At 41.4% G+C, this 72089-nt stretch overlaps 1 protein-coding gene and 2 non-coding genes across 4 annotated transcripts; 1 reads left to right on the forward strand and 2 right to left on the reverse strand.

Annotated features, from left to right (window-relative positions):
• Window positions 1–8446: 8446 nt before the first annotated feature.
• Window positions 8447–8554, reverse strand: LOC130842841 (U6 spliceosomal RNA). The gene has a single exon (XR_009050614.1). It is a non-coding gene; the product is annotated as a U6 spliceosomal RNA (small nuclear RNA).
• A 3373-nt stretch (window positions 8555–11927) lies between these two features.
• LOC130842524 (cytochrome b-245 heavy chain) lies at window positions 11928–45064 on the reverse strand. Of its 2 annotated transcripts, XM_057719182.1 has the most exons (13): window positions 44945–45064; window positions 42788–42883; window positions 41285–41395; window positions 32464–32548; window positions 31515–31660; window positions 29309–29499; window positions 25970–26099; window positions 23701–23793; window positions 20995–21248; window positions 19794–19956; window positions 18028–18174; window positions 15685–15809; window positions 11928–14377 (listed from the first exon to the last, which is right to left on the reverse strand). In XM_057719182.1, exons 1-13 carry the CDS (start codon window positions 44987–44989, stop codon window positions 14251–14253), a joined length of 1713 nt encoding a protein of 570 aa, XP_057575165.1. In that variant the 5' UTR covers window positions 44990–45064; the 3' UTR covers window positions 11928–14250. The 2 variants fall into 2 exon arrangements, with proteins under 2 accessions (XP_057575165.1, XP_057575166.1); XM_057719183.1 differs by lacking the exon at window positions 23701–23793 and having other exon boundaries at window positions 44945–45039.
• A 16261-nt stretch (window positions 45065–61325) lies between these two features.
• TRNAE-CUC (transfer RNA glutamic acid (anticodon CUC)) lies at window positions 61326–61398 on the forward strand. The gene has a single exon. It is a non-coding gene; the product is annotated as a tRNA-Glu (tRNA).
• The last annotated feature ends 10691 nt before the right edge of the window (window positions 61399–72089 follow it).

Genomic DNA, 72089 nt, shown 5'->3' on the forward strand with positions numbered 1-72089 from the left:
AATTCTGTCCACCAGTAGTCACCGCATTAGAACCAAAGATGCTCCCATCACTCAGGAAATTCCAAGAGATTTAGGAGCTCTGTATCAGCAACTGGGGTCAAAGACCAAATATTAGAACCAAAGATGTTCCTAGCACCTATATTACTTAGGAAATTACAAATGTTTTAGGCGATCTGGCTCTCTCTCTCTCTCTATATATATATATATAGCAATATCATAGGCGGTTATAGTCCCATGGAGTAAATCTTGACCAATGGAAAACAGACAAGAGGAATATACTGGGAAGATAAATGCCTACCCCTTTCTCTCTTTCTTGGACCACTTGGAGGTGCAGTGCCTTTCAGAGGTCTTCCAGAGACGATCCAAGCACTGAGCACACACACCTAATGAGCTTGGGGCTCACTGTAAATTGGCGGTCAGTGCAGTGATACTTAACATCTGGTGCTTCATACTTCCTTGCCTCACTTTCCCTGCTCCTCACCCTCACCACCCTGGGCTTATACCTAGCAAGCCAAATATCACCATTTTAATCTTTGCTTTAAACTCTGCTTTCTGGGGGACCCAGGCTGAGACATCATAACATTTGAATATGACTTTCAGCAAAACTTTGAGGGCCTTAGTTCATGGTCTTCTAGTTTCCAGTGTTGGTAGAAACAGTTTGATTCTTTCTACATTATGGGTTAACTGTTTTGATTTGTTTGAATTTGCTTTAATTTTTCTCATCTGTAGGCTGTTGCCATCTTGCTTTAACCTGATACTCTGAAATTGTGTAATAGTGTGTCTAGATGTGGGGATTTGTTTTCAGTGTACTGGTTACTCAGTGAAATCTATCAGCATGATGACTTGTGTTATTCAGCTCAGGTTAAGTTATGTTATCTCTTTGATACTTTTCTCCCACCTGCTATCTCTGTACTCTTTCTGGAACTTTCATTGGCTGGATGATGGATTCTACTCTTTTCAGTCACAGTTGCCAGTATTCTCTTCCTTTATATCTGGTATTTCCACATCCCTAAACCCTCCAGCATTCTTGAGGATAGGTAGGCGTCTTCCTAAGATTTAGCCTCCTCTGCACATAATTCTAGTTTTGCTTTCCTCGATCCCAGTTCATGAATTACCACTCCTCTACCAATCATCCAGCTTCTAGGGATGTATTGAAATCTTTTATCCCTTGATGGTCCTCTTCTATTCTTTTTGCATGGGTTATACTATTATTATTTTTAAATGTGCTTTATGAATCTTAGGAGAAAGAGAAGGAAAATTGCTTAGGGTCAGTTCACCATCCTGAACTGTGTCTGAATTTTTATCATGTAGTTGAACCTGTCTTTTTCATGTGACTTGTGGGTTTCATCATTATTTAATGAGGCTATGTATTTTTTTTCTAAATGCTAGGGGCATGCTTTGGATTCATTTTCCCAGTTTAATCTGTACTTAGAGAAGAACTGTAAGTTCTCTGCCATCTGAAAACAACCAACACCACCTGCAGCAGAACTTTACCACCAGGTCAAAACTTCCTCATTTCTGAAAATAACTAATTTTGTTTTTGAATGCCAGTAAGAAAGTGAAAAGTGAAAATAATTGTTAATGTATTCTGTGTTTTTCACTTTCAGCAGAAGATTTAAGGAATTATTTGTAGAATAAAATTTTTTTCTTCTTTTAATGCCTTAAATATCATATAACTTTCTTCTCCCCTCCCCACGTTTAAAGCAAACTAATTATTTTTATCTTTAAATTAATTGTAAACAGAGTTTACTTCTTTAAGGAAAATCTATACAAGTTCTTTCCTTTCTCCAAGAAATGTGGACATTCCTGTACTGGAAATTAGACATACTAACTTATTATTAGACATACTAATAATGCAAAACTTAAGCCATCTAGGAATACCCTGGAATGAGTCATTCTTAATGTCTACAATTTCCAGAAAATTTATCATTTAAACAGTCAGGGACTTCCCTGGTGGCGCAATGGTTAAAAATCTGCCTGTCAATGCAGGGGGCACGGGTTCGAGCCCTGGTCCGGAAAGATCCCACATGCAACTAAGCCTGCGAGCCAAAACTACTGAGCCCATATGATGCAACTACTGAAGCCCATGTACCTAGAACCTGTGCTCCACAACAAGAGAAGCCACCACAATGAGAAGCCCTCGCACTGCAATGAAGAGTAGCCCCCTGCTTGCTGCAACTAGAGAAAGCCCATGCGCAGCAACAAAGACCCAACACAGCCAATAAAATAAATAAATAAATAAATTTATAAAAAAAAAATAAACATAGGCAAAAATCTTAACCATTGTGCATGAATATTTAGCTGACTCAACACGATTTAACTCTTGTGAATGGAGTGTTAAAAACATAATTGCCAGGCTTCCTAGGTGGTGCAGTGGTTAAGAATCCACCTGCCAATGCAGGGAACACGGGTTTGAGCCCTGCGCGAGGAAGATCCCACGTGCCGCAGAGCAACTAAGCCCTGTGCCACAACTGTTGAGCCTGTGCTTTAGAGCCCATGAGCCACAACTATTGAGCCCATGTGCCGCAACTACTGAAGCCCACGTGCCTAGAGCCTGTGCTCCGCAACAAGAGAAGCCATGGCAATGAGTAGCGCCCACTTGCTGCAACTAGAGAAAGGCCACATGCAGCAATGGAGACCCAACACAGCCAATAAATAAATAAATATAAATAAATGTGTAAAAAACCATAAGTGCCATTATATATGTTATTGTGTCAAATTGTAGGTTCTAATTAATATTCTCAGCCCTTTAGGTTCTGGCCAGTACACTGACCAAAGAAAAAGCTCAGTGTGCATGGCATTTGTTGAATATGAATGAATTAATGAATAAAAAAAGAAATACAGTAACAACAACAACAAAAAGAAATACAGTACAATGATGCCTTTATGTTCTGTTGAGGTATATAGACCTCTTTTCCCTTATACTAAATGACCTCAGATTGCTATGCTTCTGAATTTTTGTCTGCTTGTAGCATTTCTTTCTTTACTCTCTCTTTAGGTTCTCAGATGTCACTCAGTACCATTGTGTGTATACCTCTAATAATTCTTCTCTCTTCTTTTAACCTGCTACTTCTTACCAACTATGGATCTGGGACCAAGATCACTAAGCTTGTTATGGCAAGTGTGAAAAAGCTCTGAGTGAATTTCAGATTGGCTTTGGCAGAGTTTAATGTACTGGGTGTGGATTTTAGTTCTATTTTGGCAGCTCAGACACTTCCTCCTGCCCTCATCCCCAGTTTTTAGTTCTGTTTCAGGGAGTAAGATTGCCCGATAGCTTACTTCTACACAGAGAGAACAACATGCTAGCTATTGGGGTAGAACTGTCTAAAATAAATTACCCGTATTTTCTATGTGGCGACACCTTTGGGATCCGTGATCCCAGGGAGTTTCAAAGCAAGGAGAACTCCACATAAGTCACGACAATTCAGAGGATATAGTGTTTTTCCTCATAGAGCCAACATGTTCTTTATGGTAATCCCCAGAAAAATTTCCCATGCAATGTAAGCATGAATACAATCACCTTCAACTCTCATTCTGGACCCCTCCAGTCAGCAGCTTTGTCATGTAACACATTAAAGTTAGATGCTTAAAACAAGAACTATTTACTTTTTCCTGTGCATCTGGAGTTCATCTGGGTGATTCTGTAGATGTGAGCTGGGCTCACTTATGCATCCACAGTCAGTAGTGGGTTGCCTACAAAGTTCTTTAGTCTTGGCCTCTCTCTCGTATGTCTGGTATCTCGGCTGGCACTACTAGGCCGAATCTGCTCCACTCTACACACATCACCTTCAAGCAAGCTAGCCTGGGTATACTGTCATGGAAAAGGTAGAGGAGCAAAAGAGAGAAGAGAAGCACGCCAGATTTCTTGAGGCCTAGACTTTGGAACTCACACATCAATTTCATTGCATTCTATTGGTTAGTGCAAGTCACAAGAACAGCCCAGATTCAAAGGGTGAGCAAATAGACTCCTCCTCTTGATGGAAGAAACCCTGAAGCCACATGGCAGAGGGCATGGATACAGAGAGAAGTGGAAAATCGGGGCCAAATTGCAATCAACTGAAACATTATTTACTTTTTTTAAAGCAAGGAAAAAGAATCACCCAATTTTATTTTAACATTCCCTATTTTGTTTCACTCCCTCTAATTAATACTGGTACCATCTAGTGATATCTCATTTTTCCCCCTATTTCCACCTCCACTCTGTTTGATATACGATACCTTAAAGAGGAAGAAGATTTCTCAAAATGCATTTTTCTACCTACCAAGTGGAAAGTAAAATTTGTGGAATGTTTTCTTCAAGGGAAAAAAATGCAAAAACTCATATTCTTAAAATGAGTTTTACAGCCTACTCCATTGCGAGTTGGATGTGGCCTTTGATCTTAGTAAAGTCACAGGCACATTGGCCCTGGAAGAATGAAACACTGAGTAATAGATGCACCAGGAAGTTGACAACAGAGATGCCTGAGTTGAATATTTTAGCTGTGGGTGGGTCCTGCAGAGCCCCCAACTGGAAAACAGGCTCATCAGATAGGTCTGCTGAACTTCATTAGCAGCATATGGAATAACTACCATGTGAATCATGTGCTCTAGTGATTTTCAGCCAATGTAGGTGCATTAACTATCCCCAGGAGATGTTAGGATAGCGTGATTCTTTTTTCTTATCAAGCAATAAGAGGAGGTCTGAAATTTGCTCTGAAATCTCAGAAAAGACAAAGGTGATTCATTGCTTCTGCCCTGAATTTCCCCCCCATCTGATCTGAAAGAGTGATGTTTAACTTATTCTATGTGAGTGGGAGGGCTAGTGATTTTATTGTTACTTAATTGGGAATTGCATGACTGGAAAGAGGAAGCAATGTTTAGCAATCAAGTGATCGAACATAATGGTAAACCTGGTGATTACTTAATATTCTAATGTAGTTCTAAAACTTGTGAAGATCTTTTGAGCCTAATTTTTTTATATGTCATATTTACTGTATTTGGAGTAGTCTTCCCTGAAGGATGAAGTTTCAGAGTATAATGCTTTGGGCTGTTTCCAGAAGTCAGACAGGTACAATTTTCAGAGTAAGATCGAGAAAATAAATTCATCGTGGCCACTATTCAAGTCCAAGCTTTCTTAGTACTTCCTTTTGTCCACAAAATAGCGTATATCAGGATTGAGTTTCTCCCTACAGTTTACAGAGTATCCCAATTCCCTGAAAATTGCTACTCTGTTAGCATTAATTACTATTAACTGGAATAGCCAATTCCTGAGGCTATTTCATTCCCCAGCCACCACACGATAATAAGGACTACAGGTTTTAAAGAATCCCAGGCCACCTGGTTTATCTTTTGCTGACTTTTTAGAAATCTCCAGGGGTCAGATTTCCTAGCCTCTGTCAGCAATTTGCTTTTTACCCAACAACATTTAGAGTTGAGAAATTCTGTCCTTTTATAACTTAGCTTCTTCCTCATGCAATTTTATTTCATCACACACACACACGCACACAATATTGACAATAACTGGCCTTTTCTTTCAGATAGAAGTCCTTTATGAATAAAGTAAATATAAAAACGTAGATTTCATAAATATCATTGAGTCACTCTGAAGCCTTCTTTTTATCCAAGCAAAATAATTGCATTTCCTAATAGGTCCCTTCTTAAGTGAAAATTAGGTTACAGGATGAATAGTGATGTTGGAGAACCCAGCTTCCTGATCTCCCTACAAAGATTAATGACTGACACTATCCCTGAACAAAAACAGCTCTGAAAGACCTCTAGAGTCCACTTAGGAACTTTTAGCAACACCATGGAACAGAAAAACTGAGAATAATCACATAAAAAGAGAAGAAAAAAATTCATTTTGCCCACATCCCCCCGCCCCTTGCCACTGGCATTGTTCAGGGCCAAGAAGAAACCTCCCAGCTAGAAAGAGCTCCCCTCACCAGGAACTCACCCCTTCCTTAAGAGTGGGGTGACAGCTTCCTCTGATTCTTGCGACACCTCACGAAGGTTGAAGGTTCCGCTTCAGTTTCACCCCACCTCAGCAGCAAAACTGAAATGTTAATACAGCCGGCTATGAACTAGGAAGGAAAGCAAAGGCTATTCTTAGCAGGCAAGCAGCTGGAGAGAGCGTGGGTCCCAGAGTCCCGCTCAGCAGAAAAAAATCAGCCAGTTTCCCCGCTGATGAAGCCAATGGCCAGCACAGCTGCTGCGGACCGCCTGATGATCTCTCCAGCTTTTGCCCCACAGGTATTCTGTTCAATGATGCTAGCTACCTGAGTCTCTCCCTGCTTCCTACCCTATCCATCGCCCCCGCGCCCCCTCCCCCACAAGCGGGATCACGCCTGTGCTGAGGTCTCTGTGGCGGGGCAAATGTAAGATCCTAGCCTCCTGAGTCCCTTCCCACCTCCACCAGAGCCCTGGAGCCATACTCACAGCTAGCTGGAGCTTCTGCAGCTGCAGAGGTGCAAAATCCCAGCCTAGCTCCCACCCCTAGGCAACCCCACTGCCATGCCTGCTCTGGAGGCTAGCCCCTGCAGCTGTGCACCTGCGTACTGCTGGCCTGACGCCAGTCATTGGCCTCCACTGCAACCTGCAAGCCCAGGGGAAGAGTGTGCCGCCATGAGTGAGTGCACTGACACCCAGGATCCCCGCAGCTGCTTGTGGGCCCAGATCAGGCCATGTACTGTCACTGGCCAGCACTACCCTGCCCACCTGTACCTAGCACCTCCAGCTTTGCACCTGCACGCCCCTAGCCTGAACCTATCACCAGCCTCCACTGCAGTGTACACACCCACTGGGGGAGAGTATGCAGCCACAGGAGAGCATGTCAACAGTCAGGTCTCCTGCAGCTACTAGAGAGCACAGAGTTAGCCTGGCCCTTGCTACCTGCCGTGGTTCCCATCACAAGTGCATCTGCAGCTATCGTCAGCAACTACATGGGCACCTGCTGCCGGCCGCCACAACCAAGTGTGTGTATACCACCAGCTCTGCCCACCCCCCAATGGCTACACTAGCTACTGAAACCGAAGGTACCATTTAGGACCCTAACAGCCCTTGCAGCCACTGTAGAACACCCCCTCCCCCACCATGCAGTACTCACCAAGGACCATACAGTTTTTTATACTGTAGGTTCCAGTGGCCTGAGCTGAAGAGACATCGCACTTTCCCAGATCAGGTGCAGCAACATACCCCCACACTTGGCACCCTGTACCTGTAGACCCAGGGTCACAACATGATCCAGTATGCCTCATCCTACAGATAAAAGGCTTCCCTTACTGAACTCAGTCCATAAAGTCTGGAAGAGGCAGATGCTTTTTCAAATATGTTGACACCTATTTAAGGCTACAGGGATCATGAAGAATCAGGGAAACATGTCTTCACCAAAGGAATACGGTAAAATTTCAGTAACTGGCCCCAAAGAAATGGAGGTCCAGGAATTGTCCAATAAAGAATTCAAGATAATTATTCTACAGATGCTCAGAGAGCTACACGAGAACACAGATAAACAATTTAATGATATCAGGAATTGATACAAGAGCAAAATGAGAAGTTCAACAAAAAGATAGAAAAAATGAAAAAGAACCAAACAGAAATTTTGGAGCTGAAGAATACAATAACTGAAGAATTCAATAGAGAGCTTCAATAGCAGACTTTAGCACACAGAAAAGAGAATCATTGAGTGAGAAGAGAGACCAATTGAAATTATCCAATCAAGGAGCAAGAAGAAAAACGAATGGAAAAGCATGAAGAAAGCTTAGGGGAATTATGGGACACCATAAAAAATAATGTATACATCACTGGAGTTCCAGAAGAAGAGAGGGGGGAAAGGAGTAGAAAGCTCAGTTAAAGAAATAATACAGAGTGAAGTAAGCCAGAAAGAGAAAAACAAATATTGTGTGCTAACTCATATATACAGAATCTTAAAAAAAAAAAATGGTACAGATGAACCCAGTGACAGGACAAGAATAAGGACGCAGATGCAGAGAATGGACTGGAGGACCCGGTGTTGGGGGGGCGGGGGGTGAAGGGGAAGTTGGGACAAAGTGAGAGAGTAGCATAGACATATATACACTACCAACTGTAAAATAGATAGCTAGTGGGAAGTTGCTGTATAACAAAGGGAGATCAACTAAATGATGGGTGATGCCTTAGAGGACTGGGATGGGGAGGATAGGAGGGAGTCGTGGGAGGGAGGGGTTATGGGGATATGTTTATAAATACAGTTGATTCACTTTAGTGTGCCTCATAAGCTGGTACAAGACTGTAAAGCAATTATATTCCAATAAAGAGCTTAAAAAAAAGAAAAAGAAAAAAGAAATGACTGAGAGCTTCCCAAATGTGGGAAGAGATTGACATCCAAGTTCATGAAACTAATAAGTCACCTAAAATTTTCAATCCAAAACAATCTTCTCAAAAACACGTAGACAAAACTGTCTAAAACCAAAAGACAAAGTGAGAATTTTTTTTTTTAATGGAACGCTTCACGAATTTGCGTGTCATCCTTGCGCAGGGGCCATGCTAATCTTCTCTGTATCGTTCCAATTTTTAGTATATGTGCTGCCGAAGCGAGCACCAAAGTGAGAATTTTAAAAGCAGCAAAAGGAAAAAAAAATCCCTCATACAAGGGAACTTCCATAAGGCTGTCAGTGGATTTCTCAGCAGAGACTTTGCAGGCCAGAAGAGAATAGGATGATATATTCAAGATGCTGAAAGAAAGAAACTGCCAGTTAAGAATACTTTACCAAGCAAAGTTGCCTTTCAGAATTGAAGACAAAACATAAACTTTTCCTAATAAACAAAAGCTGATGGAATTCCTCACCACTAAATCTGCCTTATGAGAAATGCTGAAAAGAGTTCTTCAAGCTGAAACAAAAGGATGCCAATTAGTAACATGAAAACATGTGAAAATATACAACACATTGGTAAAAGTAAGCATAGGGTTAGATTCAGAATGCCCTAACACTGTAATATGGTGATGTGTTGACTACTTAACTCTAGTATAAAGGTTAAAGGACAAAAGTATTAAAATAGCTATAGTTTCAACAATTTGTTAATAGTTACACAATATAAAAAGATGTAAATGATGACAAAAACATACGAGGGGGCAATAAAAGGACAGAGGTTTTGTATGTAGTCAAAATGAAATTATCAGTGTAAGATAGACTGTTATACATATGTTTTATGTAAGCCTCATGGGAACCACAAAGCAAAAATGTGCGATACATACACATAAGATAAAGAGAAAGGAATCAAAGCATACCACTAAGGAAAATCATCAATTTACAAAGAAAGGCAATAAGAAAGGAAGAAAAGAAAAATGGAACTACAAAATGGCCAGAAAACAATTTAAAAGATGTCATTAGTAAGTCTTTACCAATCGATAATTACTCTAAATGTTAATGGATTGAATTCTCCACTCAAAAGGTATAGAGCAGTCAGATGGTAATAAGCAAGACTCAACTATATGCTGCCTACAAGAGACTCACTTCAGCTTGAAGGACACACATAGCCTCAAAGTGAAGGGATGGCAAAAGATATTCCATACAAGTGGAAACAAAAGAGAGCGGGAATAGCTATACTTATATCAAACAACATAGACTTTAAGGCAAGAATGGTAACAAGAGACAAAGATGGTCATTATATAATGATAAGGGGGTCAATTAGTCAAGAAGATATAATAATTGTAAATATATATGCACCCAATATTGGAGCACCCAAATACATTAAGCAAATACTAGCAGATCTGGAGGGAGAAATAGACAACAATCCAATAATAGTAGGGGACTTCAACATCCTACTCTCAACAATGGACAGGTTATCAAGACCGAAAAGCAACAAGGAAATGTTGGACTTGAAACATAGTTTAGACCAATGGAACCAACAGACACATACAGAATATTCCATCTAACAGCAACAGAATACACATTCTTCTCAAGCACACATAGAACATTCTCTAGGATAGATTAAATGATAGGTCACAAACAAGTCTTAGTAAATTTAAGAAGATTGAATTATAAGTATCTTTTCTGACCACAATGGTATGAAGCCAGAAATCAATAAGAGGAGGAAACTGGAAAATTCACAAATATGTGGAAATTAAGCAATATGCTCCTGAACAACAAAGAAGAAACCAAAGGTAAATCAAGGAATATCTCAAATCAAATGAAAATGGAAGTGTAACATGTCAAAACCTGTGGGATACTGCAAAGAGTATATCTTAAATGTTCTCACCACAAAAAAGCAATGGTAATTATGTGACAGGATGGAAGTGTTAGCTAATGCTAATCGTGGTAATCATTTTGCAATATATAAATATATTGAATTAACACATTGTACATCTTAAACTTACACAATGTTGCATGTCAATTATATCTCAATAAATCTGGGGCAAAAAAGAAATTGGCAGATTATTGAGGTTTAAGAATCCAGATATTTTGTAACCATCATTATAAAAATCAATTCAGTGTCATGTCATCAATATATGCTAAAACAACTGGGTGAAAGACTATTGGAGAAAATGGTATTTATACAATCATACTTCCCAAATGTTTATTAGTAATTATAAAAGTAAAATAATATTTTACATTTATAACAGAAAAATCTGGTGATCAAACAATACCACAAATAACAGGACAAACTGATAATATCTACCTCCTAATGCAATGCACTAAGGATACAATGTCACCTATACATAGACTATATAGTAAATGATAGTTTTGTATTGGTGTTAAGTTTCTTGGATTGGTTCATTGCATTGTGGTTATATAAGTGAAAGTTGCTGTTCTTTGGAAAAACATTATTTGGTGAATCAGCATGTCATATGCTTTAACTATCTTATAACTTTATTTTTCAACACCTCAATAAAGCTGAAAAAACATCAAGATAAATGAAAGTGAAAATTAGCATGAATCCAGTTAAGCAGTGTTTCTAAACTAAGATACCAAGATACTTATATGGCATAAACCAGAGGTTTATACCACCACTGTTACCCAGCCATTTTTAGTACATAATCTGTACCTAGCATAATAGCTTTAAAAATATCCTAGGTTACTTATACCTTGTCTAATCTGCTAGTGTGGTATAAAGAACATGGACTTTTTCGCTAGGAAGATATGGACTTAATTTTGACACAGTCGCCGAGTAGTTGTGGGATAGTTTGAGCCTATCAGTTATCCCTCTCTCAGCTTCAATTTTTTTTTTAATCAATGAAATTGGGATAAAATGGCTACCTTGCAGTGTCCTGAGGGATTAGCTGAAGTGTATGTAAAATGTTTGGTGTAGTAGGTGTTTATTAAACATTAGCTATTTCTATTATTGACATTTGTTTCAGTTCATGACCTTTCCCCGCATGGCAGCACTTGCTGACCCCCATAGGAACATATGCCCAAAGCTCTATCCCTTTCCTAGACGGGGGGATTGTAACTGGTTGACTCATTTAGAACAATGGGGACCATAAGCATACATATATTCACAACCTGATTTGATGGCACCTAATTGCAAAGTTAGAACCTAAAAGATGAGTGGAAATGAAAAACTGAGGTCTTATATTAGGGCTTCTTTGCCTTTGAAATTCTGTCTACAATGTCAGGTGATAGTCCCTTGTCCATTCCCTTAAACCAGTGCCGTGAGGGTCACCAGGACATTAGTACAGAACTCAGTACTGTTTTCCTTTCTCAATTCAGAAATCGTGCAGTGTTTGGCATGTCATCTACAAAAACACAGAGAATCTCAATCCCACTGGGGTAGAGAAAATCTTTGCCATCTGAATCCACCCTTGAATATGAAGATCAAATAACACAGACACAGAGAGAGCTCATTCATTTTAATAATTGAGCACAGTTTTGATAGTTCTTCCCAAGAATTATCTCCCAGGGTCCCCCCCCCCTACAACTATTCACACACAACATCTACAAGTATTCAAAACTTCATAAACATAATGTTGCAAAAGCAAAAGAAATATAAAAAGCCTTCATAGCTTTGAGATTAAAAACAATGCTTAATTGCTTTCTCAGTACCTGTTACTAAATACTAAATGCTAAAAAAGCTGCGCAGGCGTCCAGCGGCTGGGGACGAGAATGGAAAAGGAAGCTATCATAATGACAAGCGCTTTTACACTCATTTTTCATCTCATAACCAGGATAACACAGGGCAAATGTCTCTATTTTGGTAAATCTGTTGGTGTCAAAAATGGAAAACCCTGGAAAAGCATTTTTAGAGCAACAGTTGGAGTTGGTTTTACTTATGCCACACAGATGAGCGAGGGTCCAGATTCTCAGACTCCTTCTAACTCTGGTTCCCCCTCTGGCTCACACTTCAGTGTAAAGAACTGAAACTATGAACACAGAGCCTGAGTCACAGTAATAGCACAATAAAAATTTGTTGAATGAATGAACTGATATCTGGGGTGCAGTGTGAACAGGCTGGACCTAAGTTTCTCTATGCACAAACAGTCCTGGGACATTGCGGGGAGGCGACATTCGCAAAGGAAGACTGACTTGTCAGGACTGACCCTCCATGCCCTGGGCATCCTGGGAACCCAAAAGAACAACTGAGTTCTTACTAGTTCAGCCCAGTCCCCTGAATATGCCCACTCAGCATTAAATTTGTGGCCAGAATTTCAGATTCAATACCATACGTAATCAAAATAAAATGAATATGCGTATAGCTCCTGCAATTAAATTCAATACATACAAGACTTTAAGAAATCTGGGGTAGAAAGTGATCCCCATTCACCTACCCTTCCCTTTTGCCTTTTTTTTTGTTTTCTCTCACTTTCCTTCTATTCTCTTCCCCCTTCCCTCCCCTTCCCTCCTAACCCTGTCTTCTGCCCTTCCCCGTGCTCCCTTCTCTTTCTTCCTCATTATAGAAGTTGAATACCTCTAAATATCTGTGGCCCCAGAGGATATAACAAGTAAAGCTGTTTTTAGTTCCCAGAACTAGGAGCAGTTCTGAGGGGGAATAAAAATCTTCTGGCCACATTAACAGTGATTTAGAGACTCTCGAACTCACGGATATCCAGAACATTTTCTTGGATATGAATTCAATATCTACACAGTAAGCTAGGGATTTTAGTTTCTGGGGGTGTAAATTTTATCATGATCAGGACGATAGAACAATACATCGTTAGTTCCACCAGTAAGATCTATTTTGCTTGTGTATTTAAGTAAAACAAAGGATGGTGCTATTCAAAGCAGATGGGCCTATCAGATACATATTTGTCACAATTCTTAATTTCAAATTCACAAGTGCTGGCTAGAGAAGACCATTTCAGGCAATAAATCAGTTTGCATTTCTTTCATAGCATAAAGAGCAGGACTGAAGGGGCCAGCCAGAGTTATGACAGGAGTTCAGTTCTCTGCCTCCATCTCCCTTTCCTACATGCTTTATATAAGAGTGTTTGGACAACCTATTGGCTACTAACCTCAGCCTATTCTTTACCTTCAAGAGAATCAGGCTCCTTTGGTCAACAAGTCTCAGAAGTGATTTCCTCAGATAATTCTGTTTAAGGCTTTCAATTAATTCTACCCTGGCATTGTATGGTTCTAAATGTCTTTTCATTCATTCATTCATCCAGCAAACTTTCATTGAGTATCCACTCTGCCAAGCACCAGTGTAAATGGTGGGTCATGCATTAATTCCAGTCAGTCTAATAGTCTTTTGTAGGAGGAATCTCTGACCCAGTTAGGCTGCTGTATCGGTAAACCGGAGTATGCTGTCACTAGTAAGTGATGAATCACTCTCAGCATATATTACCTCCTATTTGGAAAATTTCCTTCGCTAGGACAATGACGATAACAAAGGTGACATAAAAGGGAATATGAATAATTATTCACCGGTTTGTTTCTTCTTTTGGGGAATATACAAAACTATTTCCAGGCAGCCTGGTATTGCTGAAAGATCACCAAACCTAGAGTCAGATGGCCTAGTCTCAGCTTTAATCTTAGGGAAGCTACTTCACCATTTTGAGCCCCCATTTTCTAATCCTAAAAACTGAGTCTGAGAATCCTTGCCCTACCTTTCTCTGGCATTACTGTGAGGAAACAAAATGAAAAATATTTATATAATTGCTCTGAAAACCATAAGGCTCCATACAAATGCAAATTTATCACCATTAAACAATCTTTGACATTCCTTTCAGGGAAAATCATCACATTATAGTTGCTTTTACTCTTTTTTTTTTTTTTTAAGGGGGCAACTTATATTATCAACTAGCATTATTCGGGCATTTGGTGGTAAAACCCGCATTTATTTCCTCATGGAAGAGACCAGTTAGAAATTTTCCTTATTGAAAATGAAATGCACTCCCCTGGGGCCAGAGTCGGAGTTGGAGATGCACTGTTTATTGAGGGTTTCAGCCAAAGCTTCCGGTCCGCAGAGGAAAACTCCTATTCTGGTACTTCGGGGAAAGAGAGAAAAAAGACAGTTTCAGGCTTTGGGATGGAATCAATTACAAAGCACGTGGAGGGATTTCCTATTGATTTTAGGCCTCAGAGCAGAGTCCCCTCTGCTCCTTTGCCTTTCCACAAATGACAGAGTTCAGGTTACCATGCAGGAGGGTGGCTTGGTCCTGTTTGCAGGGGGGCAGGGTGGGATGGCGGGGTGCCAGCTACTTCAAAAGGCAACTGACTTCTCTGAAAAAATGACATTCAAGCAATGTTTGCAGAAACTTCTACCACAGAGAAAATGGGGGTGAATTTGTGAGCCTGTGGGCTACTTCCCTTCAGGGCTCTGTGTCCCCAGACACTCCATCTTAAAATCAGGAACACACCCGCTTCAGGGACACCAACTCTGTTGACAGCTTGGTGTGGCTTCACCCCTCAACATTTGAGACTCTAAAGCCTTGCTACTCTAGCTGTGGTTCCGGACTAGTAGCCTTGGTGTCAGCTTTTTAAGAATGCAGATTCTTGAAGTAGGTCAACTGGGTTTTTAAATTGTTATAACTTCACACCGTTTTGAAATCTGCCCTATAAAATCTGTTTGGCTTAAATATAAAAGCTGTAACAATTTCTTCTTTGATGTGATGATTGTTTTTCCAATTTCTTGTTCACGTAAGATTTCAATAAAACTCAAAAATCTATTCAAAACCAAGAATGCAGATTCTTGGGCCCCACCCCACACGTACTAAACTGGCATTTTAAAAAGCTCCCCCAAGTGATTTATATGTTCATTAAAGTGTAAGAAGCAAAGGCATAGAGAGTGTATTTATGGTGATTTCTTGAGTTTGTCGTGTTCTAGCAAGATAGGGGATCCCCTCAAAGTTTCATGATGGCTAAAGCTTTAGGGAGGGCAGGAAGGACCTGGACTATCTGTCAACTTATGATCTAGGACCCAAAAACTATAAATGAAAGTGGGGACAGTGTCTCCTTAGTAATCAATATAAATCATGGTGAATTAATAGAAGTAGATACATGAGTGACATTTAGGAGCTGAAGGAAAAGAACTGAGTTATGGGCCTACTTGGGGGAAGCAGGGTTCAGAGAGTCTGAGGTGGGGCCTGGGAATCTTTGTTTGGAACTCTGCAGTCAATTTTGGTGTGATTTAAAGAATTCCTCAAAGTCAGAGATATCTAGAAACTTGTATGGGTGTGAATATAGTAATCTAGGTATTTTAGTTCCCAGAATATATAAATCTAGCCATGTTTGGGAGCTACTGCTTTATGTAGACCACGAGCCTCAAGAACACCTTGGTGGGGGAACTCCTTACTTGGGGTGTTGACTCCCAATGGTCTTGAACTCATTATCCCAGTTGGGCCGTCCATACAAGGTCTTTTGTTTCAGGCCTGTGATCACATCTTTCTCCTCGTCATGGTGCACAGCAAAGTGACTGGCCTGCAGGAAAGGATATGAGTTCAGAAAAAAGAGGCATGCTGTATAAACACACACAGATATACCTATATCTCTCACAAACCAAGCTCTAATTACCATTCTAACTGCATATATTTGAGGCAAGTCACCATGCCGGAAGCTAGAAGGTCAACACTGAACAAACTAGTTCTCAAGCAATTTACAGTCTAGAAAGGGAGACCTTGAGGTATAAACTTGGGCAATCCTATTTGGCGACTAGTGTACCATGAGTGCTGTAGAGGAGGCACAAATATCTCCTTGAGAACAAAGAAGGGAGGACGGGTGGGAGGATATGGGAAGCTTTCAGGGCAGCAGCATTTGAGCCAGACTTTGAAATGTGGGTAGGGTTTAAATTCTCTGTGTCACTGTTTTTCTCTCTGTGGTACATCTGACAGTCTCTTCTCACCCTAATATACCCCCACTCCTTTGGGAGAATCACTAAGAATTAAAACAACCACATTAAACTGCACTCATATTTTGGTAATGTAATGAGACATCAAACCAAGCCTAAAGCTAGTCTGTGTGTGTGTGTGTGTGTGTGTGTGTGTGTGTGTGTATAGAGTCATGTGTTGTTTTCTGTTACCATTCTAGGGGACCTCAGTTTGAACAACAGGTATCTTTTTTAATAAAAATGGTTAATTAAATTTATTTAACAAATCAGATTTTAAATTCACTGGATAGGGAATGGATGACGGGGACGGAAGAGGTTAAGAAGGGTGGTTACCCTGGTTTAATAATCCTGTAGGGACAAAGTTTTGCAAAGCAAAATAACTATTTTTCAATGCAAAGAAATTTGCCATTTTAAAAACTGTGTCCGGCTTTTGAAAAAAACAAAACTGCAAAGCAATTTACATATTATACATTTTTCCCCCGGGTTTCATTTTTATCAAATTTTGTTGTTTTCTTTTTAAATTGCAGAAGTGGCATCTTAAAACCACTTTTTCTGGAGCAGCAATTTTCATGTGTCCCTGGACCTACGTTTGCAATAAGACTTTCCTAAGACTTGGAGAATCTATGATAAGAAATAGGCCAAAAGCTAAATGAGAAGTCAGTTTTCACAGGTACCAGGTGCATGTGAAAAATGTCTTGGGTGAGGAGCCAATGTGTGGGGAGGGCCAGCTGAGACAGCTCCTCACTCAGGCCGAGAGTTATGCCGCCTCTAGGCCAAGTCATTAATGTTTGCTTATTTAGAAAGATGGTACCCCCCTAGGAATCGTTCACTTGTTTCTGAGTTTCTCAATCTCATCACTTTGGACATTTGGGACCAGATAATTCGTTGTTGTAGGGGCTGTCTTGTGAATTGTTATTATCTTATCAGTAATTGTAATTGTAACTGTAAATGTCTTAATTGAAAATTCACATTTTCATTGCTCAGTGTGTAAGGAGGGAGAGAGTATATATACATACACATATATGTACTACACACACATATACAGACACACACACACATATATGACTTTCATTAGATATATATTGATTTATTTACAAATGATAATCATGGACGACTGGGAGTGGCTAAGAGTGCAGGTCCTGGAGCATTTATTACTTGGATGCCCTTGGAGAAACGACCTAACCTGTTCGGGGCCTTGGCTTTCCCATCTGTAAAGTTTGGATAAGAATAATAGCTACTTCATAAGGTTGTTGTGAGGGTTTAATTAGACAATCTATGTAAACACTAAGAACACTGCTTGGCACAAGCATATGCCTAATAACTATTATCAGTTATTATGACTCCTTATTATATATTATGTATATTATAAAACACGCATAAATATAAATTAAAGGAATATATACACACATTTATGCATGTGTATACATATATATGTATATGCACATATATATATAAATGCAGAGAGAGAGAGTGAGCTGATTTTTTTTTTATTTTCTTCCCATAACATAGTAGATCATCTTGTCCACCTGGTTTGGATACCCCTGGTGGGGACATTGCTCTAACAAGGTCAAAGTCATGGCTTTGACTCCCTTGTAGGCTCTCTAGCTTTGACTTGTCCCACAGATACCAACTTTGAATCAAATATCAACAGTCTGAACGTATGGGGATGCTGAGTCAAAGTGAACGCACTGGATCGCCCGAACCCATCAACTGTTCTTAAAAACAGTACACAAGACACTCCAATAACCAAGGGGAAGTCGGTAAGCCCTGGGCACTATGGGAGGGCCCTGAGATCGGGGATCTTGTCCTCACCTGAGACTCATCCCAGCCAGTGAGGTAGATGTTGTAGCTGAGGAAGCCGGCGTTGTCCTTCTCCTGCATCTGGGTCTCCAGCAGCTGCAGCAGGTCTGCAAACCACTCAAAGGCATGTGTGTCCCGGCACAGCCAGTAGAAGTAGATCTGAGAGGGGGACAGACCATGAAGCAGATGGTATTTATTTTTTAAATTTTTTTAATTGAAGGACAGTTGATGTGTAATATCATAAGTTATAGGTATATAACAGTGATTCACAATTGTAAAAGTTATACTCCATTTATAGTTATTATAAAATATTGGCAATATTTCCCATGTTATACATTATATCCTTGTAGCTTATTTATTTTACACATGGTCATTTGTACCTCTTAACCCCCTACCCCTGTCCTGCCCCCCCACTTCCTTCTCCGTACTGGTAACCTCTAGTTTGCTCTCTATATCCATGAGTTAAGCAGATTATATTTAAATAGGGACTGATCAGCATTGAAATATGGATTTCTACCCTCCCCCCTCCACTTTTCCCTGCTGCTCAGAGTGCCTGGAAACATAGATTTTCAGAAAGCTCTAGATATTTGACAAACTAGCTCACGTGAACCTGCTCTGGCCTTCTCATGGCAGGGCAGCAAATAAATAGCTTGTTCTCAGAAATCCGTAGCTTAAGAAGAAAACATTAGCCCACCAATTTCCCTCTGGGTCTGCTCTTGCCCTCCCAGAATCCCTGGCTTCCTTTGACCAACAGGATCTAGATAAGCCGTGGCTGCCACCGTGCTACTTCCCCACCGGTTAATGGTAGACATCCCTGAGTTACTAGGGGAAAAAGTAGCTCTACCCAAACCTCCTCCACATCAAAAAGAGGGGAAAGGGAGGATGAAAAGTCAAGGTAAGCTCAATGTGCCTATTAGAGGTTATCTCTGCAGTTATTAGAATGACTCAAGCTTTATTAAAGATGTCCTTTATCAGGCAATGAAGCCAAACTTACATGTGACCAAAAAATCCCCTAGGACTTTATTCTGAAGAGACAGCCATAAGAAAGTAAAAAAATAAAAGTGTTATGAAAGGACATGTCTCCTGCCCTCCCCGTGTAAATAAATGTGCTGGGGGCTGGAAATGGAATCTATCTCAATATCTAACATAAGATGATAGAAAAATTATTCTATGTCCTCTCAATGGAACATGAAGGAATCATCAACAATGATTATTAGCAAGTTTGTGACAACACTGAAAAACACTATATGTTTTCAGAAAAAGCAGGACATGAAATTATACATACTCAATATTTACAGCTTTCCAAAAATATGTAAACATGTGGGAAAATATTGGAAGAGAATTTACAAAAAGGATAACTATTGGTTTGGAGTTGTGAATACTTTCTATTCCCAACTCTCTTCTGAATTTCTAGTAGTGCTATACAAATACAGAATATTACTGTCAATAATAGGCTTCCTTATCTAAAACTATATTTATTTATTTGTTTGTTTATTGTTTTGGCTGTGCCACACGGCTTATGGGATCTTAGTTTCCCGACCAGGGATGGAACTCGCACCTTTGGCAGTGAAAGCTTGGAGTCCTAACCTCTGGACCGCCAGGGAATTCCCAGAAGCACCTTTAACTTATCCAAGAGCCCTTCTGTGAGAAGCCTGCCTCTCTGAAACCACCCAAAACTTGTCTTCACTTCCCCCGGTCTCTGCCAGCCTCTGCCCTGAGGCTTCACTTGGCAGAGTGTGGTGACAGCTCCAAGCCCTCTGAAAAAGGAAAGAACCTACCTTTTTGAGCCTTAGGTTGGGGGCTTTATTGCAATATTTGTACCAGACCGACTTGAGGATGGATGCAAAGGGCGTGACCCCAATCCCTGCTCCCACTAACATCACCACCTCGTAACTGAACACATCTTCACTGGCAGTGCCGAAGGGCCCATCAACAGCTATCCTGGAGGGAAGCATGGAGGGAGATGGTTACACGGATGTCTTGCTCTTCAGAGGACGACAGGGCACACATTATCACCGGGGGTGTGCAATATGTCGCTTCAGACTGGGACAATGTACTGATGGGGCACTTTCTTTTGTGAGATAGCTTTCAAGTAACCAACTCAGTATGAACCTCGGGGTTGGAAGTAAGAAGAGGAATTTTTAGCTAACCGAAAATATGTGGTAACCCTCAGGGGTATTTTTTTCATGTCCCCACCCCTCCTTCACCCACAACACACACACACACACACACACACACACACACACACACACGTACACACACGTCTGTGTCTCTTGTCAGGGCAGCCCACACTTGAAATTCCTGCTTACATTGCACATTAAAGTGAGAATTTTCCACATCATAAAATCTTATAAATTTAATATCTCCACTTCTTGTTGGTCTATTCACTGAGTTATTTGACAAACTTTTCTTCAGCATCTACTAAGTGCCTGACGCCGTGTTAGGCGTGTGGGAAGAAGGAGGCCAAGTGAGTAATATCTGGCATTTACCCTCAAAAAACATACACCAATTAATTTTAAGTATAGCTTTGATTGGAAGGTAATATACCTTGGCCTTGACCCTCACAAATTTAAAGGCACTGGGGAATATCCATGATTAATATTTGATTCAAATATTTTATGTTTCACATAAGATTTTAAAATATATGCATAAACACACCACGTATATAAAATGGGGAACACCGAGAGAGCTCCCTAGATTTGTAGAATCTGTGTGGTTTTTTTTGTTTTGTTTTTTTTGTTTTTTTAATTTATTATTTATTTGGGGGTACACCAAGTTCAATCATCTGTTTTTATACACATATCCCCGTATTCCCTCCCTTCCTTGACTCCCCCCCCTCGAGTCCCCCCCACCCTCCCTGAGAATCTGTGTGTTTTGTCAGACTCAGGAGCTAGTAGAATGAGAGATGAGAGGAGTAAAACTATTTAGTGACATTTTTCCTGAACTCATGCACCTTCGGAATAGATGCTTTGTACTCACTTTGGTAGCTTCCAGGCATCTTGAAACTCCTGCTTATCACAGCCACAAGCTTTGAACAGTCCCTCTGTCCAGTCCCCCACGATGCGGATATGGATGCTAAAGAAGTCTTCCTCAGGAGCAGAGGTCAGGGTGAAAGGGTGCCACTCCAGCTTGGATACCACAGGGCACTTGACAAAAATGTATTGGCCCACCTCCATCTTGAATCCCTTTTTCTTCATCTGCAGCTCGATGGTTTTGAAAGGGTGAGTGACCACCTACGGAACAAAATGTGTCTCTGGAAATGACCCTTTCCCGCAGTACTTGCCTTCTCAGTGTCTATATGGATAAAGGGCTGAGCTAAGATGCCCCACCCAGGTCCCTTCTTCAGGGCCAGCACAGCAGTTCTTCCAGCAAACGTGTCTCTCACTGGGAACTGCCCTCGGCTGTAGTCCATGGCCAAGAATGAGCTGATGCAGGATCCCAAGGCCTGGCCCTTGTCCTCACTTTGGGACAACTCCCAGGGGCATCCCAGCTCCAGCACTTCCTCTAGGATCAGCTGAGGCTGCAGTTGCAACCACTTCGAAGGCTAGCAATTTCCCTCTCCCAATCCTGCCTTTCTTTTCTTTTACAGGTTCATCTCCTGAGAACCCACCCCATAAGCCTTCTGCATGCAGTTCTCTGTCTCAAGAGTCTTTGCCAGGGAATCCAACCTAAGACACTAGCTTACTGTGATTTCTTTTTTCTCTAAGAAGTCAAGGCAGTTGCTAGAAACAGGAAGAAGAGATGGTTTCCTGCTCAGCCTTCCTGTCTCCCCAGGGGATGATCAAGAGCCTTAACAGCTGGATAGAAGCAGGAGACCCTTTTGGCTAGTAAGAGCAACATCGCCCAAACCAAGCCTGGGCTTGGTCCTAAGCTCCACTTTGAACCTGCCTGATTCCATGCATTGTTTTTACATTTCTCCCTACCTGGGGAATACACCATCCACCTCTCCCAAAGCAAGGCCCCACCCACCCGTTGCCAACCTCGTTCTCCATGTACCTGAATGTTCATAACAGCTTTGTTTACAATAGCAAAAAATTGGAAACAGTCCAAATGTCCATCAACTGGTGAGTTGGTAAATAATTTTAAAAAAATAGGACACACAAAAATGCTTTCGTTGTAATATAGAGAGTAATATACTGTTTCTTTGATGATTCCTGAGATCCTAGAAGGACTTTATATGTGCAACTGAAAACAAACCAAGGGACATCAAAGGAAAGAAAAATCAATAGAAAAAAAATAGCAGCTTCCTACTGTTGACTGATATTGATGAGCTTTTCTTTTCCCCAGTGAGGAGGAGTAGGAGAATAGAAAATCCTTTTAAGAAAAATTGCCAAACACTTCCAAAACTTGTGATTCCAATACAACTTATATGACAAGGCTGCAGCCAACTTCCCTACATCACTGAAATAAGGAGGTGTAAAGCTTCATTTTGAAAACAGAAAACACTGATGAAAATGACTTTGCAAATTATGTTGCTCACGTTGCAATTGTGTGTGGGTGAGAATGATTTCTACCATATTGCAGTTTTGCAACCACAGGGAACATTGGGATAGAAGGGAATGAAATGCACTAGTGGACACATTGTCACCGGAATCCTTTGGATAGTACCTTGTTTCTGATGTGTGTTTACGTGAGAAGAAAATGAAAAACTATTTCACAGGAAAACAAGTTTGCCTTAGAAATAGGCTTAGGGGAAATACTTGTCTGGTTAGTTTGTTCTAGTCTAGTAAGGGAAGTTTTGTGGTAGCTCTTTTTGCTGATCTCTGGGCTTTTTCTCATAGTACAATATAAATGTCATAGAAAGAGAACTGTTGTGGCTTCCTATATTTCAAGGTTTCCAATCCCAGCTGGACTAACCTTACTATGATCTTCCATAGAGGCCAAGAAAGAAGAGCTAGGAGCGGTGGACAGAAAGATTCTATGTGTTTTGCAAAAACAACCCATGGTAGGCTTTTGGTTAGATACTTTTGAGCTGAACTGAATTAAATTTTATTTGATAAAAATAGTCTTGTCTGATGTTTCCTGAAACTGTAATAAGGCGATTCCACTTCTATTTATTTAGTTGGATATTTATTTATTTAGTGATAAGAAGCAGCATGGACATGTGGGGAAAAAACCACTATATACTTGAAGTTAGCGGACTCAATTCTAAATTCAGTTTAGTTATTAGCTCGCTTGAGACTTACAGTACATTAACTCTGATATTCTGTGACTACAGACAAAGCACAGAGAAGGAGGTAAAGAGGACCTGGGAAACTATTTCCATGTCAATCAGACCTGCCCTTGGTTCCCTGGTTCTTGGGCATCTGAATATTTTAAGGCTCAGTGCATGACCTTTTGAACTCACCTCTTTTGCTTCTTTATCTTAACTAATCACATCATCACTCTATGCCCCTCCCCTCCACACACACACACACACACCCACCCACCCACACATTCATTTACACAAAATATTTGGGTTCATTTTTCAACAGAAAATGTTAACTTCTAGTTTCCCCAATTAAAAGGCCCAATCATTTGATTATCAAGTTAGGTACATTGAAACAAACTGTAGGTCATTTCTCTGCCCTAAGTTTAATCAAAAGAAACAGAGTAAACGAGAGATCTGACAATGATATAGAGAGCTGGATAGACTTGTCCATGATATAGTTAGATAGCATTAGTAATTCCTAAACCAGCCAATACCTTGGTGATGACCACCTTCTGTTGAGATCGCCAAAACCGTACCAACCTCTCACAGAGATACAGAAACATGGGACCCACTATCCATTTCCAAGTCTGCAATCAGAGCAAACAATGAAAAAAGGATGTGTTAAAGGGTGGTAGTTAATAAAAGATTCATGGGAACAAAACATTTTAGAAATCAAGTTAACCTTTCTTGGCTTGTTGAAATATTTGCTATTAGATTAGTAAATTTCTTCTATAAAGGAATGCATGTAAATACCTAAAGTTAAAATAAATTTTTGAGCCAGTAAAAATGAACATTCTCCTTGGCCACATTGGGGAACTACATCTATAGTATGAAACTTTCCCAAGAGGAACTGCCCACAAGAATGGGATTTCCTCCTATTGTTGCAATAGGAGTTGCAACAACCCTACAGAGCAGAGTAAGGCTGGTTTCGGAATTAACATTTCTCTAAAGGATAGCATTTCAACAATATCATATTTTTAATGCAACATTGCAATTACTTTCTCTCAGTCATGTAGTCAAAGCTTAATTCTTCACCAGATGAGAAATTTCAGGCAAAAATTTAGCTATTTCTCCAATACCCTGGCAAGTTCTAGAAGCTATGCAATGCACTTGCTGACTAGGGATAGACCCCAAGATTTTCAGCTTTCTCTAGAGTCCCCTCTTGTCAGAATCTGCAGTGTTTCTGAACACTGGAATTACCCTGTGGCATTATTGGCTGTACATAAACATTTAGGCCAAACAGATCTATCCTGGGATTCAGTCAGTTAGGTTCCTAGTTGAATACCTGAAGTACCAAAGAATTTTAGAAGGCAATATCATCTAAAATGTGACATTCCAGAAGGGATTCCAAGAGGGAAAAAAAATCCCAGAGTGCTTCCCTAGTCTCGTCTATGATTTTTCTTCGAAATTTTTAAAGAAAGTTATTGTTAGAAGTTGAGAGCACCCAAATGTCCTTATCTCCAGCAAAAGTTGAAGAATATGTGCCTGGAAGTCATAAATGCTCTGCTACTGGCCTTCATTTTCATGGGACACGTTTTTAAAGCAGTCTCGCATCATCCATCTATTTCCTGGGGGCCACCCGGCACCCCATTGAATGAAGCCAGGTCTTGGACATGGCCTCTAATCTCCCCTGAAACCCAGGAGCTCCTCTGAGGTAGGTGCCTGTGAAGGTAGTAGCACTCTGACTTCAGCTGTCTTCAAGGAAATGCGCCTTATAAGAGGACCCGCAGTACAGTTCCCTTTTAATCCTTTCTATTAATGTCTGCATGTAGTGGGGGTAGTTCACTGATGTGTCTGGTTGCTTTCATTAATGAGCAAGGATGCTGAAAGATGTTAAGTCCCCAGACAGCATGCAGTTTCTAGAGGAAGAGTACTCTTCTATTAGGAGAGGAGGAAAAAGGGAAGGAGAAAATGGGATGGGAAATTTGCCTATATATTATACTGTGTTTAAGGACAGAATAACCATCCTGTTCAGAAGCCCTGTACAAATGTTGATTTTTGCTTAGTTTTATACCAGTGCTAGCATAATAACCAATAAAGTATATTGCTTGCCAATGGGGGGAAAAGTATGAAGAGCACAGTGTCCACTTCTCAGTCTATGGAATGGAGATATTGAGAATAAACAAAATGGAGCTCTTCAGAGCTCCCAACGAAAGGTAAATATTTCAGCATCTTTTCCCTTGGTTATCCTTGCCACACTCCTGCTCTACCATGAAGTGCCACTGGGTGTTGGCATGAACCTGGCTCTGCAGCCTCCTTTATGCTCATAGACAGGACCTCCTGCTACCTAATGGCAGCCCTATGTGCCACCTCACAAATTTCCTTCCCAGCTCTGAAACCTGTATAGGAAGTTTTACTTCCTGGAATCTGAAGAGGCTCCTGCTTCCTTATAAATCATTATCTGAGCTTTCCAACTCGGCTCAGGATGGAATCCCTCTGAAAATCATTAACTGGCATTATTGTGGCCATCACATCCAGAAGAGAAGAGACAGAACTTCTTGAACCCAAGAGCACTTTAAAAAACAATACTTTTCCAAGTTTTACATCAGGATGGTCATAACAGACTAATGCAAAGCTTACTTTTCAAGAACTAATTCTAGACAATAAGCATAGTAGAAAAACACTGGATACTTATAATATCCTAGCAGTTCCATGACATTCAGAATGGACTGGACAACTCTATGACATTTCTATGCATATCTTAGACACAGTTTGAAGATCGTTGGTAATGAAAGTATAACAGCAACGATGAATTGTACGTACCATAGGAGGGTTCCCAGAGAACTTCGGGACTGGGCAACCCTCTATTTTTCCCCATTCTGAGATGTTTTGAGAACATCGTGTGATGTTGTGTCTCAACAAACTCTCTGCAGTCTGCCCACGTACAATTCGCCTGAGAAGGAAATGTAAGTCCAGAGCATTTAGAGACAAGAGATTGTTTTTAGTTTTTTGAGATTCTGGACATATTTATTAGTATTCTCATATGGGTCCTGTACTTTTCACTTAAAAGTAATATCTTCTTGTCCCCTCCAAATAGATTAGAAGAAGGGAAAGAAAATGCATGATCTTCAGCAATAGAAAAAAAAATATGGGGACTTCCCTGGCAGTGCAATGGTTAAGATTCCATGCTTCCACTGCAGGGGGTGAGGGTTCAAACCCTGGTGGGGGAACTAAGATCCCACATCCCACATGCAGTGCAGTGTGGCCAAAAAGATAAGAAAGAAAAGAAAAAAATATGGACAGTGGCACAAAGGATATTTATATGTAACGTTATAGAGGGTAAGCTTTGGATCATCAGTACATGTTTTCTGAAAGGCAACATTTGTGCTTCTATTTCAAGTATTATTCTCATTTATAAACAAACGAAAACAGAAAAACTGCAAATCTAACAGAGCAACCGCTGGCCCATATAATGCCACTGTGCAAATTAGAACAAGATGCCCCCCCCCCACCCTTTGAGGACAGTCCTAGAGGCAAGAGCTTGGCCAGCAGAGCATGGGCTAATTTCTTTCCCCTTGGCCAGCACCCTCATGTAGTTGACAACCATACAACCATATATAGTAGCCTGAGACTTAGGATAAACCTTTTATTTCTTGTTTCAAGATTGTCTAAATTCAACCAAAAGGTTGAAATCCACTTAAGAGGACTTAATTTTGTAGAGATTATGCCATTCTCACAGACATCAAAGCTGCTGGTGTGTCCCTTGAAATGCTCGGAGCCCATTCACTTCAATACATATTACTTGAGCAACTACTAAAACATAATGCAGGTTGAGTGGGAACAGAGGGAGGGAAGCACTAAGTTGAGTAAGTCATCTCCCTGATCTCAAGGAACATAAATGGTAAAGTCTTTAGAATATATAATAAGAAGAGACACAGAAGGCCCTTTGTAAGTTTCTTTGGGGGACCTAAAATTTATTATGCCAGTTGGTGTATTCAGAGGATGTTTTAATTCAAGGTTATTAACCATCGCTTTCTATCCCTAGGTCTTGGGGAAGAGAATTACCATGTATTGAGCATCTATCGCGTGCCAGGCCTGGGAAAGGCACTATACACAAATTATTTCAGATAATTCTCATAACAGGCCTGAAATGTAAGTATTAGTACCCTCATTTTACGTATGAGGACACTGAGGCTTAGAGAGACCAGGCAACTAGAAGCAGAATGATTTGGTGAAAGCAATTCTGGACCCAAGCCAGACAGCCTTGGTTTCACATTCTGCATTCACCCCTTGCTAATTTGGTGGCCTTGGGCAAGTTATTTGACTTCTTTTGAGCCTCAGTTTCTTCAGCTATAAGATAGGTTTAAGTACCTCATTAAAGTTTCATTTTAGTAATCAATCGGCATGATGCATATAAAACACCAGGCACAAAGTCAGCGTCCAACAAATGATAACTATTAAAGTTCTTAATGCTCACGTTCACATGCGGAGTAAGTGATAGAAAAAAAAAAATCTGATTTTCTCCTTCTCTTCTCAATGCCAGGACCAGAAGTCAGAAAACCTGGCTGTTAATCGCAGTTCAGCTGCTACCTAGCCATGAAATTGAGCAATTAGCCAACCAGCTTAAGTAAAGTAGCAGATTCTCCTCAGGTGGAGAACAGGGTACATATATATCCTCTGCCTGCTTCAGAAGAAAATACATATCTGTGAAACTATACAAACGTAAAGTGGTGGAATTACTAAACTAGAGAGGGGAAGAGATTCAGGTTTGTTTTTTTTTTTTCAGCTTTTCTTTTTCTCTAGGATTTTCTGAAAAAGCTGGATGATGACCGAGTCCCATTTAAAGATACTCAAATGCTTTAGGAGAGTTAAGAGAGTCTTTGCACAGATTTTTCAGTGCTTAGAAAGAGATGACCAGGAGTCAGGGTCAGCAAATCGATCAAGAATGCACATGAGGACAGGGAACTATATTCAGTATCTTGTAATAAATCATAATAGAAAAGAATACGAAAAAGAATGTATACGTATAACTGTCACTTTGTTGTACACCTGAAACTAACATAACATTGTACATCAACTATACTTCAATAAAAGAATTTTTAAGAATGCACATGAGGGGTTGCTGCAGGCTGCTTCTCCCCACCCTTCCCCTTTTCATACTCTGGTCTCAGCCACTTCTAGGCCGACGACTCAGAGCAGAGTCATTGAGGCTTGAGCAGTTACTTCCTCCACCCTTAGTTATCTGGAGCCCCATACCCACTGGGGAACTTCACGGGCCTGCTTTTGCATGCAGGTGGGAGAATCAGCTAGAATGAAACAGTAGAAAAAGGAAGCCTGGTATGAAAGAAGGGTCCCAATAAGGCAAATGCTCCCAACCATAACATCCAGGCACCGTGTGTCTCTGTGAGTGCATTCATCACAGCCTGCCTTAGCCCATCTGGTTTCCAATCCCAGCTATGCCACGGATAAACTGGTGGTGCCTTGGCTACACACTTTACCTTTTTTAGCCTATTTCCTCGTCTACAATTTCCCCTGGAAAAAGGGATAGTAAGAGCATCTCTACCTTTTGGAGATTAAAATAAACATTTCATGTCTGCAACAAATGCTCAATAGAGGCTAGCTCTTCCCTTTATTATGTTAGGATGCTTGAAGATAATAACCATGTATTTCTCCTTCTTGTATTCCCCACAGTGCCTGAGATGGCTCCTCATACACAGTTGGCAATCAATGAATGATTGGCTTGAATCAAAACTCATTGAACTACAGCAAACCTTTTCACCTGATTAATCATTAACCTCTCTGGTTTGGGAGTTTGTCTAATTTACTAGGGATTAAGCCACAGGAAACACCATTGCAGACATTCAAGACCCTACCAGCACTCTCAACATGTTTTATATATGCTTGCAAAGATATTCAAAACTTTGGTGTATTTTTTCAGCTTGCTATAAATAACCGCACTATGAATAGCTATGAGTCAGCTACCAGAAACTAAAGTGGTGCTGAGTGGTTTCTATCAAAGTAACTTCTGTTTTCCCCTCATATTCCCTCAGCACACAGGCTGAACACACAAAGACAAGGAGGTCATTGTGCCTCTAACAGAGCGTCTCACACCAGGAAACTGACAGGACATAAAGTACTTGGCCTTGGAATTTAAGTACTCACTCAGCTCCATGGATGGCAAGACCAATGAAGAAGATCACGAAGAGATGGTGTGTGTACCAAAACACTTCAAAGTAAGACCTCCGGATGGTTTTGGTGGAGGAGGTGATAATTAATATGAGGCACAGTGTGATGACGACGCCAGTGATGCCTGCCAACCGGGTCACAGCCACGTACAGGCCTCCTTCAGGATTCTGTAAAACACACACACACACACACACATTATTTGTAGGCTCTCAAATGCAGGACTACCTAGTTATAAAGTGTCCAGTGAATAGGGCAATAGGTATTTTCATTCCCCCTTTAGATAATCCTAACCATCCCCCAACAGAGCGGTGTAGACTTGCAATAGATATTTCCAAATTTGGAAAAGTCTTACATGGTTGAGGTATCGTAGGAAATATCAATTGATACACAGAAATAGTTCTAAGGGAGTATCCAATAAAGGACATTTGTCAACTATATGTCCTAAAAGGTTCTGAAGCTCTTTCTCCCTTGGATTTGGAAAGTGTCATAGTTTGTAAGTGTATTCTAGACATGCCTAACATCTTAGGCTGGGTTCCTCCAAAGCAGATCCTGAGGTGAGGATTCATGGGTAAGTGATGTAGAAAGAACATGCTCCAGAAGAAACCGGTAAGGGAATGGTTTATAAGATAGGAAAGAGGAATGAGCCAAGGAAGAGGGTGATCTGGGGCCAAATCTTCAGCCTTAGGCTGCAGGGGAACTGCGGAGGGTAAATTACACCTCAGAGTTTAACCTGACTCAAGGCAAGGAAGCTGGGTTTTCATGGCCTGCACCCATCAGTTATTGGTTAAAAGCTGCTCAGCGAGATAGCTATCCAGGCCCTTTCAGATCTCTGAGTTTATGGGCAAAGGGACTCCAACAGCCCCAGGGCAGGCTTCTGAGGAAGAAACGCACATACAGGAAATTGAAAGTGAAAGCACACAGAAGGGTGGGGAAGCACAGACATAGTAAAAAGTGATCTGAAGAGATCTGGGCACAGCACTGCATGGTCAGCTCACTTGATATGTTCACATTGCCACCCTTATGTATGAACAAGTAAAAGAAAAATTATCCAAGACATTAACAGAAAAAGAATTTCTATTTTATTTGATGCTGTTTAATTCTGTCCTTAAATAGACCAGCTCAATGTTTTTATATCAGCCTGAGGATAATTATTTCTGCAAAATTAATGAACTTTTCTTGTAATCTATTCTAAACAGACAGGAAACGTGTGTGGAATTTGGTATATAGTGAGTGATGTGATTCGGCCATCCTCCCAAACCATAGGGCACAAGAAAATGATTTAGAACTTCTCCCTCTGAGTTTAGAAAGCTTCAGCAACTGCCGGAAAGGGAAAAGTCCTTGCCTGTGGATTCCCCAAATGGCTGCCCCCAGAGCAATTAGCAGACATAGGCCACCTCTCAGATGTTGTAGGCAAGAAAGAGGAAAAGCATCGCTGATAGGTGTCAGCTGGTAGCTGACCTGGCATTAACACCTCAGCCAGAGCGTTCCCTATTTCACATAAACAATTTCATAGAACACCAACATCAGACAAGGTCATTCTATGACTGTGATGGACTGAGACAAAAACAAGACCACTCTGAAATCTTATCTGAGCCAAGACAAAAACATGGGTGACTGTTGCTTCTTGACCTCTTATAGATTTAGCCCCATTTTTCTGCCTTCTAGAAAAAAATTAAGATACCCAATGCTGGAACTATCCCCAGTTCCTGACCATACCTGATCCAGAGCAAATGCTTCCTGAAACCCCTCTCAAATCATCTAACACAAGTCCCACAGCAAGCCTTTCTCAACACCCTCCTGAGTTGCCCCAGACTTCCTCATAGTATGAGGTCTCTTTGCTGCCGTAACTAATAAACCCAACTTTGCTTGACTAGACTATGTTCCTGGCTTTCTTTGACTGTTGGGCATTGCCATGGATAAGCCTCCAGGCTCCACGTATACACATTCTTACAGGTGAGTTTAAGAAATTGGAGAACATCTAGTGACCCTCCACATATGGCATCAGGAGAGTGGGAGACATTTTTTCTGGGCCCACATTCTTGGAAGCTACAGAACTGTCCCTCTGATAGTCAACTTTTGCCATTGTCATTGTTCTGACCAACTAGAATTCTTCACTCACTGAAATCTAATCCTCAGTTTTAACGGTCTGGAGAACATCTGAATCAGGAAATAAGAGGCTTACCTTGATTCTTTGTCGAACAAAATTGAGGTAAGTTTCATTAGGCTTATCTCCAATGTTAGAGAGTGCTATTGAATAAGTATCAGAATTGTTGACTCGGGCATTCACACACCACTCCACGTTAAATAGGTGTGCAATGGTGTGAATTGCTGAAGAGGGCAGAGAAAGAAACAAAGAGGGTGAAGAGTGTGCACAGTTTTATCTGGAGCTGGGTTTCTGGCTACAGCCCCTGACTCTACGATAAGTTAGTGGAGATTTGACAAGGATCCCTTCTTACACCAACACCAACACCTTAATAATTATAATAAGAACGCAAAATACATAATACATATAAACACATGAATACTATTATATATACATATGTGTGTATATATACATATACATGTGTGTATACATATACATATGTGTGTATATACATATACATATGTGTGTGTACATATACATATGTGTGTATATATACATATACATATGTGTGTATATATACATATACATATGTATATAAACGATAATAAAAAGAAAGTGTTTAGCTGATAAGGGCTATCTTAAGAGATTCTCAACTTATGGGCTATGGCCCTTGTAGGGTTACTGAAAGAAATCCATGAATCTACATGTTCAACCAAGTATTTAAAAAAATGAATGAATAAAAGCTCTCATATTGTGGGCTAACAAACAATTTTGATGCTAAAAAATGTGGGAAAAGGTGAACACACTGGGATTTTATCAGAAGAGCCTAAGGGAAGAAAGTTTTAAGACCTGAAGGAATAAATCCTAATGTTGGGATGGCAGAAAGAGTGGTGAATATTTTTTAACAGAATTCATTCAAAAAATACAACATGTCCAATTACCACCTAATCTACCTGCAAAGGCTGATCTCTTATTTTAAAAATATCTTAGCAGGAACACTCTGGTTCCAAGTTTTCTCTGCAGTTCTCAAGTATCTTAATGAACTTACCAGTGTGAAGTGCAATCATCCATGCCACCATTTTATGAAAGGTGAGGTTCCTATCCAGTTGTCTTCGAATTCTTGTTGAGCAGCACTTTGGATTAAAGGGAAAAGGATGAAATCGTAATTGTTAACAAGAAAGTTGTCTCTGTGCCAGTCATTATACACATATCGTCTCATTTAATTCTTACAACCACCCTAAAAATTTTATCATTCTACCCATTTGACAGATGAGAACACTGAGGCTCAGATAGATACACTCATCTTCCCAAGGTCAAACAGCCAAAAAGTAGCATGGCTGGCTTAACCAATGTTTTAAGTTCTCATACTACAAACATAAAAAGCCTCTCAAAGAATCCATTGCTTAGTTGTATAAAATGTGAATTTGGACAGAAAACATCTAGCTACATAGTTTCTAGTTCAGATTAATTTATTCAATAAAGAGGGAATATAGAAACTTTAAAAGGACAGGGCTGCCCTCAAAGACCTGAAGGTCCAGTGGGGACACAGACAAGTGAACAATCCTACAACAAGTGAAGTTTCAGAATAGCACCTTTCCAGGACAAACACACTACGGGGGGAGAAAAAAAGTGTCCACCTGCACATGTTGATAGAGACAACATAACAAGGAAGATCATTAACAAAATAATCATAGCAAAAATAATAATAGTACTTCCAAAGAGCTTGTGCAAGGAGCTGCTTTGTGTTTTTTTTGTTTGTTTTTTAAATTTTTGACTGGACCTTGCAGCATGCAGGGTCTTAGTTCCCTGACTAGGGATCGAACCTGCACCCCCTGCAGTGGAAGCTCAGACTCTTAACCACTGGACTGCCAAGGAAGTCCCTAGGAGCTGCTTTAAGTGTTTTACATGCATCAACTCATTCTTACATTAATCCTATGTGGGAGGTATCATTATCATCACATGACAGATGAGGAAACAAAGGATAGAGAGGTTACCTTCCCTTAGGTTGCATAGTTAATAAGTGACAGGGCTGGGGTCTAAACCCAGGCTCTCTGATGCCAGAGATATCAACATTCTGATATTTTATACCTTTTATGATTACCTTGGCATTAAAATGGTATTTTGGTCAATTGGTTAGTGTAATTGTCCTACTGACATATGTTAGAAGATGTGGGTTTGAATCTGGATTCAGGTCAAGGCCCAAAGTAGAGAGGAAAAAAAAACTAAAAAACCTGGTTTCTGGTTGAATCAGACAGAGCTTTGTTCTCCTGAAAAGTGGTCAGGTGCTCACTTTGGATGCTTTGTTTCCAAGGCTAGATGTACTGCCATAGAGATTCAGAAAACTTTATGGAGAACAGAGTGAAGTGCCACAAAAACCCCAAAACAAAACAAAAAACTTAGGTGTTTTAAATACCTGGTTCTAAACATATTCAATTTTAATACAGGGGTGTTAAATATTTGGCTTACTTATTTTTAATAAAATGTTCTGGTTTTATAGAAAAAATAGAATTGCATGGAAAATTGTGCTTACTCCACTATCTCTGAGTTAGCTACATCTATGGAGGGCAGGCTTTTTGGATCATTAAAGCAGATTCCTGGAACTGCAGAAACACTAGTAAGGAAGACATGGAGGATTCCAGAGAAAGAAAAGAACATTTAGGCTTTATTGAATGCCTTCTGTGAGCCAGGCAGTTTACCCATAATCATTGCCTTATTTAATGTAACCAGATAAGTATTACTGTCCTCATTTTACAGATAACAAACCAAAGCTAAATTTTCACATTGGCTGGGATCCAAGTCTATTTGTCTTCAAGTTTCATTCCCTTTTCCATCAAACTGAATGTAAAGATACAGTCACTATTATTCTACATGTCTAAAAACCAAGACAAGAATTTAAGTCTAAGTACTCTATCTGGAAAGTGAGGTTAGGGGAAGTAAGATTGGGAAGGGAGGGAAACCAATAAGGGACTTCCCTGGTGGCACAGTGGTTAAGAATCCGCCTGCCAATGTAGGGGACCTGGGTTTGATCCCTAGTCCAGGAAAATCCCACATGCTTCGGAGCAACTAAACCTAGGCACCACAACTATTGAGCCTGTGCTCTAGAGCCCACGAGCCACAACTACTGAGCCCATGTGTCACAACTACTGAAGTCTACATGCCTAGAGCCCGTGCTCCACAACAAGAGAAGCTATTGCAATGAGAAGCCCGCACACCACAATGAAGAGTAGCCCCTGCTCACCGCAACTAGAGAAAGCCCATGTGCGTCAATGAAGACCCAACACCTCAAAAAAGGGTGTATCAGTATATCAACTATCATATCTTATCAGGCTCTCGGATCAGGGAACTCTGGGAGACTGTGTAGGATACACCCCCAGAGGTTGGTTGGTTTGTTACCTGAGGGGTTAGGAAGCTTGGGTAGTCCTCCACCAACTCCTATCCATCATTGGCTGAGGGCTCTTCCCAGGGCATCAACTCCCTGGCATTTCAGGCTTGCCCCAGGAGAGGGCTGAAAGAAAATCCTCAGACAGAGAATGACCTGGGCTGGCAGAAGGCAGCTGCCCCACGTGTTGGAACAGCCAGTGCAGAGGAAATATGGGTAGAACACTACTAGCAGCAGCTACAACAAATTGTCCACCAGTGGCTCTAAGTGGTGACTCAGGCTCTCAAAATAAGGGTTTACTGGTTGAAATCACTTCTTTTACATTTCTGTTGGTGGAAAATTGACTGTGTATCTTCTTATATAGCCTCCTTGTCTTTTGTGTTTATTTCAAGTGCCATCCGTTGTTTTACTCCTTTGTATTTTTTACAATGTTTAGGAAATATCTTTTTCCTGTTTTGTGATTGCTAGGTTCCTCTGCAGCTTCATAGAGTCCCCAGTGACCTTATATAATCTCCTCCCCTTGAGTGTGAGTAGGACCTGACCTATGACTACGATGGAATGATACTCCTGTGATTTTGTTACACTATATGGAAAAAGGGATTTTGCAGAGGCAATTAAAATCCCAGATTGACTTTAAGAGAGAGATTATCTGGGTGGGCCTGACCCAATCACATGAGTCCTTTAAACCGGGGTCTAAAAGTCAGAGATCTTAGGTGCAAGAAGTATTTGATATGCCATTGCTGGCTTGAAGATGGAAGGGGCCACATGGCAAGGAATATATCTCGGATCTGGGAGCAGCCCCAGAGTAACTGTCAGCAAGAGGTAGGGACCTCGGTCCTGCAGCTGCCCGGGACTGAATTTTGCTAACAAAAATGAGCTTGGAAGAAGATTTTACCCAGAGTTTGCATATGAGAATTCAGCCCAGTTGACACCTGGATGTCAGCTTTGTGACACCTTGAGCAGAGAACCCAACAAGAGGATGCTGGACTTCTACACAGCTGTGAACTAGTAAATGGGAATTGTTTTAAGCCTCTAAGTTTGTGGAAATGTGCTACATAGAAATAGATCATTAATACAGTCCTCATTGGAGTGATAGATACAGTTGGAGTCCCAAGAAAGAGAGAATAGGAATTAGTAGGGTCAGAAAGCAATTTGCCATCAGGTATATCTGTGTTGGACCCCAGCCCTACCACCTAGCTGCATGACATTGAACGATATGCTCAGTTACCAGCCTTCTCACCTATATATTTATCATAGTTCTTCCCTCATAGTTCTGTTTCATAGATTCATTGAGAGGTGTTTAAAAAACATTTGATTTTTTTTTTGGTATTATTTAACTTTTCAGCTAGTACGACATGGCTCCCCAGCTAGAGGGTAAGCATTCTGTGTGTGGAGCAATATATCATGTATTTTTAACAATCCTTTCGTAATTATTTTGGTTAAATGACATTTTCACTGTCCTAGAATCTGACAATTATTTTAAACCTATACAGGTGCATTTACTCACATATCCATACTTGCCACACGATTTTCTTTTCTACTTCCAGGTAGATCGTTTTGAAACTTTTTGGGGAAAAGCTATTGGCTCCTGCATACTGAATTTGAAGAAAAGGAATGTGGTTTTGCCATGGTCTCTACACTGTCTCCATAATTCTACCCTTATCATCATCAACGTAGATCATCAAAAAATACGAAACGATAGATTTCAATGCCCCTTATCAGCTTGAGCAACAAACTGTTAGAGAAAAATTAACTGAGTGCCAGAAAAATGGAGAGATGTGCTTGGGAAACATAAGGTCCATCCAGCAACAGTCTGATCTTAATAGGTAGTTTTAAAAAATGCTATTTAGTATGAAATACATACATTTTATTAAGAGAAAAACCAGACTCTTAGTCATTAATGAGTTAGTAGAATGGGTCCTACCAGGGCACCAACCCCTCATTTTTCCTAGCCACCCTCTATAGTGTGGTCAGGAATGGCAAACACATCCAAAGAGAAGCCATAAGTCATGATTATACAGGGCTTCCAGATACAATCTCCTCATCATTTCCTGACAAGGGGGCAAGATGGCTGGTTGGTGGGGTGGGAAAGGAGGGCTTTGCTGCCTATGACTGCCCAGGGCGTTTTTCTTCCTCCCTACCACGCAGATACCATTTTTATGCTTTTTGAGTCACTTGTGAATTACTGCCAGCCACCTACTAATGACCCAAGCTACCATCATGCACCATAGCTTCCTCACCAAACGACCAGTCTACTTTTTGCCATTGACTTCTAAAGGGAAGTTTCTCTGTTACTATCAACTAGAGCCTTGCCCAATCTCAATAAGCTAACATTCAAGTGCAAGGGAGATTACTGAATTATCTTGGCAGGTTTCTATTCTCGATTCAAACTATGAGAGCAAAAAAATTCAAAAAATTGAGAAATGGAAATACAAAGAAGTGCATATTTAATGGGGCATAACATTAGCTTCTGTAACATGAGTGTTACGGAAACTTTAAAGTTCTATTTTATGTACACCTGGTCTCGCCACAAGTGCCATGAATGAATTTGAATTAGATATTTATATACAATTTGAGAGAAATCACAAAAACCAGCCTCGAATCTACAGAACTCAGGCAAAGAAACTGACGGTAATGTTGAAACCTGGTGGCAGTAGAATATGCAGTAAATATGAAGAACACCACTGGATTTGTATAGCACTGTCTATACAAATTAAAATTACAAGTTTATTAATTAATTAAAATTTAATTAAAATTGAAATTACATGTTTATCTTCTATCTCTTCCATAAACTCTAAGCTCCCTGAGCTCATGGCTCATCCATGTCTTACTCTCTACTCACTCTGTGTCCCCCGTGCTTAGCATATAGTTGGCACTCAACAAATATTTGTTGAGTGCCAACTGACAACACACTAGTTGACAAACTTAGTCCATTAATACACTTTTAGAATATCATTCATATTCATTCTTACACTTGCATTATCTCACCTGTTTTTTAGCTAAAAACAGCAACAAAAAGAAAAATAGGGACTTCCCTGGTGGCGCAGTGGTTAAGAATCTGCCTGCCGGGTTCGATCCCTGGTCCAGGAAGATCCCACATGCTGTGGAGCAACTAAGCCCATGTGCCACAACTCTAGAGCCCATGAGCCACAACTACTGAGCCCATGTGCTGCAACAACTGAAGCCCTCGCACCTAGAGCCCATGCTCTGCAACAAGAGAAGCCACCGCAATGAGAAGCCCATGCACCGCAAAAAAAAAGGAAAACACCAATTATGAAACAGGAAGTCCAAGAGCCTTGCCCTGGATCACATGGTTAGATATAGAGCTACATTGAGGGCCTCTAACTCTTAGGCTATATAAGGTTATAGAAAAGAGCTCACTCTCTCACCTTCCTGTTTCTTTCAGATCTTCAGACTAGAACTTCCATCCAAGTTGAGATTATTAAGGCTTCTTTGGGGACTTCTGTATGCTGAGTCCCATCATTCTCCATTTCCCTCAACAGAGTAGGCTCAGAGCCTTTACCCCTATCTTTCCTGGGGTGGGCCAACCCTGGGATTTTCTTTCTCCAGCTAAACAGAAGGATTAGAAAGCCAAGTCTAAAGGATTAAGACTACTAGAAACTGAAGCCCTCATGAGGATCTTCCCTCCTTTTAGGCCACAGGAAGCCTAAAAGTGGCCATTACAACATGTGCCGCTCACAGGGCATGCCCGCGCAATGGCAATGCAATTTGGGCCTGTGGGGTAACAAGGATTTCTTAACAGGCCACCTTGGCGAAAACACTGCCTGTTTCTCAGGGTTTACTTCCTCTTAAAAGCAAGTATTTGAACAGGGGGTGGGGGGAAGAGAATAAAAAAGCTATAGTCCCGGAAATTCATTTAGCAAATGTTCATTGGGTATCTGCGATATACCAGAAGTTGTACTTTACAGGCGGCTCAGCAAGAAAACTTTTCAATTACCATGGGATCCAGCAATCCCACTCCTGGGCATATATCCAGATAAAACTCTAATTCAAAAAGATACATGTACCCCAATGTTCATTGCAGCACTATTCACAATAGCCAAGACATGGAAACAACCTAAATGTCCGTCGACAGATGAATGGGTAAAGAAGATGTGGTACATATATATGATGGGATACTACTCAGCCATAAAAAAGAATGAAACAATGCCACTGGCAGCAACATGGATGCAACTAGAGATTATCATACTAAGTGAAGTCAGTCAGAAAGAGAAAGACAAATACCATATGATATAACTTACATGTGGAATCTAAAATATGACACACATGAATCTATCTATGAAGCAGAAACAGACTTACAGACATAGAGAACAGACCTGTGGTTGCCAAGGCAGAAGAGTGTGGGGGAGGGATGGAGTGGGAGTTTGGTGTCAGTAGACGCAAACTGTTACGTGTAGAGTGGATAAACAACAAGGTCCTACTGTATAGCACAGGGAAATATATTCAATGTCTTGTGATAAACTGTAATTGAAAAGAATATAAAAAAGAATGTATATATATGTATAACTGTCACTTTGCTATACAGCATAAATTAACACAACATCATAAATTGTGCTTCAATTAAAAAAAACTTTACAATCAAATGGAGTTCTATCTCTGTGGTTTCTAAGGTTGAAAAGATTATTTTGGAAGTCCGTGTAATTAATGTCTACTGTTAGTTGTAGCCTGCTAACCCTATATTAGTAAATCAAGTGTTGTATAGTTCTTAAAGAAAAAAAATCTCCTTAGGATCAACGTGAATTTAGTAAGACTAGGGAAAACGAGGCAGAGTTCAAGGCAAGTTCTAATTGTTATCGACAGTTTAGATCATTTTCCTTCCCCCACACAGTCTTTGATTACCAATGAAGTATTAACACCTCAGCTATACATTTAAGGTTCTAGTTTACTAGCAAAGCTCCAGCCTAACCTCAGACACCTGCCCTTCAAAATCCCTACACCCCGGGCTTCCCTGATGGTGCAGTGGTTAAGAATCCACCTGCCAATGCGGGGGACATGGGTTTGATCCCTGGGCCAGGAAGATCCCACGTGCTGCGGAGCAACTAAGCCCATGCACCACAGCTACTGAGCCTGCGCTCTAGAGCCTGTGTGCCACAACTACTGAGCCTGTGCGCCTAGAGCCCTGCTCTGCAACCAGAGAAGCCACCGCAACGAGAAGCCCGTGCGCCGCAACGCAGAGTGGCCCGCACGCAGCAAAGAAGACCCAATGTAGCCAAAAATAAATTAAATACATAAATTTATTAAAATATAAGATAAAAAAAATCCCTACACCCCCATCAAAGTACATTGCTTGCTTCTCTCTACTATAAATGACCTCTACTTAGGTAATTTTTTGGAAAAAAGCTAGTTAATATAAAAAGAACATCTTATTAAAAGGAAAAAGAGGCTACTAGTCACTAATGAGCAGTGGAAGAGCATCAGTCCCTAACTTTGGAAGCACTACCCTCAATGGTGTGATCAGGAATGGCAAACACATCCAAAGAGAAGCCACAAGTCGTGATCACCCAAGAATACAATTTCCTCACCATTTCCTGTGCTTTTGCCCATACCGTTTCCCCCATGTAGAATGTCTTTCTCTCTTCTTTGCATCTCCTACAGGCTTATTTTCTCCTTATATGCCCATATCTGATGCCACCTTCTCTAAAAAGCCTTTTTTCATCCCCTGCGCCACCTGATATAATTTCCCTCTCCTTTGATGGATTCCCTGTAGCTCCTTATTTGTAACATTTTGTGGCACCCATCATATTTTGCTTTGTATCGTATTAATTTGAGTACGTTTGCAGATTCCAAGTTCCTTGTTTCTCATCTTTGTATAACAATATCAATAAGAAATTTGTATACCATTTTATAGATTACAAAAGCTCTTCCTACATAATCTGTTTTCCTTCTAGCATAGTATATTAGGGGCTCACTAAATTGCTCAAGTGAGAGTGAAAGAGCCCGGGGCACTTAGAAATCTCCAAACACCTCAATTCCATGGACCTAACACCTGTCACATTCATTACATAGTGACTCATAGCTCATTGATCCCATCTTCTTGGGATATTATCCACAAAAGAGATTTTCTCTGACTTAAAAATTTTGAAAAACACGGCACTGTGAGATTCATCCCCAAATTTCACGTCTCATAAATCCCTGTTTATATACATATACGTATGTCATATTATGTATATCTGTGTGTGTGTACATGCACATGTACTTCATTGCTATTACTGAGGTATAGGTTGATTGGTGGTTGTGTTTTTGTTTTTTGTTTTGTTTTTAATGTCTGTTCCAGGTTAAATGGTTGTCCCAGGGCGCTCCATCAACAAATAATATAAAAATAGAAAATCAAGCATGGCTTGGCTCATGACTATTGTACAGAGGTTGGAATCCTTACAAACCCTTGGTTTGCTTTTCCTAAAAAAGGGCATTGAGCTTGACGGCCTTTGAAATTTTGAGGAACTCAAACTTCGTAAACGTTGTTTCTTACCGCACTAGAACCCCTGAGGAAGGAGAGCAGATTTCGACAGACTGGCAGCAGAATCAGCATGCAGTTGAAATTCAGGCAGGCTGCAGGGGCCCTGGCCAGGGCCAGCGCTGACTGGAAGAGGCAGGAAAAGAAGCAGGGTGACTCCTGTGAGCCCAGAACACCCCCCACCCCATTCCCCTTCCCCCACTCCCCCAGGCTTCCCAGCATGAGGCCCACACCACAGAGACATCAAGTTATCTGGGAAGAAGGATCCTTCAGAGCCAAGGGTTGATTTTTAAGGCCTGCTGGGATCCTTTATCTGAATCTGGCCCTTGCTCCCCACCCCAACATTTTATTAGGAACATTTTCAAACATAGAATTTGAAATAATTTTACAATGAATACCTGTTGATTCATCTTCCAGATTCTAACCTTTTACATTTTATGATGCTTGCTTTGTCACATGTCTATTCACCTATTCATCCATCTGCCCATCCCTCTATCTATCCAACAACGCATCTTATTTTTGATGCATTTCCAAGTAAGTTGCAGACCGCTTCACTTCCTTCTAAATATTTAAGCATGTGTATCATTAACTAGAGTTCAGTATAAAAACTGGGGCTTTGTAAAGAAGATTTTCTGAGCACTTAGACTAACCTCAACAGTAACTAAGTTCATATGGTGTAATGCTTTGGCATTATTATTGTTCTTTGTAATGTCTAAAGAAGTTGCATATTTTGGAGAAGGAAAATGCAAAGGGAAATCATCATTTTTAGCATCAACTTGAATAAGTTAACAACAATTATAATAATGTAGTATAATTATCTGTTATAATTACTTATGCATATGATGTATAATACATATTATAATTAGTATTAAGTAATGAATTCATGGTTCCAGCGTGATGTAATAAATGATGTCCTCTGGGGGCAGCCGTAAGTGTAATTATTTTCATTTATGATGAAAAAAAGCCCTGGCAGTTCAAGGATACTGAGGATGCTAATGGGCCCAAGAAAAGTCAGGGGCCTTCGCTCTGCCAGTCTAGTCAACGAACATGACCTTTGGGCAAGTTCCTCAAAGGCTCCATATGTAGGGAGAGGCTTACTTCCTGAAGATTATTTCATCACATGTCACTAGGAGCAGGGCACTTCTTGCACAAAAGTAGTAGGAATCAGATGATTTAGATAATATAGGAAGTCCCAGTTGTGCCACCTGTGTCACCTCTGGATCGATCTCTCCAACCTGGCCATCCATTCCAGAGTCAATATTAGACTTCTCCTTTAAGTGGCATAATTGTTCTTGGAGGGGAAGGCTGCTGCTGGGACCCTCTGCCCCACTTCTGTTTGTCCCACACTGGAAGGCCTAAAGACTCTTGCTCAGGGGTTTGCAATGGAGGCACTGAGGCTGATGGTGCTGTTTGGGTTGGTCAGAATATTTCTTAAAAATATTAAAAGGAATAGGAACAAGAATCTGTGATTAGACATGGGATCCAGCCAATATTGTGGGAGATGGAACTTATACTTACCCCAAGAAGTTTTCGAGTATAAAAGAACTGAGGTGGAATATCATAAACCCGGTAGTACCAGACAAAGAGGAAGACGTTCATCCCCAGCCATACCAGCTGCACAAACAGAAATGGTTGCGTGAAATTTTCATGTTTCAACAGGTAGATTTCACACCAGTTTAGAGTCAGACCAGGGTCAGGACTTCCCCAAATACAGCCTTTGATAAATGTGGTTACAAACCTGGGCAGAACCAGCTTCGAGCCAGCTCCTTCCTGCAAGAGTGTCACTAAGCTTCTCTGTAATTAATCTTTCAACCCTGTGTCGTCCCCCATGATTGTTTCACTACTTGGCCAGTACAAGCTGAGTTATTATCAGTCTATCTTCCCTCTTTCTCTCTCCTCCTCTTAGATCAATAGATGGTAATAGGTGACTCTTCTTAAAAAGAGAAGTGAAAGGAATCTGTTACTATGCTGTCCCCTGCACCAGTAGGACTTTGTGTTTGATTCTCACAGGTGTGATCACCCCCCTCCCTCCACCCTGCAGCATCCCACCCCAGCTAGTGGGTGTGGCATCAGCTAAAATGGCAAGCCTTTAAGTTCTACTTGGTAAGTTTTGCTTCACCTTTGAAAGAGGGAATAGTGAGCATCAGTGAAGGGATGAGAGGCATGGGATTTTTTTTTTAAAAAGGAGATCCTTCTAGATTGTAACTGCTCATTTCATCCCAAGCACTGACTGCATCAAATGATGACCCTGCCCAGTCCTCCACCTTCAGCTCCACAATAGGGATCTTTTCTTAACTGTGATTTCAGCATATCTGATGTCCTTCGACGCTTGAGAACAGTCTCTCTTTATAAACAAGGAGGTACTAAAACCACTTCTCTATTTCCTAACCTTGTCATTTTTACTCTTGGCTTCCAAGCTGTGTTTTTGCTTTCAAGTATATGAGTGTTTAATTTAGAGAGAGGTCATTTCCCGGGGAAAATTGTGGTAAGAGCTAAAAGTATAATTTGAACTTATTTTTTATAGGAGTAATCTGCTCTTAAAATGAGGATAAGAAATCAACTTAACAGCTTGGAGTCCTCAGAACAATTCTGTATTGCATTAGAATGCTGATTTGGCTCAATTTTTTTTTAATGACAACATACTCGTAGTTTTTATTTTACCTGTGCCACTCATTTCTCTCTACCTCTACAGCTCAAAGAGTTATATTTACTTCATGATAAATTCTTTCAAAAATTTCATTCATAAGTGTTCTTTTTAACATCTAGATAATACTTTCATTGGCTATTTGGAAAAGCTACTTATAAATCACATTTCTCTCAATAAAAGATCTAAAAAATAAATAAATAAATAAATCAATCAATCAATCATATTTCTATCTTCCCAATTGTCCGTGACTGCTTTGCTGAGACCACCATCTTAAAATAATAGTTGATCTTTGTTATGTTAAAAACTAAAGACATCATCTATTCGAAAATTAGCCATATCTTTACTTACAAAAATTGTTTCTCAAGATGGATTATATTGATTTATATATAGCTATATATAATATATATCATATATACACTATACATATGTGTCTAGATAGTTTACTGCAATTCCCTTCCCTTAAATTTTTAAAAATCTCACAAATAACTAAAGGTTACCTCAGAGGAAAGAAGACACTTTTTTATTTAAAAAAGAAAGTTGAGAACTTCAATTATTTTTGGTGTAATTACTGAAATAAAGGCCAATTTCTCATACATGAGCCAGTCTTGCATTTGTTATTTGGAAAACTATATGCAATTTCAATTGCCCATTTTTAGGTGGTATAAATACATTAAAAAAATAGAGACATTTTTGCCTCTGAGTAAACATTAATAAGTAACTCAGATTCAGGGATCATTAGCATGAAATGTCTTCTACTCCCACTGTGAAATGCTGGCTAATTTAGTACTCCTAAAATCTCCAGAAATAAACTAGGTGAAGTGAGCCCCCAGATACATTGTTTCCATTAATAAGTTTGGAAGAACGGACTCTCTGCTTACAGATGGATGCATGTTCACATAATAAATCAGTTTCAACACAATTTCTCAAACAAAACAAACAAACAAACAAAAAAGCTTTGCTCTATTTTCATTCCCAAGAGAACCCAGGCAAGTCAGAGGATTTGTAATTTCTTTCTCATTGGTACTTACAATGACAAAGATGGAGAGGCCCTCATTCACAAACCAGTTCCCCATGGTGGCAGAGGTTCAGCACCCTGAGTGTTCCTTTCTTCTCTGCTATGCTTCTTCTTCCCATGAGGAAATGAAAACAGCAGTCTTGGGGCAATCTGTTTCCTTTTCTATTATCAGATATTAGCTAATCATTGGTCAACCGAAAAGCCTGTCTCCATAACAAATTTAAATCTTTAACCACAAAAAAATGACAGAAAAAAGTCTACAATGATCCAATCACAACTAAACATAGTGGGAAATGAAACTAACTTCTACAAGTGAGAGAGAAATAACAGTGCAATTCACAGTATTTTACACAGTGAACTAATTTTTGGACTGATTGGTTATCAAGTGGTAATTTTTTAAAAAGTCACCCAACTAGCCATGACTTCGTGCTAGGTAAAAAACATTAAATAGATATGATATATCTTGACAGGCTGGAGCAGCATTTACAGTCTTGTTGAGAAGAAAAATAAGCACTGGGGTGGTTGATATTTATAGAGTGCTTACATTGTGCCAATTTTCTAAGATACGTATGTGTGCATGTAAATACATGTGTATGTACCCATACACACATATGTATATTTGAGTTGATACATATCTATGTGTGTGTTTACACACAGACACCTATATACACACATATATAAATTCAGTATTTAAATAAATTAATTTGATACTAACTATTCAACTTTATAAAGTAGTTTCTATTATGATCACATTTACAGATGAGGAAACTGAGATTCAGAGCAGTTAAGTTACTTGGCCAAGGTCATGCAATTAGGAAACCATGGAGTTGGGATTTGAAACCCAAGCAATTTGGCTATACTTTTAACCATGAAACCAGAAAAAAAAAAAAGCTGACAGTGGCAACCCCATCCCAAATCACTCCCAATACAACAATGGGAAAAGAAAACATAACAAATAGACCAAAATGTTTGAATGACTGTAGTATTCCCAGGCAGACATGAAAATTTTCTAGGCAAGGTAGGGAAACAGGGTCAAAACAAAGGTATGTCAGATGTGGTAGATGCCAAAAGTCAGATTTAGCATTTTTTTCCCCCTGACTCCCATCCAGTCTTCAGGACATGAAAGAGACAGAAGGGTAGGATGGTAACCTCACCATGAGACCAACGTTGACAAACTGCATCAGGGTGGTTGCAAAACTAGAGTGAATAGAGAGGTAAAAGAAGAAATTAGAGGAGCAAAAGGGAACAAGAGAAGAAAAAAGAGAAGCAGAGGCCTGAACTCTTTGGGTTGTTGTCTATGAAGTACTTGAGACAACCTGCAGAATTATGACCATGACTAAACTAATATTATTTTTAACTTTTTAATATTTAAGGAAAGGTACTCAACTGTGACTTTCTACATGGCTCTTGAATCATGCGTAACCCACATAAAGGACAGTTGGCTGCATGGTTCACTTACACACAACGATGAATTCAAAGAAACACTGTTAGACAATCAAGTTACGCGCCAGTTATCTCTGCTCTAGGATCTATTCCCCACCCTTTGCTTGCTCTGTCTTCTTTCAGAGAGAATTGTACTGGGCAGGCTCCTTGGCCCTCGGGCTTCTGGCATGTTCAGCCAAACTGGAGGCTGAGGAGCAGGAGAGAAGCCAGCGTGTGTCCCCCTGCTGCCCCCACCCCGCTTTCTGCTTCAAGTGGCTTCTCGGAAGTGGCTGCCTTTTCACCGGAAGCTCCGGCTCCCACCAGTCAGCCTTTCCCCTCTCCATGGCCCGAGCTCTTGCTGGCCATAACCACTTTAGTTCCAGCTCCTGCCAGATGGCCATCGCTCTCTCTTGAATTACACCACCTCCTTCCAGGTTCTGTCCAACCAGAGGACGGTCACCACCCCCTGTAGTTGTTAATCTTGATGTTGACTCTGCACCCACAATGGGATTCTCCACTTTCCCATCATCCATGTAACAAATCCCTGGGGTGAAATTCCCCCTGTCGAAATATGGTGGTTTCTGTTTTTCTGACTGGACTTTGCCTGATACAGAAAGTAATTCTGACCTATACTCATTTTCTCATGGAATTAAAGAAGTGAGGCATATACGTGTAATGCGGAATAAAACACCTCAAACTCTGCTTTCCCTCTTTCCGCCACTCTCAAATGCTTTCACAGTGATGACTGCTGCTCCATTAGACTCTTTGAAACTTACCAAAGTCTTCCCCTCTCTACCCCTCCCCTCTTTTCTCTTTCCCAGCCTACTGGTTGATTTTCCCTTACCCTATCTTAACCTTGAACTCTCTCCCACATTTTTCCATCTATCTCCCTAGGCCTGTGCTCTGCTGGGGAAGCAGTGGAGAAGGGACCCTGGATACTCATATACTAGGAAATAATGTTCTTTGAACATTTCCCAACTCCTTTACCCTCCCCTCCACAGTTTGAGAAGAAAATTCAAAAAAGAAAGAAAGAATATCTTTGTGGGTGATCAACCATTCCCTCCTGTGATTTTTTTCCCCTTTATAAAAGTAATCACAGGGCTGTGAGTAGAGATGTCTTGAGAGCCTTAAGAACCTCAATCAGTTTCACAGCTGGAGGAAGAGAGCTCAGTTGCAATGAAGAGTAAAATCTTTCTTTTATGGAAAGTAACTTCCCTTTTGAGAACATTGTTCAAATAAATTTCAATGTCTTCTGCTCTTGAAAACACAAGGGAAGAGTTTGATAAAGGAGCAATAGGTGTTGGCTGACTGGTATTGACTGGACACTGAGAATGAAGAAAATTGAACCTCTATGCATTAGCTAACAGTCTATCTTCTCCCAGTCACTTTGGCTTCCATTGCCTCCTAAGTTGTTAATGTCAAGTTAGACTGTGATGAATGCAAGGAAGTATTCACCCCTTCTAGCAGGCAGTAATGACTAACACTATCAGGCTTGTGATTGAAATCCTAGACGCCTTTTGTGGAGGAAAAAAAAGAGAGAAGCAGTCTCCAGTCACTAGGAGATCTCCTGATTTTGTATCCTGAGTATAATTCCTTCTTGATTTGTCAAATTAAAAAATTAGACTCAATTTATTCCAAGAAGGATGTATGAAATGCTGAAGAAAGGGAGGCGTGTTACCACACCAAGATTCCTGATGAATTTTGTTCCTGGAGATGACAAAAAATGGATTTCTATTCCTTTTATCTCTACTGTGCATGCTATTCTTTTCAGAATTGCTATGATTCCACTCTTTGTGCATCCATGAGATATGTGGCCCCACTTTCCTTGCTTAAGGATGACCAATGATAGGACTTCATCTCCCCAGATATAGTGATTGTCCCAGGGTGGGCACTTGATCCAAACAAGGCCAATGAGAGTTATTTGCATGAGGAGGGAGTTGCTAGGGACTATGGATGAGAGAGGGTGAAGCTTTTCTCTCTTTGTAAATGATGCATGCCTGCTACTGCCATAGACCATCTCTATTACCTTGAGCTAAAAGCTGCATAAGAATTATGCCAACACAAAATTGGATCAGTAGCTGGGGAAAGATTGAGAGGTTTGGAGACAAATATGATGACAAGGTTTGCATTCTTGGGTCTGATCTACCTGAGACACTTGGACATCTTGGTTATTCTTACAGATTGGGTTCCCTGGAAGTACACTCTGAAATGGAGATTAGTGTTCAGGAGTTTGATCTGAGAGTGTCCTTGGAGGTACACACCCGTGGAAAGGAAGGAAAGATAAGAAAACGGGAGTGGGCGGAAGGAGAATTTGAATTACCATGTGGTCATGAGAAGGCCTCAGCAATCCTGTGGGGAGATTTGAAGCTGGGATGACTGAATGATCTTGGGCAAGACGTCGCTCTTCAGTGAGACAATCCCTGTAGGTGCCGACAGCAGGGGAGTAAGTCCTTCATTCTTGAAGGTGCCACTTTACAGAATCCAACCTAGTTACACAAGCCATAAATTCCCACCACTACTATTTCCTGCTTTAAAAAAAGTTTGAGTTGGCTTTCTACCACTTATACCTAGAAGGATTCCTACTAAAGCATAGTGTAATGGAAACCCACTTTAATTCCATAACCATGGTCTCAAAGGTTAGTGGAAGTTGAATACGGCAGCTGGAATGGGATCCAGACGTTTTATTTCCTGTTTGAAGAAGACAATAACAAAGTAAAAGCAGAGACAGTCAGGGAGGAAGGGACAATTTACTGATGCAGGTGATTAAAGGCCTTCAGAACATGGTTTTACCTGGTATTTTATTTACTAGAAAGTGAAAATGTCTGGTGATGAGGATTTAAAATTTAACTCTTTAGGTTAAATGTGGTTTGCATACATTTATTCATCAGAATAAGGAAGAAAATGAGGAAAGCTTACATATTTTCTCTCACTAATCATTGATTTGAATTTAAAACTTTGCAGTATGTTTCCTGTGTAAATTATTTTGTCTTTTTTTCTTGGAAAAAAATCTATTTTTACAGACTTATCTTGGTCTTAACAACAGCTAACATTTGCAAAGCATTTTACACATGCCAAGTGCCTTATGTGCTTTATCTCATTTACTTATCACAAGCACAGTATAAGGTGTGCAAAATGAAGTAGGATAAATATTGCCCCCCCCCCCCAAAGATGTCTAGGTACTGATTCCCAGAATCTATGAATATGTTACTTTACATAGTTAAAAGGACTTTGCAGACATGATTAAGTTAAAGATTTTGAGATGGGGAGATTTTCATGGATTATTCTAGGTGGGCCAATGTGATCACAAGGGTCCTTATTAGAAGGAGGCAGGACTTCCCTGGTGGCGCAGTGGTTAAGAATCTGCCTGCCAGTGCAGGGGACATGGGTTCGAGCCCTAGTCTGGGAAGATCCCACATGCCGCAGAGCAACTAAGCTCGTGCGCTACAACTACTGAACCTGCGCTCTGGAGCCCATGAGCCACAACTACTGAGGTTGCATGCTGCAACTACTGAAGCCCACTCACCTAGAGCCCGTGCTCCACAACAAGAGAAGCCACTGCTCCAAGAAGCTCCCGCACTGTAACGAAGAGTAGCCCCGACTCACCACAACTAGAGAAAGCCCACCCTCAGCAACAAAGACCCAACACAGCAAATAAATAACTAACTAAATAAATAAATAAATTTATTTAAGAAAAAAAGGAGGCAGGAGGTTCAGAAGCATTGAGAGAGGATGAGAGGAATGAAGCAGAATTCAGAGAGGAGAGAAGATGCTATGCTGCTGACTTTGAAGATGGAGAAAGAAGCCATGAGCCAAAGAATGCAAGGAATGCAGCTCTAGAATCCGTAGGAGGCAAGGAAATGGATTTTCTTCCGGAGCCTCCAGAAGGAAGGTGAAAGTGATTCCAGACCTCTGACCTCCAGAATTGTAAGAAAGTTTGTGCTGTTTTAAGGCGGTCGTTTATGGTAATTTGTTACAGCAGCAATAGGAAACTCGTATACCACTTTACAGACCAGAGAAAAGAGCTGCAAGGAGATAAAGTAGCTTGTCCAGAATCACACAGCAGCTTGATGCCACAGCCGAGATTTGAATCTGGGCAGTCTGATGTATCACTGCTTATTTGAGCCACCAGAGCTATTTTGGAAATCTAGGGCTTCATTGTCAATAATAAAAGCATTTTATGAGCATCAGCTGCTATCCCAAGACCCCTGGATTGAACTCTGCTATCCTGCTATTGGTTTGCAACACATATAATAGCTCTCCTCCACAGGACTGATCAGAATAGCCCTTGATTTCCAGTCTCCTTCTGACAGCCTATATGTTGCCAATTTCCTGCAGTAACCATTGGCGTGCAGAACCAGCTCAGCCCAAGAAGCCTGAAGAAGTTTGTTGAGCCACAAGTGTTAGGTCCCTACAATCAGTTTCTGCGTATTTCACCTTGACCTGAAGCAGGAAAGCTCTGTCTCTGTGTCTTGACTATCACTTTTCCTTGCCCCAGCATGTATCTGAGCTCTCATAGCCCCACTTTGGGCAATTAGCAAGGGCTCATCCTGCTGAAGATGTTAACCAGTCACTTAAGTGTTAGCCACGTGAGAGAGTCAAGTGTCAGTTCTTGTAAGAAGGCCAGCATTGTAATAAGAGTCTCTCCAAGAGAAAAGGCATATTCGTTTCACATGACCTTGAGGTCTAGCTCCCTTGATTGTTTCAGCAAATAATGTCTAGCCTAACAAAACTGACAGGGTTTGTTTGTGAAGGAGAGGTTGAAGATATTTCATGTAAACATGTGTAGTCACATGTATAGCCACAGTACAATTATCAAAATTACAAGATACAACACAAATACAATATTATTATCTACCCTACACTACATAGTCAGAGTTTACCAACTATCTTAATAATGCTCTTTTTGTGATTGTTTTTGTTGTTGTTGTGTTCTAGAATCCAGTCTAAGATCATGCAAGGAAACCAGTTGTCATGTATCTCTGGTATCCTTTAATCTGGACCAGTTCCTCAGCCTTTATTTATTTTTTCCTGATTGTGGCATGTTTGAAGAATATAGACTGGTTATTTTATAGCATGTCCCTCGTTTGAGGTGTGTATTGTATTTGTTCACGCTAGACTCGGTTATGCCTTTTGGGTGGGAATATGCTAAAAGTGGTGTGTGTCCCTCCCAGAGCATCACATCAGGAGGCACATGATGTCAGTTTGTCACATTGCTGGTGATGACCTTGTTCTTAGGAAATACACACAGAGATGTTTAAGAGTAAATGTAGGTTATTTATTTTCAAACGGTTCAAAAAAATAATATGGAGAGAACGATCATGGAAATCTGACAAAATGTTAATAGTTGATCAATCTGGGTCAAGGGCACACTGGATTTCTTTGTCCTATTCTGATAACTCTTCTGCATGCTTGAATTTATTTTAAAATAAAGCAATTAAAAATCTGACATATTAGAAGTTCTCTTCAGTGGGTACAGATTGCACTGGCAGCTGGGGGAGAATTAGTTTTGGGGGACGCTGCTCTTTTGTTAGGGAAGGCACTTTGATGGGCTTTTTGGTAATTCAAAGGAACTGCCTAGTCTAGGGGTTGGGGTGGAGTCAGAGAAAAGCTAAGCTACTCAGTACAATAAAACGAAAGGATGATGTCCTTGGGTGGAGAAACTTACAATGTCACCTAATGTGAGGCTTGTGCTGGAGACTGTGAAAGGGAACATCATGGAAGATAGAAGTGGTTCTCACAGAGATGAGGAACAGGCCCCAGAATAGGACAGAATGTCTAGCCCAAGAGAGGACACGGGCAATAAGGGACTTTCCTGGTCATGGTGATGATCACAGAGAACAGGGCCACACGATAATCATTGTTGGTTTTCCCTTTACTATATTGTAATTCCTTTATGTTGTTTCTACGTCTTCACTAAAGCCAATTAATCAGCACAACACAGCATCAGCATTGAATGAATGGTCATCTTGAGGGATAAGGCAGAAGCTGGGCATGGGAAGAAATAGACTGGAAGGGCCTTAGGCAGCAAGGAGAAAAAAATGGTGAGCTGATGAGGTGACCCAGAGGAACAGGAGGAGACAATCAGGAGGATACCAACAGTCTGATAATCCCTGGAAATATCTGGGAAAAGACATTGGACTTCCAGGTGTTCTCTAGCGTTTGAATTGTAGTGATTTGGACATTAAAGGGAAGCAGACTGCAGAACTCTGAAGAACTTGCTCATATATAGGAAAGCAGACTTCATTTGCCATATATGGGTCACATACAGTAAATGGTTAAAAAAATATGTTTCAGTGGTTTATTCTAGTCCAAAGGAAGAGTTGGTGTGCCTACCTTCTACTGCAGCAAGCATTAGGGGAATAATGATTTTGTTAGGCAAAGTCATTCATTGCAGATGAGGTGGATCAAGTGAGAATTTTCCTCTGTGTGTACTTTCAAACTTTGCTAATTTAGGGACCATGTGTAAAAATAATAAGGCAGATAATGAATATTTATTTTATTTTAATGCAGTGAGATTATTAATTTGTAGCCACTTGTGAGATTTACCAAACTGCTTTCTTGAGACTGGGATCTCATGAATTTAAAAAGTCTAAGAAACTCAACCAACAGGAATTCAAATGAATCATAAGGTTTTATTTTCTCACTGATGTGAGAAGACATCTGCACACACTGAACTTGAAACTAGAGGCTAAAAATGTGAATATTGCTGTCAGTTCAAAGAAGTGAAGATATTCAGACACAACCCAGACTGTTATGTAATTCAGAGACCACATCCATTTCCCTTATTAAACTTCCCTGGACTCAATGGATTAATGATTTTGAACAAAAGCAAACATTTTGGTGGAAATGAAACCACAATTTAAAAAAGAGATTTGATGATTATGGATGACATTTAAAAAGTATTCATTTGCCTTGGAAATTTAAATGTCTATATCTATCCACATATAATTGGATAAATATCAGTCCTGTCAATGTGATTCAGTTTTAAAAGTACTGATTGGGCTTAAAAATAAAACATGCCCATCAAAACTGATAGCATCCATGGAAATATGTGACTATAGATGCTAAAACTCTCATAAAATATCTAGCAATATGGTGCAATGATGAACGATGCTTGGGTCTTAGGTGACTATATAAAATTGCTGTCATTAATGAAATAGCTGAAATCAAAGAAGCACAGTGAGCAATGCAAGCCCAGTGTCAAAATGAGGTACTCTCTAGCTCTACCCACTTCACATTTCCCCAGGATGGTTTAGCCTGTTAAATACCAGCATAGCTGGCACTGTTTTTCATAACTCTAAAGATTTTCTTAACTCCCTATTCCTCTACTTCCTCCCAATACAGAGAATGAAAAAAACAAACACTAGGTCTCCCAAAGTTCCCAAACTTCCTTGCAAGCAGCCTTTAAAAAAAAAATCTTCCAGGAGGATGGAAGATAAAGCATTAGGGGAACCCTTTTTCTTTTATTGAAAAAAATAATAATAAAAATAAAGTCAGGGATGATGTCAGTGAAAATGGTGACTTTATGGACTGAATTGTGTCCCTCTAAAATTCATCTGTTGAATCCCTAACCCCCAATGTGACTGTATTTGGACACAGGGCCTTTAGGAGGTAATTAAGCTTACATGAGATCACCAGAGTGGGCCTTAATCTGATTGGACTGGGGTCCTTATAAGAAGAGGAAGTGACACCAGAGAGCTCTTTTTCCCTGTGTGCTCAGAGAAGAGACCATGCGAGGTAACAGTGAGAAAGCAGGAAGAGAGGCTTCACCAGAAACCAACCCCAAGAGCACCTTGATCTTAGACTTCTAGCCTCCAGGACTGCGAAAAAATAACATTCAGTTATTGAAGTCACACAGTCTGTGGTATTTTGTTGTGGCAGCCTGAGCAGATTAGTACAGGCAGAGTAAGGAAATCCAGGAGGCTGTCCATGCCCAGAATCACTGAAAAACCTGGGGATAAACTGTCAGGAGAAACCTCATCAGTACTCTGGATAATAATGAAATGTTTACAGCAACAAGTGAACGTTTAGCTAAGAGAAAGGCCATGAGAACACAGTAGGAGAACTTTGTGGCACTTTACCCTAGTTCCATCCCTCTCTGCAGGGTGGCAGTGACTTTGAAGACAGCAGCCTGCATTCCCAATGTGGGTACCTGGTTGCAGAGGGACCAGAGCATACCTTCATCCCAAGGAACAGTGTTTGTTTTGGTCAGTCTGGGGGTTTCCTGAAGGACAGGCACAAGGTGCTTGATTTTGCTTCCCCTAAGTCAGAGCTGTCTCAGGGTGGAGAAGGGGCCGTGCAAAGAGCCTCCTTCAAAGCATTGAAAGGAAAGCCAGGACTACCTGGGGTAAAACATAACAATTGGGGCAAATGATAGAAACACTGACAGCCTGGCAGGAAAAGCTGGGTGTGAGATTCTTTGGGGAATAAGGGTTTTGACAAGCTGTCTTGTGGACTGGGAAAACCAGAAGGCCACACACATGTCCAGGGCAGGATGCATGCTCAAAAGAGACCTGAGAAAACCATAAACTTCCACATCTAGCTAATCTTTATGCTTGGAGTAAGTAGGAAGTGAAGGTTAAGGCAGAATTGTAAATGCTATGACTAAGGTGTGAAGGATTGTCCTGACAGGGAGCCAGTGTTCAAGTACCTGGAGAGTCTTTCTTTCTTTCTCTCTCTCTTTCTTTCTTTCTTTTTCTCTTTCTTTCTTTCTTTCTTTCTTTCTCTCTCTTTCTTTCCCTTCCTTCCTCTCTTTCTTTCTTTCTTTCTTTTTCTTTCTTTCTTTATTTCTTTCTTTCTTTTCTTGCTTTCTTGCTTTCTTGCTTTCTTTCTCTCTCTTTCTCTCTCTCCCTCTCTCTCTCCCTCCCTCTCTCCCTCCCTCCCTTCTTTCCTTCCTTCCTTCCTGCTTGCTTGCTTGCTTTCTCTCTCTCTCTCTCTCTTTCTTTCTCTCTTTCTCTCTCTCCCTCCCTCCCTTCTTTCCTTCCTTCCTCTCTTTCTTTTAAATTTGACTCAGGCATTTAAGGAAATCTCTCTCAAATGACTAGCTGACCACTGAGCTAAAGGAACAGAGACCTCGTATACCATTCATTGCAAAGAATACAGTCTTTACAAAAGAAGTGTAGAAAATCAATCAACAAACAACTACAACCCAAGGCGAGCAATAACAAATCCTGGAAGTGGGGCAAAGAATCTAAGTTACTACATGGTAAGACTCAAAATGTCCAGTTTTCAACAAAATATTACAAGGCTCACATGAACAGATAAAGAAAATTTGAGCTATATATATGAGTTGCTGGTCGAAGGGTACAAATTTCCAGTTTTAAGATGAATCAGTTCTGAGGATCTAATGTACAGTATGGTGACTATAGTTAGCCATATCAGATCATATACTTGAAAGTTGCTAACAGAGTAGATCTTCAATGCTCTCACCACCAAAAAGAAATGTTGATTATGTGTGGTGATGGAGGTGATAAATAATCTTATTGTGGTAGTCATTTTGCAATATGCACGTGTATCAAATCTTCATGTTGTTGTACACTTTAAACTTACCCAATGTTATTTGTCAATTGTATTCCAATAAACCTGGGGGAATAAAAAGATACGGTCCTACTGGGGTAGAAGGTGCCCTTAATCCAATACGATTGGTGTCCTTATAAGAAAAAAAAGAAGTCGCGAGGGAAGAAGATCATGTGATGAGACGCAGAGACTGAAGTGCAGCAGCTGCCAGCCAAGGGATGCCAAGAATGGCTGACAACTACCAAAAGCTAGGAGGAGGCAGGAGAGGAGTCTCCCTTCCCGGTTTCAGAGGGAGCATGGGTCCTGCTGATAACTTGGCTTAGGAATTGTGGCCTCTAGAACCGTGAGAGAATAAATTTTTGTGGTTTTAAGCCATGCAGTGTGTGGTAATACTCTGTTAAGCCAGGCCTAGGAAACTAACGCACACTCTCCGTAGAGAAAACAATTTGTTCCAAGGCCTGGAGGCAAGAGAGAGGATGACTCCGTCACGGATCTGAAAAGAGTTCAGTGCATTTAAAGTCTAGAGAGAAAGGAGGGTAATGCCAAGAAATGAGGCTGGCTAGATTGACAAGCAGGGGCCGGATGATGCAGGAGTTTGTAATTTATCCTAAAGATAAAGAAAAGAAAAAAAATAAAGGCGGGGGGGGGGGGGGAGGGGAGGAATTCCCTGGCGGTCCAGTGGTTAGGACTCCACACTCTTACTGCCAAGGACTTGTGTTTGATCCCTGGTTGGGGAACTAAGATCCTTCATGTCCTGCAGCGTGGCCAAAATAAAAAAAGAAAGAAAGAAAGAAAGAAAGAAAGAAAGAAAGAAAGAAAGAAAGAAAGAAAGAAAGAAAGAAAGAAAGAAAGACAGAAAGAGAAAGAAAGAAAGAAAGAAAGAAAGAAAGAAAGAAAGAAAGAAAGAAAGAAAGAAAGAAAGAAGGAAAGAGAAAGAAAGAAAGAAAGAAAGAAAGAAAGAAAGAAAGAAAGAAAGAAAGAAAGAAAGAAAGAAAGAAAGAAAGAAGATTCCTTGAATGGTTTAAGAAGGGGGATAAATGAGCAGATTTGTGTGTTATAAGAGTACTATGACTTCAGTAGGAAATGAGCTGGAAGGGAGCACTAGGCAGGAATAAAAGCTAGGAGGCTACAGAATTTGTCTAGGTGGATATATAAATTGGTTACTACTGTGTAAGAAAATACCCCAAGTCCAGTAGCTTAAAATAACATCCAATATTATTTCAGTGACCATGTGGATCAGTTGATAGATGACTAATCTAAGTTGGGCAAGTTAGGAGTCAGCTGATTTAGACTGGGCTTGGCTGGCCATGGCTCCACACCCTGTGTTTTTTATCCTCCTCCTGGGAACAGTGGGCAAACCTGGGCACATCCTTCTCCTATGGATGGAAGGGGTGCAGGAGAGCAAGCCCAAACAGATAGGCTCTCTTTCAAGCCTCTGCAGCCTCATGTCTGCTAACATCACATGGGACAAAGCACACCACATGGCTGAGCTCAATTTCAAAGGGGAGGAAATATATTTCATCCCTTGATGGGAGAAGCTGTAAAGTCACATAACAAAGCCTGTGCATATAAGGAGGGGTGAAGGATTGAGGCCATTAATGTGTCCTACCTGTTATGTAGGATTCTGTCCATCATGATGCAATGGTGGCCTTCAAGTACGCTAACAGGTAAGCTGTATAAGGGGTCTACAGACAGCAGGGGCTGAGACAAGTATACCTGGTCATGGCTGTAGCCTGTCAACAAGTCTGCTGAACAGCTAAGGGTTTATTTGTATTTCATAGGAAGAGGACACATGGGGCCAGGATGGGTGTCACCAGTGGACGGCTGAATTAAGACTCCATAAGTTTGTAGGGTTGCATGATCCTGACATAAAAATAGCCTGCCTCATGGACCTCATGTTTATTTATCATATATATCAAGAATATTAGTGTTTCCTTGGTCCTTCCCTCCTTTTCTATCTACATGTACACAAATACACCGTACTTGCTTTACTTATCTCACGTCTTCCAGATTAATAACTCACTTACTGCTATGAACTGAGTTGTGTTCCCCCCCTCACCCCCGGCCCCAAATTCAAATGTTGAAGCTGTAACTTCCAATGAGAGTGTATTTGGAGATAGGGCTTTTAGGAGAAAATTAAGGTTAAATGAGATCATAAAGGTGGCGTGTCTAATCTGATAGGACTGGTGTCGTTATAAGAAGAGGAAGAGAGAAAGATCTCTTTCTCCACGCACATACACCAAGGAAAACCTACATGAGGACACAACAGAAACACAGCCACCTACAAACCAGAAAGAGAGGCCTTACAAGAACTCGACCATCCTGGCTCTTCCAGTATCCAGAACTGTGAGGAAATAAATTTCTGTTGTTTAAGCTGCCCGGGCTATGGTACGTTGTTACGGCAGCCTGAGCACACTAAACACTTCCTTACGCCTAACCCATCTCATGAGCTCCACGCCTCCCATTTGTTTTCTTGTCTTTTACAGCAGAACTGAATATTCTCCAACAGGACAGCAAATACACACGATCCCACCACTGCGAGAGATGGTAGGGGTGTGAATTAGACTAGACTAGACTAGACAGGACAGCAAGGGTGAGAAATGGAAGGATTCAGAAGTCACACTGCCAGGATCCGTTGCCTGAGGAGTTAGTTGCATGAGACTGAGGGACAGGAAGGAGTCAAGGTTGACCCCAGGTCTCCGGCTTGGGCAGCTGGTTAACGGTGACGTCATCCCCTGGAGAAAAGTGCCAGGAAGAACCACCATTGTGTGGAGAAGGTAGGGAATCCAGTTTTGCACAGGCCTGAGTTTAGGCGGGTGGGGCAGGGGAGACGAGATGTCCGAGGGGAGGTGTTGGCTGGTGAGCTGGATGCACAGTGCGGAGCTCCTGACCCCGGTCGGGCTGGAGACAGAGGGGTGGGCGTCATCAGGAGACGTTAAAGTAGAAAGTTACAAAAGGTCACGGGAGAGGGCAGCAGTAAGAAAGTGGAGGCCCCGTGGCAGATGCTTCCTGGAGACCTTGGTTCAAAGGAGAGCAGGAGAGGAGGAGACTGAAATGGAGACGAGGAAAGGCAGGCAGAGAAGAGAGGCCACACCTGCAACTATGGGGCTCAGCAGCCCTGGAGGCCCAGGCACCAGGCCTCTGATGCCAAGAGTGTGAGGGTGACGCACACTAATACGTGACCTGGATTCGGCCACGAGGAAGCGCTGGGTGACCGCACTGACAGGTCTCAGTGGACAGCAAGGAGGGGAGCTAGATGATAACGGGTTGGCGCGAGGAGTGGAGTCACCTCAAAATGCTGCCTGTGACCAGGAAGAGAGAGCGTGGCTGGAATCGAGAGGACATGTGGACACCACGTGGACCTGGTTTCATTTTGCTTTTAACTAAGAGCTGGTAAGTGTTGTGGAGAAGGAGCCAGGACAAAGGCAGAAGCTCAACACGGGGGCTCTTAGAGAGAGCCAGGCTCCTGGGCACACGGCAGGAGGGAAATGGGAGCAGCCCTAGACGGGAGGGGGGCCCTTGTCTTGCAGAAGGAGGGACAGAGAGCCCAGATGCAGGAGGCCTGCAAAGTGGTGGCAGGAGGCTGAGGGACTTCCTCTTTGTGGTTTCCATTTTCTTCATGAAAGAGCAGAAAAGGTCTTCTGTTGAAAATGAAGCTGTAGGTGGATGTTTCAGGACAACGAAGAAAGTTTCCATGTTCTGTACCTGCTGTTCTGAAGTGGGGCTTGACTGCAGAAGCTGAAATGACTTTCAGAGACCCGAGAACCCAGTTAAGAGTCTGAGATCATAACTCGACAGTGGTCTGACTCTGCGGGTAGCTGTCCTCGCTCTCCTTACCAACCGTGTGCAGGTGCAGAGGAAGAAGGCAGTGAAGGTGACTGGGCTTGGGTTCTGCTGGCAGAGGGCACAGGAAGACAGTGTGTGAGGGGGTTCAGGACACCTGCAAGAGAATGGCGGAAGTGACAGATGGTGGAGTCTACGACGGGTGTAACACCATGAAGGGAAGCAGAACCAAAGGGTCAAGAAGAAACCAAAGGTCTTGATGAGGTTGAAGCAAAGGCCTTGATGAGGACAGTTATCTTGGGCGTGAATGAATGAGAGAGAGAGAGGAGGTGGTGTTCCGACGGGGCATGTCTGCGATGGAGATTTACACATGATGCACTTCTGAGAGATGACGGGGTCCAGTGTGGCCTTGGGGGTGGGTGGCTGAAATAGAGGGGGAAGATTTCTGAATGAGAAGGCAAAGCAAGAGTGAGGCAGGCTTCTGGATCCACTGGAGTCCCCAGAAGGAAGGCCCTCCTCTCGTTGCAAAGGGGTTTAATGAAATTACATAGAATTTGTTTAAATCCTGACCCTCTACTTACCAGATAAATGACCCTAGGCGATCTACTTAACCTCTCGTAGTCTCCATTTCCTTATCTGTATAACGGAAGAGAGGTATTAATACCTATCTCACTGGATTGGTGGGAAGATGACTGGTAACAATGCACACAGCACAGTGCTCGACACAGTGGCTGCATGATGCCTGAGTTCTACCTCCCTCTTAAAATGTGGTCCAAACAAGAGGAAAATGTTCTAGGTGCGGTCAGACTGGTTAAGAGTGAAGGGGGATCCTGACTTCTGTTGTTTTGGAGATAGCATGTCTATGGTGTAATCTTAGACCGGTTGTGCTACCCTTTCAAAGACTTGCCTCACATTCTTGGCTCACACAGAAATGTGCAATCAACTTGGACCATGAGAACATTTTAAAGTAAACTGCAGCAACTGAGGTGGGGCAGCTGATAAAAAATATCTGGCCTCTATGACCCAGAATCCCACTCCTGGGCATATACCCAGACGAAACTCTAATTCAAAAAGATACATGCACCCCTATGTTCATAGAAGCACTAGTGACAATAGCCAAGACATGGAAGCAACCTAAATGTCCATCAACAGATGAACAGATTAAGAAGATGTGGTACAGATATACAATGGAATACTACTCAGCCATAAAAAAGGAACAAAATAATGCCATCTGCTGCAACATGGATGCAACTAGAGATTATCATACTAAGTGAAGTAAGTCAGGAAGAGAAAGACAAATACCGTATGATATCACTTATATGTGGAATCTAAATTATGACACAAATGAACTTATCTACAAAACAGAAACAGACTCACAGACATGGAAAACAAAGTTATGGTTCCCAAAAGGGAAAGGGGGTGGGGGAGGGATAAATTAGGAGTTTGGGATTAGCAGATACAAACTACTATGTATGAAATAAACAACAAGGTCCTACTGTATAGCACAGGGAACTATATTCAATATCCTGTAACAAAACATAATGGAAAATAACATGAAAAAGAATATGTATGTGTATATATATATATATATATATATACACACAATATCTGAATCACTTTGCTGTATACCAGAAACTAACACACCATTGTAAATCAACTATACTTCAGGGAATTCCCTGGTGGTTCAGTGGTTAGGACTCTGCACTCTCACTGCCGAGGGCCCGGGTTCAATCCCTGGTCAGGGAACTAACATTCTGCAAGCTGCATGGTGTAGAAAAAAAATTACTCACTGAGAGGAGAAATAAATAATGCATCCTCCCCCCTAAAGATAAAATGTATAAACTTCTTGAATCTAAGAAACAAAACAAGAAAAAACAAACAAACAAAACTGATGTGGGTAGGTGGTCTTTTTCTATATCTAAGGGCTGAGCTGGTGTTTGGATGTGTCTCTTCTTGGAAACATGGACATAAATGTTTCTTTGGAGTTTGAGCTCTGGGAGAAGCTCTACTAAAGAGCTGCAGTGATGGTGCTGCTGCCCTGAGGATAGAGCCTTGCAACTGATGATAAAGATGTGCTGTAGCCTGCACTAAATCATCTGAATTCTCTCGTCCAGTCCTTATTTGGAGGTCACACAATTTCAAGATGGCCACACAGGTATAGGAAGGAAACCAACATTTCTTGACATCAACCACTGGCAGGGTCTGTGATAGGTAGTCTGTATTCATTAATTTACTACAGTCCTCATATTAAGATTAAGAAGTCTCTCTTCTTATCCCCATTCTACAGGTGAGTGCGGTGAGGATTAGAAAAACCAAGTATTCCACCTAAATTCTCATGGTGGTAGTAACAGAGGTAGGATTCAAATTTTGGTTGATCTGAAAACAAAGCATTACTATGTTTGATTCCACCCAGCAAGTGGGTCTAGACCAGTACTGTCCAATATGGTAGCTACTAGCCACATGTGGCTTTTTAGATTTAAATAATTAAATTTAAATAAAATATGAAATCTAATTTCTCAGTTACACTAGCTGTATCTCAGGTGCTCAACAGCCACACGTGGCTAGTAGATGCCGCACTGGACGGCACAGAAGTACAACACTTTCATTATCACTGAGATCTCTATTGTCCGGTGCTGGTCTAGAACTAGCAGGCCCTGACATAATTTATAACTACTTCTGTGAATGTTTCACTGATGAGGTGTTTTCCAGCAAGTCATAAAACTAGCAACTAATAAAAATGTAGATCGAAAGGTAAAAATCTGATCACTGAACTTTTACAATCTTTTTTTAAACTGTGAAAGATGACTACCTAGAAATGCCTATAACATAAACATATAATTTAACTAATACTGTTAAAGTGCATTTCCATGTAAGCACCAGCAGGGCAAAGAAACAACATGGCCAGTCCTCTGGCTTCCCCCACCCGGTGGCCCTTCCTGATCATCGCCAACCCCTTTTTGCTCCTGGGGTAAGCATTTGCCTGATGTTATGTCATGATCACTTTCTTGTATAATTTTACCATCTATGGACGTATCCGTAAACCACAGAGTTTAACTTCGCCTTTTTAAAATTTTATATAAGCTGAATCATAAATTGTGTACTTTTTCATTTCCCTTCTTATGTTCAACATGTTAATATGTCATCCATGTTATTGTTCATAGCTATAATTCATTCACTTTCTTTGCTGTATACATAACATTCCCGTTACATAATTATGCCACAATTTATGTATCTCTTCTACCTTTGATGACCATTTTGGTTGTGTCCAGTTTGTGACTACTAGAAATGATTTTCTCCTCTGGAAAAAAAAAGCAAGCTTTTCCCTCCTGTCAAGATGAGACTCGGGTTAGCAGCAGTTGACAAGCATTTTGGACCACAGCTACAACAAGAATCTGTTTTATACTGTGACTCGCTATACTCATAAATGTTTAGAACTGAAACAAAAACGCCCCCAGAGAATAACTGACTCAACATGTGCAAGGCATTCGGATATTTTCCCTTGTATTCAATTCTAGTCCATTTCTTTTTAAAAGAAATTCTGGTTGTGACCCATGAAATTGATTTTGGGATGCATTAATGGTCTATACCTACAGGTGGAAGAATTCTGGAAGTTGTGTTACATAGGACATGGATGGCAGCACGAGGCTAGCAGGGCCCTTCCAGAGCAAGCCTTCCACGGTTTCCATGACTACCCATTTATCAGGCCAACAAAATCACTCATGCAGTGAACCAAGACTGTCATGGCAACCTGCCCTTCCTCTCTTCCCCAGCACGGGGATGGGAACACGGCACACAGCTGCAGCAGCAGGGATGTGGCCTCGGTCACCAGTGCTCTCAGAGAGGATCTAGGCCTGGCTCTGCAGGAAGCCTCATGGCCCAGACACGGTTTGTCAACGCAACCCGCCCAGGCTGTGGAGGCGCTGACCCCTTCCCTCACGTCGGAGGAGAATTCCTCCATTCAGGAGCCGGCCCCTCCGCAGGGTGTGGAGGAATTCCTGGTGACCCCGAGACGCCAAATCTCAGCTCCGAATCAGAGGACAGGCCTCCTCGTAGGCCTTGCTTCATGTCCCCCTCCTTCCCAAGTCCCCCTCCCGCCCCCAATTCCCGAGTCCGCAGGCTTCCTCCAGCACTGCAGGTGGTGAGAGTCAGCTCCCTCACCATGTGCCCAACTACTGTTGCCAGGGGGCTGCCCTGCCCGTCTGGGTGTCACAGGGGCTCTTTCCCAGCTCGCTGGAGCCGGGACCCCAGAGTGAAGGACCACAGCCTTTCCAGAGCGGCAGGTCAAGTTGCCAGGTCTGATTTTTTTTGCCGAGTCGTGAGCTGTGGGTGGTGAGGGGAGGGACATCTGGGAATTGCGGGTGTGGGGTGGGCGTGAGGGTGGCGGCCTTGTTCCACTTGTAGCTGCTGAAGCAAGAACATGTGATGTCCTGGGGGACCTCCAGGGAGTGGCACGGGAAGAGCCAGGGTTTCCAAGTCAGTGGCCTGGACTTAACCCCGGCTCTGCCACTTTGGGGCTGTGTGATTCTGACCGATGGTTTAACCTTAGCCATGGTGTCCACAAGGGTAACCTCTACTGCTCAGCCCTCATCTGAAGGTGAAATGCGACGATGCCTGTGAATCACTGAGCACGTGGAACGGGCTCCCTGGAGGTGGCTGCTGTTATTAACACCTTGCTGTTGTCATCATATCGGGAAGGAGGAAATGGGGCAGAGGCCTAGGCAGTGGCTCTGGGAAGTAGCTAAAGGCAGGTGTGGGGCCTGGGAACCGCACATACACTCCACTCAAACCCAGAAACTTGCTCTACCTGGGACAGCAAACACGAGTTTGGCTTGCTGGCCTGTGGGTTACCAGAGACTTCAAGGACAGCGGTGCTGGGAAGGACCCTGAAGCCATGGAGAGTGTCAGAGCGGCGACCAAATGTCAGGATTGGTCACTGTGGCCTGGCTGCATATTTGGAGTACAGAGGAGGGGAGAGACTGGAGTGGGGAGACCAGCAGGGCATCTGCCTTTCCTGCCCCTTTAGTGATTTCCTACTTAGTGATTTAACGTTTACTCTTCTAGGATGTTCAAGGTGGCTCTTTAAAAAAACATTGTTTCTGGTCAGCACCTTGCTGAGTGGTATGGAAACCTCAGCCGTATTTTCGTGAGGCCACAGTCTACAAGGTGCATATTGGAGGAGGTGGTCAGATGTATAATGGAGTTGGGTCAAGCAGTAGAGGGGAAAAGAAGCAGAAGGAAAGAAACAGCCAGTCACAGGACGAGGAAAGTAAACAGGAGGGAGAAAATTAGAACCTGTGTAACTTCTGAAACAGTGTCCTAAGCTCATGCCGGGTCCCAGAGTAAGGCAACTGCCAATATTCCGTACCTGACTGAACAACACCGCCACCTGGTGGCCAGGACGATGTGACCGTGGAGGGGTTCCTTTGAAAATCACACAGTATTTGAAAAATGTGAGGAAATGGGTGAATGGATAGAAAATTTTAAATCTTTAAAATATTATGTTTTGTCATGTGCGTGTAAACATGTGCTTGGGGTATAGAAACTACAGGTAAGTAGAAGTGAGATTATAAGGTAAACGAGGAACATGCATCCATTTTTTATAGCTGACATTTATTGAATGTTTACGATGTGACAGACACTGGTCTAATTGTTCAATGTGTATTATCTCATTTACTCCTCACGCCAACCTTATGAGATAGTGCAATTATATCTGCATTTTACAGTTGTGGAAACTGAGGCACGGCGGGTGAATGCGCCTAGCCCAAAGCCACTCAGCAAGGAAGTGGCAGTGTTAAGATTTCAAGCCAGGCAGTTTAGCACAGAGCGCAGTGCATATATTTGAAATATAAAGGAAGTCAAATATTGAATTTAAGCTTCAAAGATTTGAAGAGTAAGCAAGTAGAGATAATTTATTTTTTCCTAAGTGAATCAATCCACAAATATGTACAGAGCCCCTTCACTGTGCTCCCTGCTGTGCTAGCACTGTGGGGGCTATGAGTCTGGTAGAGGATACAGTCCCCGCCCTCCAGGAGTTCACAGTCAAGTTGGGGTAATATTGGGTTGGCCAAAAAGTTCATTCTGGTTTGTTTGTCTGTTTTTGGCATGAAACATGTTTTATTTATTTTTTATTTTTTAAGCTCTTTATTGGAATATAATTGCTTTACACTGTTGTGCCAGTTTTTGCTGTACAACAAAGTGAATCAGCTGTATTTATACATATATCTCCATATCCCCTCCCTTCCATGACTCCTTCCCACCCTCCCTATCCCAGCCCTCTAAGTCATCACCCATCATCGAGTTGATCTCCCTGTGTTATGCAGCAGCTTCTCACTAGCTATCTATTTTACATTTCGTAGTGTATATATGTCAATGCTACTCTCTCACTTCATCCCGACTTCCCCTTTGCTGCCCCCAGCCCCGCCCCGTGTCCTGAAGTCCATTCTCTACATCTGCATCTTTATTCTTGCCCTGTCACTGGGTTCATCAGTACCATTTTCTTAGATTCCATATATATGAGTTAGCATACGGTATTTGTTTTTCTCTTTCTGGCTTACTTTGCTCTGTATGACAGACTCTAGGTCCAGCCACCTCACTACAAATAACTCAATTTCATTCCTTCTTATGGCTGAGTAATATTCCATTGTAAGATACTACGAAAAATCCAAATGAACTTTTTGGCCAACGCAAAAAAAGACACATGCAGGACACAATCACAAAACAATATATAACTGCATCAGAACATGTCAATTGTGCAGGGCCTAGTATACGTGATGAACAGAAGGAATTAGGAGGCAGTAATGAGCGGGGCTAAGGAATGAGGGTGGGAACAATTTACAATAAGCCAAACTAGGTTAACGGAGGTGTCTGGAATTCAAAAGAGCCTGAAGAAGGACTTGGACTCCACAGAGACAGATTAAATACTGTTGGGAGGGGGAGCTTTAATAATTGATAATAAACCCAACTGAATCGTCTTCCTGCACATATATTTACTTTTTCAATACTGTACTCCAGCTCCTTCCAAAAAAGCGTTTTGGTAGTGAGATATCCTGGACCTCCCACGTCCAAAGAATGTTTTCTTGGAGCACTTCATCTTTGTCTCTCAAGAAGAGAAGTGGGGAGCGTGCAGAGGGGAAGGGGCCTCATGGAGGGAGAGAAGAGGTTAAGAACACAGACTCTGGAGCTGGTCTAGATTCAAATCCCTAGTTGATCTTGACAGCTGTGGGACTTTGGGCAAATTACTTAACTTCTCTGTGCCAGTTTGCTCATTAGGTGATGATCAGGATTAAGATGACTTAATTCATGTAAAGCACACAGAACAGGACCTGGCCCTCAGTAAACTGCTCTCATATAATTATAATAAGAGTAATAATCATATCTTTAAATGCACATTAGTGGGCTTTTCTCTTTTCTCCATGTGGCTGACCCTGTCCCTAGTCACTCTGAGGCAGCAACGGCCTGGAATGGGGGAATGGAGGGATGTGATTGAGGCTAGCATCTAAGAGAGGAAGGTAGTATTTCCATTGAAGGTTGGCAAAAAGAAGAATTTTTGAGTTGAAGCCATGATCTTAAAAGCCAGGTCTGGTTGCGAGAACCATTTTCTAAGTTCTTTGGTTCTCACTGAGCACATCAAAAGCAAATCCTAGAGGGTTGAGGCTACATTGTTCTGGCAGAACAGAGAGGACACTATTTCAGCCTGGGTCGCCTAGAACAGACTTGCTGTCCCAGAGAAAGGCGGGCCATGAGGGAGAGGAAGTGGGCGGTGGGCCCTCGGGGGGCACTGTGGGAAGAGGGAGGCCCCTGCATCCTGAAGGCCCTTCCTTAGACCTCAGCCTGGGAAGGGACGTATGCAATCAGTTGAGAGATTACGAGCTTGTGCCTCTCTTCCCATTGGTGACTCTCTGAGGCACACTTGTCCAAGGCCCAACCTAATCACGAGTTACTAAGGAGGAGGCGAGGTCAGACAGAGAGAGGGCAGGGACTAGCCCTCTGGTGTGGCCTTAGAGATCCAGAAGTCCAGCCTTGCCGGGGAGGTGGGACATGAGGCTGAGGCCGAAAGCCTTCAGTATGCCCTCTGTGGAGCAGCCAAGTCGCAGGCCCCGGAGGAGAGAATGGTGCGGGCTCTGGGGTCTGCAGCTCACAGGGAGCAGGGGAAGGCCGAGGAAGGGAGCAGAGGGTGGGCCCCGCCAGCTGCAGACCTGGGCAGCAGACCCCAGCAGAAGGTGTAGGGCCCAAGTGAGAGCCAACACTGGCCTGACCTGACCCCAGGACCTGCCTCAGGCCAGAAGGTTCAGCTGCCCCTCTGCCGTGAGGTCAGTAGCACAGTGTCTCTCCCACATACAGGGGTGCCGCCATATTAGTAAAGGAGGAGGGCAGGGAAGGCATCCCGAAAGACACAGCATTTTATGTATGGGTAGAAGACCTAAATAGACATTTCTCCAAAGAAAACATACAGGTAGCCAACAGGCACAAACAAAGATGCTCAACATCACTTATTATTAGAGAAATGCAAAACAAAACTACGAGGGTGAGTCAAAAATTATCCGCACTCTGCTTATATTAAAACTTCTATTGGCCGCATGGTCTTATCAGTGCTTTCCGTTCAAGGCTCCTGGCTCCCCAGTCACTGCCGTGCAGGTGTGAACGTGTTACATCAGTTCGTTTGTAACTGTGGTGCAAGCAAAAATGGATGCCCCACTTGGGATTGGCACGAAAGAAGAGCAGCTGCAGTGATTCGTTTTTTGTGGTCTGAGGGTGTACCTGCTGCCGTTATTTATCAAAGATTTTGTGCACAGTATGGAGAATGTGTTTTGTCACAAAGAAGTGTGTATGAATGGATAGAGAAGTTCAAGGAAGTTCGCACAAGTATTAGCCATCAAGAAGGAGCCGGACACCCATCCATGTCCATGGCTGATGACAACATTGAGTGTACAAGTGAAATGATTCTGTTTTCTGGGATTCTCAAGGGCCAGTACTGGAACATTATCAGGAAAAATGTTCAACAATCAACAGAGCTCGTTACAGTGAGATGCTTCTTGAAGTGCTGAGGCCTAAACTTCAGATTAAACCCAGTGGACTGCTATCCAAGGGCGCTGTGATCTTGCATGACAATGCACGTCCTCACTTCCGCCCACACTGTCGACACTCTGCAAAAACTTCATTTTGAGGTGTTAAAGCAACCTCCCTATAGTTCTGATCTTGCTCCATTGGACTTTCACCGGTTTGCTCCCCTGAAAGTAGCCATACGAGGATGAAGATGCACTTCTGATGAAGAAGTGAAGAAAGCGATGCATTCGTGGCTCGCAGCTCAGCCTAAAACATTTTTTTTTAATGAGGGAATATGAAAGCTTGTTGACAGATGGACAAAGTGTATTGAAAAGCAAGGAGATTATGTCGAAAAATGATGTGTTTGTGTCTTCTAAAAGTTAATTAAATTAAATTCTACAGCCAGAGTGTGGATACTTTTGGACTCACCTTCATGCAATGAAGGACTACCTCACACCACTCAGAATGACCATCATTAAAAAGTCTACAAATAATAAACGCTGGAGAGGGTGTGGAGAAAAGAGAACCCTCCTGCACTGTTGGTGGGAATGTAAATTAGTGCAGCCACTACGGACAACAGTATGGAGGTTCCTTTAAAAACTAAAAATAGAACTACCATATGATCCTGGGCATCCCACATCTGGGCATATATCTAGAGAAAACTCTAATTTGAAAAGATACACGCACCTCAATGTTCATATCAGCAGTATTTACAATAGCCAAGACATGGAAACAACCTAAACATCCATTGACAGATGAATGGATAAAGAAGATGTGGCACATATATACAATGGAATACTACTCAACCATAAAAAGGAATGAAATAATGCCATTTGCAGCAACATGGATGGACCTAGACATTATCATAATAAGTGAAGTAAGTCAGACAGAGGAAGACAAATACCATATGATATCACTTATGTGTGGAATCTAAAATACGATACAAATGAACTTATCTACGAAACAGAAACAGACACAACATAGAGAACAGACTTGTGGTTCCCAAGGGGGAGGGGGGGTGGAGGAGGGATAAATTAGAAGTTTGGGATTAGCAGATACAAACTACTATATATAAAATAAAGAACAAGGTCCCACTGCATAGCACAGGGACCTATGTTCAATATCCTGTAAGAAACCATAATGGAAAAGAATATGAAAAAGAATATATATGTATATGTATAACTGAACCACTTTGCTGTACAACAGAAATTAACGAAACATTGTAAAACAACTATACTTCAATAAAATATATTTACAGAAATAAAAAAATGAAAGACAGAGCATTTTAAGTCTAAGATGTCCAGTTATTCCAAAGAGACTATTCAATTTAGCAGAGATAGAGATACCAGGCTTAGCAAAGTTTTGTTTCGCCTGGGGATTTTTGGTGTGTGTGTGCCAAATGGGGATAGGGAGGCATGAGGAAGTTCAGATGCATTCTAGAATATAAAGAAGCTCCATTTTACTTGGCTGTCTAAGTGTGAGGAAATCAGTGATTCTGTTACCTTTCAACGCATATATCTGATGAAATATTCATCTGCTGTTAAGCCCCAGACACATGCCTTTCTTACACAGGAAGATTTCTGGAATACTGGAGAGCCCAGCTGCAGTGTAATCACCTGCGCGAACTTTAGAAAAACCCTGTTGCCTGGGTAACACTCCCACACATTCCTACTTAAGTAGTCTGGAGTGTAGCCTGCCTTCAGAATTTTCTAAATTCCCCAGGTGATTCTAACTGGTAGCCACTATATATAGAGGACCACTATATATGAAAACATGGGCCCCATTGCTCAGGAGGTTCTCTTTGAACACAGAAATAATAGAGTGAGGACTACCTGTTCTTACTGCAAATACAATTCTCCTGACACGAGGGAAAGAAAATGATATCCAAGAATGAGATCCGGCTGACTTCACGTTTTTGTGGTGCACTTAGCGTTCTTCATAGAAAAGCTGTTCGTCAAGGTATCTAGCTTTCCAAACGTCTAGAGCAGTGCTGTCCAATACGACACAAACCACAACTGTCAGCCACATATGACATTTTAAATTTCCTAATAGCCACATTAAAGAAGTAACTAGATGGGGGTGAAATTAATTTTAATAAATCCCACTTTTAGCCCAATATATACAAAATATTATCATTGTAACATGTCATCAAAAATAAAAATTATTAATAAAAAATTTCTATGTTTTTGGTACTAAACAAAATCGGACATGTATTTTTCATTTTCAACACATCTCATCTCAGACTAGGAACATTTCAAGTGCCAGTGATCACACACGGCTAATGGCTGCCATACTGGTTTAGATATCGTGGCATTCATGAGTATTAGATGTTGAATCAGGGTGCTATCCAAGGAGATGACATTTTAGCATAAAATTTATTTCCCTTTCGAAATACACTGATGATATCATAGCCCTGAGAATGTAATCTTTGTTTCCTCCTGTAACTCCAGGTAGCCCTGTCAGGTTACAGAGTCCTGCCTTACCTGAGTAGTTCTTTGGGACCTAATAGAAATCTTGCTTATCTCTTTCATTCAGAATCAGCTCTTCAGAGAAAGTAGAGAATGAATTCAGTCTGAATGTAAAGCAATTCCAAGAAGTTCTAAGACTTAAAAAAGTGAGGTCATAATTCAGGCAGGGGAATTGGGATTGTTTTTCTTTTCCTGTAACTCATGGTACTAGGAGAGATGTTATGACCCTGGTGGCCAAAGAAGACCACTCTGCCTCCTTTCATAACTCTTGGGACCCTCTCTCTACTTCAAGATGCCCAGAGCAGACTGGTCAGATTTCAGGGCCAGAATTTATCGACTTAATTAAGCTCTTTACACGTGAAAAATGTATCCTCTGACGCAGGTGGTGATTTCCCTCCCATTTGTCCTGTATTTCCAAGAGTTGAGTATTGACAGTAACACAAAATCCATAGGGTAGGTCTAACAGTCTGCTGTTAAACATGTATGTTACTTAAACCTTTCTAATGTAGAGAGAAAGATTCTTCTAGATGTGTCAGACCAGCTACATCAGGGTTGGGGGAGATAATGAAAGGTCTTGCTTCTTTCTCTCAGGAAAAACTGTTCTTGGGGACTTTGAAAAAAGAGGTGAATGGTCTGTGTCAGGACTAAAGTCTTTCCTGGGCCCTGGCCTGACACCATCAAATGTCATGTAACTATGACCCCTTAACCAAACTCTTCCTCTACAATGTAAGCACTTAATAGTATCTCTCCTAAACATCTGTTTGAAGAAAATATTTTTTTCTCATTTATCTACTTGAGCATTGTTAACTTCTTTGGTTCCAAAGAACAAAAAATAAGACTTGATAAACCAAGTTCTAGGTTCACCTGTTGGCCTTGAGAAGTCCTATCAGTTTTTCCCAGGAAAAGAGGACAGTGGCCCGGAGCTGA

Source organism: Hippopotamus amphibius, chromosome X (assembly GCF_030028045.1).
Source record: "Hippopotamus amphibius kiboko isolate mHipAmp2 chromosome X, mHipAmp2.hap2, whole genome shotgun sequence".
Lineage (NCBI taxonomy): Eukaryota > Metazoa > Chordata > Mammalia > Artiodactyla > Hippopotamidae > Hippopotamus > Hippopotamus amphibius.

Excerpts from the sequence above, each read along its gene's own strand:
- LOC130842524 (XM_057719182.1), bottom strand. The coding sequence starts at position 44,989 with ATGGGGAACTGGTTTGTGAATGAGGGCCTCTCCATCTTTGTCATT. Across the intron at positions 31,661-32,463 it reads GATGATTGCACTTCACACTG|CAATTCACACCATTGCACAC; the intron begins GTAAGTTCATTA and ends TGCCCTCTTCAG. Across the intron at positions 18,175-19,793 it reads CCAACCTAAGGCTCAAAAAG|ATCTACTTCTACTGGCTGTG; the intron begins GTAGGTTCTTTC and ends TCCCCCTCTCAG.